At 49.7% G+C, this 71,623-nt stretch overlaps 1 protein-coding gene across 1 annotated transcript; it reads left to right on the top strand.

The window, feature by feature from the left end:
• Positions 1 to 13,428: 13,428 nt before the first annotated feature.
• Positions 13,429 to 67,314, top strand: UBE2QL1 (ubiquitin conjugating enzyme E2 QL1). The gene is made up of 2 exons (XM_068990788.1): positions 13,429 to 14,226; positions 67,183 to 67,314. Exons 1-2 carry the CDS (start codon positions 13,429 to 13,431, stop codon positions 67,312 to 67,314), a joined length of 930 nt encoding a protein of 309 aa, XP_068846889.1.
• Positions 67,315 to 71,623: the final 4,309 nt, after the last annotated feature.

Raw genomic sequence — 71,623 nt, 5'->3', positions numbered from 1 at the left:
GCAACCAATACTCAGCGCCACCAGAAAGAAACGAATAAAATGAAAGATAAATATCATTTGCTTCTGAGATAAACATTTGATGACTCAAACCACCAGCATCACCCCCTCAATATCTTGCTTTCATCGGGTTAAACAAACATTCTTGCACTTTGGGACACTCATAGCTTCTAAATCCATGACGAGACAGTCATAGCCACACATCTTAATTACGGCCTCTGTTTTCCATCAAAACCATGACCTTTGATGGTGGCTTTTCCCACCTTCTTTTCCCTAGTTCACGCTCGCTCTAAATTAAGCTAGTATGTAGTTTTTTTGGTTCTCTGTCCCCAGCCTTTTCTATGTGTTTGAAAGAGTTCTCTGCCAGGGCTTTCTCGTCATCTGATTTGTCTGTTGAAGGGGCTCTTGCCACCGACCTTACAATAAAACCTTCCCCTAAATCCTGTGCCAGGAATTCTGGGAAAACATCTGAGCTCAGAGACCCCGAGTCATTGCCATGGTCTCAGCTGCCAAGCAGCAGTCACGACCCACTCCAGCGCAGGGCAGTCAGTGCCTCCTTCCCACGTCACCTGGCTGTTCGTGTGGTCCCATCCCTCAAAGAAATATGGGAATTCCTCTGGGGCAGGCTGCCTGACCGGAGACACTATCCCCTGCTTCAAAAGCAGACGGAGACCGTATATCACTGGAACAACAAAACGACTCCTCCCACGAGACTGTCACCCCTCCCTGTCCTTGCTGCCTGAACACGGGGACCACTGCACAAACATCTCTGGGCAGGCAGCCTCACCAGTGGGGATGCCTTTGATGAAACCATGGGCTTTTCATATATCTGGAATCTAGAGAAATGGTACTGATGAACCTATCTGCAAGGCAGGAATAAAGGCGCATGTGTAGAGAGCGGACTTGTAGACACGTCGGGGGAAGGAGAAGGTGGGACAAACCGAAATAGTCTCACTGACGTACATGCTCTACCACGTGCAAGAGAGCTAGCTGGTGTGAACGTGCTGTCTAACACAGGAGCTCAGCCCAGGGCTCGGAGGCAACCTAGAGGGCGGGGGTGACGGGGGTGAGAGGCAGGGACGTGTGTACACACAGCTGATCCACGCTGCTGGACAGCAGAAACCGACGCAACATTGGAAAGCAATTATCATCCACTTAAAAATAACTTTTAAAAAATATAGGCTTTTCTATTTAAATATTCATTACTGGATTAATTCATTTAGGCGTGTATACAATTATTCAGTAAAAAACCATGTTCAGAAATGCCATCCCCTGAAAGACAGCAGGACAAATTTTATCTCATGCTGCTTTTGAAGATATCTGTTGTATATCTTTAAATTTCTTTTGCTGTTCTTTCAGCTTTGTTTCCTCAGACGGTGGTTCTCTGTTTGGGTGGTTTTTTCTCAAGCCTTTGGTGGCATTTCATTCTCTGCGTATGGGATTGCTCAGGACCCCCTGCTCATTCCCCGGGGAAGGCTGAGGCTGAATTTGCTGTCTTCCATGATTGCGGGTGAGGGACATGAACAGAGGATCAAATTGGCGCTGGTCATCCAGATAGTGTTACTCACTCATTCGGGTCCAGCTCTTTGCAACCCCATGGACTGTAGCCCACCAGGCTCTTCTGCTCATGGAACTCTCCGGGAAAGACAACTGGAGTGGGTAGCCATCTCCTCCTCCAGGGATCTTCCTGACCCAGGGATCGAACCCAAGTCTCCTGCATTGTAGGTTGATTCTCTACCGTCCGAGCCACAAGGGAAGCCCATTTGTCCAGATAAGCAGCTTCTAATTCACCCTAGGACCTCCAGTAACTCCCATGCTTTCTCCAAACTTTGGGTGCATCTTCCAACGCTGCCTGTGGTGGCCCAGCCAGGATCACCTTGGTGACTGTCCAGAGTCCCCATCCTATTCTTTATCTTCAGATCAGTTCAGTCACTCAGTCATGTCCAACTCTTTGTGACCCCATGGACTGTAGCACTCCAGGCCTCTCTGTCCATCACCATCTCCCAGAGTTCCCTCAAACTCATGTCCATTGAGTCGGTGATGCCATCCAACCATCTCATCCTCTGTCATCCCCTTCTCTTCCTGCCTTCAATCTTTCCCAGCATCAGGGTCTTTTCAAATGAGTCACCTCTTCACATCAGCTGGCCAAAGTATTGGGGTTTCAACTTCAACATCAGTCCTTCCAATGAACACCCAGGACTGATCTCCTTTAGGATGGACTGGTTGGATCTCCTTGCAGTCCAAGGGACTCTCAAGAGTCTTCTCCAACACCACAATTTAAAAGCATCAATTCTTCGGCATTCAGCTTTCTTTATAGTCCAACTCTCACATCCATACATGACTACAGGAAAAACCATAGCCTTGACTAGACGGACCTTTGTTGGCAAAGTAATGTCTCTGCTTTTGAATATGCTGTCTAGGTTGGTCATAACTTTCCTTCCAAGGAGTAAGTGTCTTTTAATTTCATGGTTGCAGTTAACCATCTGCAGTGATTTTGGAGCCAAAAAAATAAAGTCAGCCACTGTTTCCACTGTTTCCCCATCTATTTCCCATGAAGTGATGGGACCAGATGCCATGATCTTTGTTTTCTGAATGTTGAGCTTTAAGCCAACTTTTTCACTCTCCTCTTTCACTTTCATCAAGAGGCTCTTTAGTTCTTCTTCACTTTCTGCCATAAGGGTGGTGTCATCTTCATATCTGAGGTTATTGATATTTCTCCCAGCAATCTGGATTCCAGCTTGTGCTTCTTCCAGCCCAGTGTTTCTCATGATGTACTCTGCATAGAAGTTAAATAAGCAGGGTGACAATATACAGCCTTGACGTACTCCTTTTCCTATTTGGAACCAGTCTGTTGTTCGATGTCCAGTTCTAACTATTGCTTCCTGACCTGCATATAGGTTTCTCAAGAGGCAGGTCAGTTGGTCTGGTAGTCCCATTTCTTTCAGAATTTTCCAGTTTGTTGTGATTCACACAGTCAAATGCTTTGGCATAGTCAATAAAGCAGAAATAGATGTTTTTCTGGAACTCTCTTGCTTTTTCAATGATCCAACAGATGTTGGCAATTTGATCTCTGGTTCCTCTGCCTTTTCTAAAACCAGCTTGAACATCTGGAAGTTCACAGTTCATGTCCTGTTGAAGCCTGGCTTGGAGAATTTTGAGCATTACTTTACTAGCCTGTGAGATGAGTGCAGTTGTGCAGTAGTTTGAGCATTCTTTGGCATTCTTGATCTTCATTCAGTCTCAAATGGTCACAGCCTCTGTGGCAGAACGTTCATGTCATGGATTCACTGAACTGCTTTCCCTGACAACCTGCTTCAGTCTGCTCTTGTCTTTGAGGAATGCCTCTGCGTTTCAGGTCCACTGAGGATCCTCTTTCTTATTTTCTAGCAGTTATGCTGGTGGGAGTGGAACACAGTGCAACCCACTTGGAAAGGAGTTTAGTAGTTTCTTGCAGAATTAAACAAAGACATAGCCTTTGACGCACTTCTTGTCATAACCTGAAAGAAGTGAAAACATACGTTTAAAAAGACTTGCATCTCGGTGGGCACAGAAGCCATATACACAGTATCCCAGACTGGGACCAACCCCAAAGTCCTTTGATAGGAAAATAGATAAACATATCGTGGTATATTCATACGATGAATCAATGAGCAACTGTTATTCAGTTGCTCAGTTGTGTCCGACTCTGAGACCCCATGAACTGCAGCGTGCCAGGCACCTCCATCCTTCACTGTCTCTCAGAGTCTGCTCAAACTCATGTCCATTGAGTCAGTTCAATGAATACTACTGATCAATACAACAAAATGCCGATACATGCACGACATGCATGAATCTCACCTTGAGACCATATATTGATCATATATCGACTGACAGACGTCAGAGAGGACCTACTGTATAATTCCATTAATATAAAGTTCAAAAACAAGCAAAGCCACTTTATGGTAATAGATACCAGAATAAAGGGTGCTTTTGGTGGAGGCTTAGGGCAGGCTAGACACACCATGGAGGGATGGAAATAGTCCATCTCTTAACTGAAGTCTAAGCTACACAGAGGTCCGTCTAGGCAAAGCTATGGTTTTTCCAGTGGTCATGTATGGATGTGAGAGTTGGACTATAAAGAAAGCTGAGCACCGAAGAATTGATGCTTTTGAACTGTGCTGTTGGAGAAGACTCTTGAGAGCCCCTTGGACTGCAAGGAGATCCAACCAGTCCATCCTAAAGGAGATCAGTCCTGGGTGTTCGTTGGATGGACTGATGTTGAAGTTGAAACTCCAATACTTTGGCCAGCTGATGTGAAGAGCTGACTCACTTGAAAAGACCCTGATGCTAGGAAAGATTGAAGGCAGGAGGAGAAGGGGATGACAGAGGATGAGATGGTTGGATGGCATTACTGACTCGATAGACATGGGTTTGGGCGGACTCCAGGAGTTGGAGATGGACAGGGAGGCCTGGTGTGCTGTGGTTCATGGGGTCGCAAATACTCAGACACAACTGAGCAACTGAACTGAACTGAACTGAAGACACACAAGTGCATACATGCTTGAAAACCCACTCAGTCATGCAATAAAAATCTGTGCACTTCACTGGATGCAAATGAACCATCTACTTTTAAAAGTTTGAAAATAAGATACTATTTTTGAGTACCAAATTTGCAGAGTTTATTTTTAATTATTTTTTTCAAAGCTGACATGAGAGCACGAACACATTTATCGTCCTGCACTGCTGAGAAGCTGCTGCTGCTAAGTCACTTCAGTCGTGTCTGACTCTGTGCGACCCCATAGACGGAAGCCCACCAGGCTCCCCCGTCCCTGGGATTCTCCAGGCAAGAACACTGGAGTGGGTTGCCATTTCCTTCTCCACTGCTGGGAAGATAAACAGCAAAAAAGGTTCAGAAGATTCCTTTATATTCTAATGCTTTGAAAATGCATAAGATAAATATAATACATGCTCTCAGTTTCAGCTAATCACAATATTTCACTCACCACCCCTCAGCTGTGGCAGGAAGCAGGACTGACTTTCTCAGAATACCATATTTGGACCCATATTTAGACCTGATATTTAAGGTAACAGTGAATAGAGACACGCGCCACCTTGACACACAATATCAGCTGTCATTTTACACTTCCATACAATCAGAAAGTAACTGTCTTTGCCTCCAGCAAAGATAAAAAGGGCAGGAGGAATGAGATGATTATCTCTGGAAACCTCTCCAGGACCAAGCAGCTTCTTCTTCAGAAAAGAGTGCATGACTCATTTCATCAGTCAAGCATGCCTTCAACTGCCAAGAGAAAAATCTAAATTCCGTAATCACAAAAGCCATCTCAAACTCTTTCTTCTCTGCTCAGAAAGCTAAGTATAGCCCAAGAGGAAGCCTTCGGTGACGTCGTGGTAATGGTTCACGGGGTCTTCCAGGTGGTCCACACGCCGACCCCCTCTGGACTGGACCACCTGACCTTTGGAGGTCATGAAGGAACAGTGTGGGGATGTTCTGCCAACTCCTGAAAGACGCTGCAGTGAGGGAAGAGGGGAGGCAGCTGTGGGCAGCGACGGGGACCGCCCTCCGCAGCCATTCCAGCACTCATGCAACTCTGGGCGGGTGAGCAGCTAAAACCCAAGGGCAATTCCCCCTTTTTGGCCTCCTCAGCACCCCTGTTTCTCCTGTTGTTTCTCAACACAGCAGCTTTGTCATCAGTTTTCTAGATTAAATATCTCCTGTTGAAACACTTGGCTTATCTCTGTGTTGCTGATTTGTTGTTGTGATTCAGTAGCTAAGTCATGCCCAACTCTTTGAGACCCTGTAAAATGCCAGCCTTCTCTGCCCTTTACTATCTCCTGGAGTTTGCTCAAACTCATGTCCACTAAGCCAATGATGCCACCCAACCATCTCATGCTGTCGTCCCCTCTTCTCATCCTGACCTCAATCCTTCCCAGCATCGGGGTCTTTTCAAATGAGTCAGCTCATCAGGTGGCCAAAGTATTGGAGCTTCAGCATCAGTCCTTCCAATGAACATCCAGGACTGATCTCCTTTAGGATTGACTGATTTGATCTCCTTGCAGTCCAAGGGACTCTCAAGAGTCTTCTCCAGCACCACAGTTCAAAAGCATCCAATCTTTGGTGTTCAGTTCAGCCTTCTTTATGGTCCAACTCTCATATCCATACATGACTACTGGAAAAACCATAGCCTTGACTAGATGGACCCTTGTCAGCAAAGTGATATCTCTGCTTCTTAATATGTTGTCTAGGTTTGTCATTCTTTTCTTCCAAGGAGCAGGCATCTTTTAATTTTATGGCTGCAGTCACTGTCCACAGTGATTTTGGAGCCCAAGAAAATAAAGTCTATCACTGTTTCCACTTTCCCCTCTCCTATTTGCCACGAAGTCATGGGACTTAATGCCATAATCTTAGTTTTTTGAACGTTGAGTTTTAAGCCAGCTTTTTCACTTTCCTCTTTCACCTTCATCAAGAGCCTCTTCAGTCCCTCTCCACTTTCTGCCATTAGGGTGATGTCATCTGCATATCTGAGACTGGTGCTCTTGATTCCAGCTTGTGTTTCCTGACTGGACCTGGACTAATATGGGATTAGCACCAGGAGTGAGTCCAAAGACTGAGACGACCAGCTAACGGCTTAGACTTGAGCACAGAGATGGGATCGGTGCTGGTGGGAAATGGGAGCCTGGCAGTGAGCGGAAAGCAGCAGCAGCAGTCCTGCCGTGGCCAGCACCTGTGCTGCCTGAGCCGCGGGATGCACCTGAAAGGAAGGTTGGGGAGTGCACACAGCTGTTACACTTGACCCTGACGGTAGAGACACTGATGACAGTGGAAAGGCAGAAGATGGGGGGCTCTGCACAGTGGGGAGCGAGCTGGTGGAAGGAAAACAACAGGCTCAGAGATCAGAACGCTCAGCTCAAGAAGAGTCAGAGCTGGCGGGACCCTCCACCATGGCCCTAAAAGACCATCAGGACCCTCAGAGTTGCAGCACTGGAACAGCTGAAACCAGCCCCCAGGCTGTGTCCTGAGGCTGCGGAACTATAAAGGACATGGAATTCACCGCCTTGCCAGCACTCGGATGTGAGAGCCGGGTCACGGATCGGGAAAGAAACAGAACCCGGGTGACTGAGGCTGGGGGTGACTCCGGAAGCTTTGAGAACCTAAAACCCTAACTGCCCTTGCCTGCTGAGGGAGTTTCACCACACCTGAATAAGGATACTAGCTCCTACGCTTGGAAAATGTTAGTCACTCAGTCATGTTCAACTCTTTTCGACCCCGTGGACTGTAGCCCACCGGGCTCCTCTGTCCACGGGATTTTCCAGGCAAGAATACTGGAGTGGGTCGCCCTTCCCTTCTCCAGGGATCTTCCTGACCCAGACATCAAACCCAGGTCTCCTGCACTGGCAGGTAGATCCCCTACCATCTGAGCCACCAGGGAAGCCATTCTGTGCCTGGAGGCCCCATGCTAATCATACCCAAGGCAGTCCTCCCCGACACTCACCTACCATTCCTCCCTGCCCCCAAACCAGAGCCCAGCTCACCCCAAGGGAACACGTGTCAGGTCTGACCCAAGAGAAGAGAGCCTGTACTCTGGGAGAAAGCAGCAAAGCCCTGCCCTGTTTTGGCACAACGACAGCATGCGGATGAGGCATCTGGCTAAGGCACCAGGCCTGGGGTCCAGGCTCCCTCGCCACCACCTCCTGTGAGCCTGGCAAGAGGCTCACTGCTGTGACTTCAGAGTCTGTGCTGTAAAATGGAAAGCTGAGTTTTCAATTAAATGATAAATCCTTCATCATCCATCGTGGGTCTTGGGTAAGTGCAGAACACTGTCTGGAATATTCCTGGATGTCCTCAAGCTGTTTCCTTTAGAGCTTTCTAGAGCAACTTTCTAGGGAGCACTCAGAGGGCGATAAAGACGTCCTCCCTAGAACCCCGGCTCCAGGAGGGCCGGACTCACGCACTGTGGTCTCTGCAGTGACCGCATGCAGCGGGTGCTCACAGAGCGACGGTGCGGCACCATCTGTCCAGGTTTGAACCTTGGCTTCACTGACCATTCACTGCATCATTATGGACCAGGTACTTAATTTCTCTATAAAGTAAGGCTAAAAATGCTGCCTACTTAAGAGATGTTAGGTCCCATCACTTCATGGCAAATAGATGGGGAAACAATGGAAATAGTGAATGACTTTACTTTGTTGGGCTCCAAAATCACTGCAGATGGTGACTTCAGCCATGAAATTAAAAGATCCTTGCTCCTTGGAAGAAAAGTTATGACCAACCTAGATAGCATATTAAAAAAGCAGAGACATTACTTTGCCAACAAAGGTCCGTCTAGTCAAAGCTATGGTTTTTCCAATGGTCATGTATGGATATGAGAGTTGTACTATAAAGAAAGCTGAATGTTGAAAAATTGATGCCTTTGAACTGTGGTGTTGGAGAAGACTCTTGAGAGTGAGTCCCTTTGATGACAAGGAGATCCAACTAGTCCATTTTAAAGGGAATCAGTCTTGAATATTCATTGGAAGGACTGATGCTGAAGCTGAAACACAATACTTTGGCCACCTCATGTGAAGAACTGACTCACTGGATAAGACTCTAATGCTGAGAAAGATTGAAGGCATGAGGAGAAGGGGACAACAGAGGATAAGATGGTTGGATGGCATCATCAACTCATGGACATGAGTTTGAGTAAGCTCCAGGAGTTGGTGATGGACAGGGAGGCCTGGCGTGCTGCAGTCCATGTGGTCACAAACAGTCGGAAACGACTGATCAAACTGAACTGGACTGAAGATTAAGTGAATTAAGATTCAGATCACATAGTGCTTGGTATGACACAAGCTAAGAATTGCCATGGAAGTGTTGGCTTTGATGACTGGTGGAAAAACGAAGGTCATCATAGGTCATGTGCCCAGTGAAATCAATGATCAACACTATGCTGCCTTGCAGTGAATTGTTTTAGCAAAAAAATGTTTTTGAATTTTGGTCATGATCTCAACACCTCCGTTCAAGGGAATAAACGATGCCCATGACTCGGGTGCTGACATTTTGAGCTGTTCTGGTTGATGCCTTTTTGAGACTAGATTCCAAAAGAAATAGGACTAGCTGGAGGACCACTTTGAGACAAAAAAATAAATAAATGGTCAAACCCAGTTCTGCATCCTTTTATAAAAACCGCCACTGGAGAGAGCTGGCCCCGACATCACCAAATCGAAGGCTCATGGGCGGGTCGTTGGCAGTGCAATTCCCGGACGACCGATGACCACCGTGATAACCAGCTTCCCTTCCTCCCTCACTTTCTTCCCTTCAAGGCAGACTGGCCTCGGCTTTCTCTGTGGATATTCCCTACCCGTTCCCCTCCCCATCCCATCACTGCTTGTGGATGGAGAAGGAACTCCGGACCCACAGTTGTCCTTAGAGTTTATCTTCTTTTGCTAAATGCTCACAATTCATCTGTCCTAATGGTGTAAATTTAATCTCTGCTGCTGCTGCTGCTAAGTCGCTTCAGTTGTGTCTGACTCTGTGTGACCCCATAGCCCACCAGGCTCCCCCGTCCCTGGGATTCTCCAGGCAAGAACACTGGAGTGGGTTGCCGTTTCCTTCTCCAGTGCATGAAAGTGAAAAGTCAAAGTGAAGTTGTTCAGTCCTGTCCGACCCTCAGCGACCCCATGGACTGCAGCCTTCCAGGCTCCTCCATCCATGGGATTTTCCAGGCAAGAGTACTGGAGTGGGGTGCCATTGCCTTCTCCATAACTTAATCTCTAATAAGGTAATTTTTTAAAACTTAACTTTTTTTTTCATTGTAACTGCAACATATTCCTTTTCACAGTGTTGGAAAATCAAATAAACAGGAAGAAATTTAACAACAAAGTGTAACCTCTACACACTGTTAGGCTGGGTAGTTACCCAGTCATTCTTCTAACACAGAACCTTCTAGAATCTCCTGGGATAAGAAGGAAAGGGTCCTTCTTCCCATTGCTGCCTTTACCATGCAGTCACTGAATCAAGTCTCTGGGTCCGTTGACTGGAGGGTTGAGGGGAGAGTAAGTTGAGAATACCTACCTGTACTAATGTAATAATTGTTACCATTTCAATTTTCCCCCTTCAGTCTTTCTTCCTATACATAGCTTTATGTAGCTGTAACTATAGTGTGGATATAACTTTTCAGTGTGCTTTCTTACTTGAAATTATTATTAAGTTCATCATAAATATTTTCATTTTGCCATATAATCTCCACAGCTATAAGGTTATTGCTCCATACTATTCTCTCAAGTGGATTAGGTATAATAGGTAAGATGACCACAATCTCACCTGCCAGTCAGTCCTGCTTTGGCCTCTTGCTTCAGCATCAGTATTAAATGAGGTCCCAGGTGGCTCAGACGGTAAAGTGTCTGCCTACAATGTGGGAGACCCGGATTCAATCCCGGGGTCGGGAAGACCTCCTGGAGAAGGAAATGGCAACCCACTCTAGTCTTCTTGCCTGGGAAATCCCATGGATGGAGGAGCCTGGTGGGCTACAGTCCATGGGGTCACAAAGAGTCGGAGGACATGACTGAACGGCTTCACTTTTTTTCACTTTCACTTTTACTTTAAAAAAGAACAAAAAAAAGCTTCATTCAGAGAATAAATTATATGATCACTCTAATAATCTTCCCGACAGCTGCCTGGGATTTCAGTTAAACCATTCCCAAACCACACAGGATGACACCCCTGCTTCAGGTGAGGCCTCCCCCAAGGCCCGCTAGTCTGTGGGGGGGACAGTCACATCTACAGAGGTCTCACCTCCAGCTCCAGAACAGGACCGATACTCAACCCAAGCAAAAACCCTGTAGTGCAAGGTACTGTCTAGGGCAGCTGGTCAACCCCAGCACAGGACTCTGGGTCACAGGGTCGGGGTGTAAGGCCCAGCACAGGGCTGAGCTGGGCCAGCTGCTGAGCTTCTTTGAAACAGCTTATTCATCAATAAAATGGGTCAGATAAAACCTGAGATGGCGTCTCTGGCCATAAAATGATAAAACATGAGATGCTTGCCTGTCCCCACAAGCATCACCACCAGATCTTCTAACATTCCATCTTCCCACAGGTTAAATGAACTCAGCATATTTACAGACAGACCCTGTCATCTTCCTGCTCCACTTCTCTTTAAAAATCAGAGCTGGATAGAATGGGGGTCACAAAAATGTCCAGGAGACCTGGACAACTACATCGCAGTCAGTTACAGCAAGACTTGGTCGCCAGCCACTGGTCTCGCTTGGGCAGAAGCTCTTGCCCAGCCCCACCCACTGAAAACAGCCTCCACGGAGACGCACCTTTGTACCTCGTCCCTATCCAGGGACCATGTCCCAGGGGGCATGCACTTGCCCCAGGCCAGTGAGGACTGGCCAGCACCCTGCTCTGCTGGGAGACAACCCCAGAAAACCCAACCGCAGACCACCAGATCTGTACTTAGTTCCGGGGTGGTCTGAAAAGTTACTTTTCATAGTGAAAATTTTTAACAATTTGGAAAAAGTGAAAATGGTAGAGACACTTAGAAACAATCATCATGATGATATTAGAATGAACACGCTGGGCAGATGAATTTAGAGGGTCCTCGAGATAGATGAAAGCCAAACTAGAAACAGCGGCGAAGTCTGGAGTCAGCCCTGAGCCATCTGGGTTTTCGGGGGGGTTGGGGGAGATGGATTCCTTCTACTTTCAAAGCTCAGTCGGTAAAGAGACTGCCTGCAATGCAGGAGACCTGGGTTTGATTCCTGGGTCGGGAAGATCCCCTGGAGCAGGAAATGACAACCCACTCCAGTATCCTTGCCTGGAGAGTCCCATGGACAGAGGAGGCTGGCGGGCAAGAGTTGGGCACTACAGAGCGACTAGGCGCACACACACCTCCTGCACCGCGGGGCTCGTCACCGCCCCACTCGGTTCCCGATTGCGCAGCCGGGCCACGCACACCAGACCTGGCCAGCGCGGCGGCGCGATCGCTGCAAACATTGCCTCCAAGGCTTCTCTGGTTGGTCCAGCTTTGGGGGCTTCTTGCTTGAAATTTCACCAGATAAAAATACTTTTCAGTGGGTTCAAGGCAGAAAGAGAGGGGAGGGATGAAAGCAACCAAGTTGAGGGAGGCTTCCCACACTTTCCGCTGCCGGTCCCGAGGTCACCCGCGGGTACCGGAGTCCGGGGCCCGCCCCAGCACCGGAGGGCGCCAGCGTCGGACGCAAAAGCCAGTGATCAGAGGTCCCTTCCCTCCCCTTTCGGAACTCAGGACCCCTGTGGAGTGGAGGGGACGAGAGGAGCCGGGCAGGGACGCAGGAGTCAATTCATGAAACGGTCATCTTCTCAAGTCCTGACTCGAGGCGTGGTGGGGGCGGGGGGGCGGCCACTCTTTAGGGGCTGGAGGCGCCCACGCTCCCCGAGTCCCACTTCCCAGCCCCGATTCTTTGATCGGTCTTTGGGAAGCGCTGGTTCCGCAGACCCGGGTCCCAGATTGCCTTGTAGGACCCCAGGCTCCATCTGCGACGAGGGAATCAGTAAACAGGTTGCTTTCCATCCTTTCCCCGACGTCCTCTTCCCCTCGGGATTGTTCGAAGCAGGGGAAGCGAGGTCGGAGGTAGGTCCTCGGTCGGTGGCCGAGCCTGGATCCCGGGGAGGAAAAACTGGGGGCCTCCGAGACCCCGAGTGCGCGCCCACACACACCCCTTGTCTCCCTACTTCGCATCCTCGTTCCGGGTCTGCCGGGCTCCCGGTGCGGCCGGCGCGCGCCGTTGTCTCCCCCCAGCGGCCGTGCGCTTGTAGCCGCCGGAGCCGGGCGGGCGGCTGGGGGGAGCGGAGAGGCTCGGCGCAGGCAGGCCCACGGCCCCGCCCCGCGCCCCCCCCCCCCCGCCCGGGCCGGCAGGACCGCCCCCTCCGCGCCGCGCGCGGCTCAGACGGAGCAGCCGCCTCTGCAATGTCAGCAGCCGCAGCGGCAGCGGCGGCGGCGGCGGAGACGCGAGCGGCAGCGGCCGGGGCCCCGCGGTAGCGGCCCGCGCGGCACCGCACGGCCCGAGCCCGCGGCCCCTTTCGCTGCCTCCGAGGCGCGTAGGCCGGCTCTGCGCGCCCCGGCGCGGCGCTCGGACTCGAAGCCAGCCCCGGCTGCGGCCGCGCACAAAGGACCGCGGACGCCGGGCTCCGGGGACCGGCCGGGGGGGACGGACCACCGCGCCGCGCGCCCTCCACGCCTCCGCTTCCCCGGCGGCCGGAGCCCGAGCCCGAACCCAAGCCGGCCCCATCATATGACAGCGGCGACCCAGCGGCCGGCGAGAGCGCGTGCTGCCCGCTCGCCTGCGCCACGGCCGCCGGCGCCGGGGGTGGCCCGCGCCGCGCCCCGCTGAGTGGTCGCTGGTCGCCGCCCCGCGCGCCCCTCGGGCTCCGGGCGCAGGAGCCGAGGGGAGCCCCCCGCCCGCGCCGAGCCTAAGATGGCCACGCTGCTCCGCAAAATCGGGCTCATCCGCCTGCACAACCGGGACACCGAGGACCCCAAGCACCACCACAACCACCGCGCCGGCGGCGGCGGCGGCGGCCCGCAGAGCGCGGCGCTGCGCGGCAAGGGCGGCGCCAAGAGCGGCGGCCACAAGCCCCCGCAGCAGCCGCACCCGGCCGGGGGCGCGGGCGACGCCAGCCCCGGGCCCGGCAAGGGCAAAGGCAAGCGCGCGGTGGAGCTGGCCCCGCGCGACAAGGCGCCGCCGCCACCGGCGGGCGCGGCGGGGGCGCCGGGCGCCGGGGGCCCCCGGGAGCGGGCGCCGGGCGCCAGGGCGGGGCCGGGCCCGGCGGCGGCGGCGGCGGCGGCGGCGGCGGCGGGCGGCAGCCTGGTGCCCGCGGCGCGCCAGCAGCACTGCGCGCAGGTGCGCAGCCGGCGCCTCATGAAGGAGCTGCGGGACATCGCGCGCCTCAGCGACCGCTTCATCTCCGTGGAGCTGGTGGACGAGAGCCTGTTCGACTGGAACGTGAAGCTGCACCAGGTGGACAAGGACTCGGTGCTGTGGCAGGACATGAAGGAGACCAACACCGAGTTCATCCTGCTCAACCTCACCTTCCCCGACAACTTCCCCTTCTCCCCGCCCTTCATGCGGGTGCTCAGCCCGCGCCTGGAGAACGGCTACGTGCTGGACGGCGGCGCCATCTGCATGGAGCTGCTCACGCCGCGCGGCTGGTCCAGCGCCTACACGGTGGAGGCCGTCATGCGCCAGTTCGCCGCCAGCCTGGTCAAGGGCCAGGTAAGCGGGCGGGCGGGCGGCTCGGGGGGCGCGCGGGGCGCCCTCGAAACCTGCCTCCAACGGGGAGCCGTCCCCCGGGCGCCTCCGCTCGACTTGCCTGAGCGTTTTCTCCCTTGCCCGCTTTCCCACCCCGTCGCTCCGGGTCTCCGCCTCTCCAGAATTCGGGCTTCCCCTCCCGCACACCCTCCTGTCTCTCCTCCTCTGTCCTCGCCGATCGTCCCTCCGGCTCTGCCCGTGCACCTCCGGTCCTCGCCTCAAACCCGCTGCCTCCATCCGCCCCTGCCTCTTTCCCCCTTGCCCCTCCACCATCCCCGCCTCCTGCCTCCCTCTCTGCCCCCTGAGTCCCCCTCTCTCCTCCCCTCCCGGCCCAGCCCGCCCCCGCCCAGGCCTCCTTCTCCGTGGCCTGCCCATCTCCTGTAGCCGTAATCTCCCCCGAAGGAGAAACTTTATACGGTCTCAGCATCTAAACGTCCAGCCCGCTTCATCGCCCCCTTGCCCGCCACACGCACAGAGGTTTTCCGCACCCCCCAATAGCTCAGGGATGCCTTGCGAGTTCGGGCGGGGCGGGGGGTCGTCTCTGCAGAGGGCCAGCTGCCTGCCACCGAATCTGCTCGCTGGCCCTGCTTCGTCCTGACCGGCATCTAGTGCAAGGTGAAAATTCTGCTCTTGACAAATTTCACTGGAGAGGCGGAGGTGTGGTGTGAGTCGTTCTGTAAGTGACAAGGCCAGACTCCCCCAGGAAACGCCTGGGACCTGCCTCTCACCAGGACCATTGGCTCCTGGGAGATCTAGCGCGCTCTCTCTCTCTCAGACCCGTGAACTTCCTTCAGTTTCCTCATGCCCCCAGGGCTTAAATCCATCATCAGGGTTAAAGATTTTTGACTACTGAAATCAGGGGCAAGCTTGATGTCTGAGTCTTCTCTCCTACTGCCCCAGATGACAGCTTTACTGCAAAGAACCCCCAGAGAACCTGAGAGCGGAGAATGAATGAACCTTCTGAAATCCCTTCCCCTAATCCCAGGGACGGGGGAGCCTGGATGGTGGGCTGCCGTTTACGGGGTCGCACAGAGTCGGACATGACTGAAGCGACTTAGAAGCAGCAGCAGCAGCAGCAGCAGCTGCAGGCAGAGGTGTGATGGTTTTTCTCTTCCCAAGCTATATGCTCTTGATCATGTTCAGGTTGGTTGATGTTTTCCTAAATCTCTATTGAGCGTTACTTAAAAAAAAAAAAAAAAAAAAAAAAAGCATAGTTTTATGTGGGTGTGTTTCAGGTTTATGGAGAATCACTGTTCTGTTTGCTAAGTTGCTTCAGTCGTGTCCGGCTCTATGTGACCCCATAGACGGCAGCCCACCAGGCTCCCCCGTCCCTGGGATTCTCCAGGCAAGAACACTGGAGTGGGTTGCCGTTTCCTTCTCCAATGCATGAAAGTGAAAAGTGAAAGTGAAGTCGCTCAGTCGTGTCTGACTCCTAGCGACCCCGTGGACTGCAGCCCACAAGGCCCCTCCGTCCATGGGGTTTTCCAGGCAAGAGTACTGGAGTGGGGTGCCATTGCCTTCTCTGACTGTTCTGTTTAGGAGACCCCGAATGACCTTGATGTGATCATTCTACAGCCAGCATCTTAGAAGCCAGCAGTCCCCTGTCACCTGCCTCTTCAGGATCTCACACTAATCAGATAATGCTTGTTCTGCCCATTTCACCAGAGGCGGAGCCCCTGGGATTCCACGCCAATCGCCTTGGCACTTAATTCTTGACGAAGGTCTGTTTTCACCAAGTAACTATGCTGCTAGTCCAGCTTTCCTGGGGTTTAGCTTCCGCTTGTTTCTCCAGTTCGAAACAGCATGAATGTGGCAGCTTTAGAAAGGCGAGGTTTAATGCTTTAACATCAGAAATTCACCCTGAAGCTTGCGGTTTAGTGCTGGCTCTGATGTGATGGGAGCCTGCGACGAAATACAAGCCACGGGGGTCAGAGGGGGTCCCGTTTATATTATCAGGATTCGTACAAATGATGGGGAAGACTTTTTCACAGAAATGCATCTGTTGTTGGTATCAGAAAGCTCTGCTAATCAGAACTCCCTAGAACACTCTCTTACCATCTTTTATCCTTCACGGTGATGATTTTGGGGACATGGGGTGGAGGAACATCATTCTGCCTTATAATCATAGAATCATAGCATTTAGGTTTGGAAGCGACCCCAGAGGTCACGTGGACCTCAGCCTGCATTTTGAAAGATGCAGGAAAATAAAGATTTCAAATGACAAGTAAGGGCTTTTTTCCCTAAGAAGAGATCTGTCTTAGGAAGTTGTTAATAAAGATCTGCCGCGTTCACATCAGTGCTGTGAGTGATCGTTCTGTTGGTGCCTGGGCACTTCTGTTAAATTGGGCAAGTCCTTGGGTATATATTTCTTTCCTCTGTAGTCCAAATTGAGAATCTTCATACAGTCGGCAAGCTAGAGACCTCACTGTGGCAAGTAATTATCAACATTTTTATTTATTAGTTTCAAAATCTTACTTGAACTCAGCACCTCCCCCACCTAGCATATTATGTTATACTTAACCTGTTCTAAAGTCTAGTGTGTGAAATATCTGAAAGGAAGAGGAGGACTCTCTCCTCTTTCTAAAATACCAATACCAATTTCTAAAAATACCAATTCAGTTCCTTTGCACTTTTCCTGCTGACTTCAGCATCCAAAAGAGTCGTGTAGGATACACACAAACCACTCGAAATGCAGTGTAAGGACCGGAGGAATGGTCGCTCAGCAGTGCCTCAGGCTTCTGTGCGGGGCAGGGTCCCGGTAGTGTTTGGGGGCTCTGTGTGTTAGGCGCCTTTTCTGTTTTTGTGAATTTCCTACCTACAGGTTGTTCATCGCACGTACCTTGGTTACCAAATTATTTCCATAGTTAAAGGTAATAGGCTTTGGGAAAGCAGTTAAAATACCTGATGAGGCTTTCAAAGACAATCAAGAATGCTACCAAACCAATAATTACTTTAAAAGGCAGAACAGCTCCATGCCACTTACCTTCTCCTCTCTGTTGGCACTTTCTTTTTTAGGATTCATTTTTCTTACTCAACAAAGTTAGAAAAGGCTCTGTTTCCTCTTTCGCAACTACTAAGCTTAAATTTCTGAATTGGGGATACCCTAAAGTCGATTTTGTTTCTCTGCCTTTAGACACATCATAAAATTCTTTTAGCATAGCATAGTGAAGTTGCTCAGTCGTGTCCAACTCTTGGCGGCTCCATGGACTGTAGCCTACCAGGCTCCTCTGTCCATGGGATTTTCCAAACAAGAATTCTGGAGTGGGTTTCCATTTCCTTCTCCAGGGGATCTTCCTGACCCAGGGATCGAACCTGGGTCTCCTGCATTGTAGGCAGACGCTTTACTGTCTGAGCCACCAAGGAAGACAAAATACTTTTAAGGGTCATATTGAGAAGAGATTGGTCTTCTTAATCAATGGGTCATATAAAGAAGAGATCTGCTTCATCATTTTGTGTCGAGCATTAAATGTTTGGGTTTATCACAAGATGTGACAGGTCAGTCATTTCATGAGTCATTTCACGTTACCTGACTATTGGGGGCCCCATGCTATCAGCATCTCTGGTGTGCTGCTTTAGGAATTTTGTCTGTTTTAAATTAACTTACCAAATATTTCTTCTGCATATATTCTGTGTAGAGATGGTGACATACATACCTTGCCTGTTTATTACCAAATCCTCTTTTGACTACAAAGAGACATTTTAGCTAACTCGTTTGTGAAATTAAGAGAAATCTCCATGCCTCGGAGGGTCCTGCGTAGGCCATGCCCTGTGTGTACCAGGTCTCACTCCCGGAATAACTGATGATCCTACAGATGCCCTCTATTTGCACTTGTCTGAGCAGAAGCTCCCCAAAGTGACTTCTTGTTGTTGTTCAGTTGCTCAGTTGTGTCCGACTCTTTGTGACCCCATGGAATGCAGCACACCAGACTTCCCTGTCCTTCACCATCTCCCAGAGCTTACTAAAACTCATGTCCTCTGAGTCAGTGATGCCATCCAGCCGTCTCATCCTCTGTCACCCCTTTCTCCTCCTGCCCTGAATCTTTCCCAGCATCAGGGTCTTTTCAAGCGAGTTGGCTCTTCACATCAAGTGGCCAAAGGATTGGAGCCTCAGCTTCAGCGGTATTAGAGTCATAGTGGCTTGAGGGTGCATTAAGTCGGGTTCTATTTCCACATCAGTGTGCCTCCTGAGTGTCTCCTTTTAAATTAGTGAGACGTCACCCTGGGCAGGGGAACCAGATGGTGCTTGAAAGAGAGTTTCTTACTCCTCCTCTGCCCCCTTGGTGCCAACCACAGGACTCAACCCAGCAGGAGGTTGACGCATTAACAGCAGTGGCCGCTAGCATGTACTGTTTGCTCTGTGCCAAGCTCTGGGCAGCTGAGCATTAGGGCAATCAGCTTACCTGGTTCTGCTGTTCCAGCGGTCGCTGTACAGGTGAGGGAACCTCAGCCCCACGTGGTCAGGGGAAGTAAATGCGGCCCTGTGTACTAATACCAGCAATGACTGTAAGGCTCTGAGCACCAGCCCATGTTGGTGATGGTTGTCCGTGATGGCAGAGTCACACCCAGGCTAGCTAGGACCCTGATTATCTCCAGCTGGTGGTTGGAGGTGACCTATGTGGTCATCATTTGTGTCCACAGAGGACAGGGACACAGTCAGCCATCAGCAGAAGAATGAGAACAGTCAGACTGAAACACCTTCAGTTCTCAGTGTTTGAACTAGAAATAGGTAAGCGATTCTGGGGCAGTTGAGTTTCCTGACAGCAATCGTTTCTGGAATTTTGGAACGCAGCAAAGTGGCAGGTGTCCAAGCTTGTGAATATATGATGAAGAAGGAGCAGGCCCTGCTGATCAGCTTTGTTTGGTGATAAAGTGCATCTCGGAGGTCAGCTTTAGCGCTTCAAGGGTTCTGCATCCTGGGTGTTGCTGAGTCTGGCGACACACACACACAGCCCATCTTCAGGATTTCTTCCAAAGTGCTAGGCCTGGAAGTAGCTTTTTACCTGTTACTGCACAGTCTCCATGTCTCCCCAGGTGGCTCAGTGGGAAAGAGCCCGTCTGCCAGTGCAGGAGTCTCGGGTTTAGTCTCTGGGTGGGAGAGATCCCCTGGAGGAGGGCATGGCAGCCCACTCCAGTATTCTTGCCTGGGAAATCCTATGGACAGAGGAGCCTGGCGGGCCACAGTCCAGGGGGTCACAGATGAGTCAAACACAACTCGGCAACTAGAAGCAAGCAAACACAATCTCAAAAAGCAGCGAAGAACAGCCCTGTGGGTTCCTAAAGTGTACTGGCGTCTGAGCTATTGTAGTTCACACAACATTCTGAAAGCGCTGTGTGGGTTTGCTAAGGCTCTGACCCAAAGTACCGCATTCTGGGGCGCTCAAACAACAGGCATTTACTTCTCGCCTTCTGGAGGCCAGAAGTCTGAGACCAAGGTGGCAGCAGGCTTGGCTTCTTCTGAGCGGAGGAGGATGTTCTCAGGCCTCCTGCCCAGCTCATAGACGGCCGTCTGCTCCGTGTCCCCACGTGGCCTTCCTTCTGGCTCTGTGTCCTCACCTCCCCTTCTTGTAAGGACACTGCTCTTACTGGGTCAGTGAAAGTCGCCCAGTCGCATCCAACTCTTTGCCCCGTGGACTATACAGCCCATGGAATTCTCCAGGCCAGAATATTGCAGTGAGTAGCCTTTCCCTTCTCCAGGGGATCTTCCCAACCCAGGGATCAAACCCAAGTCTCCCGCATTGCGGGTGGATTCTTTAGCAGCTGAGCCATAAGGGAAGTCCAAGAATACTGGAGTGGGTAGCCTATCCCTTCTTCAGGGGATCTTCCTGACCCAGGAATTGAACTGGGGTCTCCTACATTGCAGGCAGATTCTTTACCAACTGAGCTATGAGGGAAGCCTATGTGTTACCGGATCAGGGCCCACCCTAATGACCTCAGTGTGACATGATCACCTCTGCAGAGACCCTCCACACACCGTTAGTTACCTTCTGAGGTGCTTGAGGGTAGGACTCCATCCTATGAGTTTCAGTGGGATCACTGCACAGCCCCATGACAAGCCCAAACAGGAATTTCTTAACCAGTTCAGGCTCTTTTCTCTCGAGGCTGTTGCTGGTTTCCAGAGTAACATAAATGACGCCCACCTGTGTGTACACAGGACCGCACTCAGCGGGGTCAGCTTGGAACAGAGACCGTGGCCCCTTTAAAGGGAAGCTAGGAGAAGCGGGCGTGTAAACAGTGACAGCCGGGGCATGGGTCATGCCACGTGACTCACCCAGGAGAGCAGATTCGAGTGTTTCGGGTCTTATGAGTCACTGTGTCACTGTGCCCTGTGCCCACGTGTAGGTGGCAGAGGTCATCCCCCATGCCGGATGACTCTGCGGCTTGAGGTCTCCGTGTGCTCGATGGTTCAGAGGAAAAAATAGCTTGTTCCGCTATCAAGTAGGGCGGGCTGGAGGACACGGACAGGCCTCTGCATCCTAAAATAGTCCCACGCCAACTTGGCGAGCTCCCACACGCCGGCTCCGCAGCGAGGCTGCTCAGCCCGGGGCTGACGGTGCAGTTCATAGCAGAAGTGACTCACTTTACCCTGAGTTGTTGCCTTTTCAGGATCAGCACATATAGAAAGAGGGGGTAAACGCCTTTCTGTTTACTTGTCTGATTTTTAGGAAACGGTGTAAAAGGTTTGCTTTCCTTTCTCAGGGTCAAGAGAGTTTAGGGGCTTTTCTTTGCTTTTCAGTGGGACATGCCAACACAACTAAGAAGCTGAAGTTTGTTTTAACCCAGAGTCCTGCCCTTTCTCATCCCCACGAACAGGCATGTGTGAGTGCAGGTTTAGAAGGAAAGCAGCCTCAGTGGTACCACTCAAGGGGCAGTAAAGGGACCAGACAAATGACTTTCATGTCCATTTAAAAGATAAAATTAAAAAAAAAACAACAGCCACTAACAGTGGGTTCTCTGAGCCACATTTCAAATCCCTTGAGTCCTAGATTCTTACTGGGTTGATAAGGTGGTGGGAAGGGCTTCACTAGTGGTTCAGTGGTCAAGAATCTGCCTGCCAATGCAGGAGCTGAAGGAGACACAGGTTCGATCCCTGGGTGGGGAAGATCCCCTGGAGGACGGCATGGCAACCCACTCCAGTGCTCTTGCCTGGAGAATCCCATGGACGGAGGAGCCTGGCAGGCTACAGTCTATGGAGTTGCAAAGAGTCGAATGCAACTGAAGTGACTTTGCACACCCACGCATGCAAGGGAGTGGGGAGATGGGATGGGATGGGGAGGGTGACTCCTGTCCTCTCTGCTGGAGGTGGTCGGCCCCGGGTTCATGAGATGCTCTGGGAAGCCTTTAGATTATTCCAATGCCCACGTGTGTGCTCAGTTGCTGAGTAGTGTCCGACTCCTTGAGACCCCATGGAATGTAGCCCACCAGGCTCCTCCGTCCATGGGATTCTCCAGGCAAGAATATTGGAGTGGGCTTCCATTTGCTCCTCCAGGGCATCTTCCCAACCCAGGGATCAAACCCGTACCTCCTGCAGTGGCAGGCAGATTCTTTACCACTGTGCCACCTGGGAAGCCCACATTATTCCAATGCCAGGCCCCCATCATCGAAGATTCAGATTTCTCGTGGATAATATCAGGCCCTAGTAGAGTCCTGCTGGAAAATCTCCTACTTGATTGTAATGGACGACCAGGGCTGGACCAGAACTGCTCATTTATTCCACATCCACCATCTGTGGTCCCTCCTCCCACCAGCAGCCAGAGCTTCAGGCGGTGGTGGGTGTAATGAACTCTTACCTGCCCCCCCCCACCTTGTTTGAACTCACTGTCCTGTGTCCACCCTGACCAGCCCTCTGGAAGCCCTGCTTGTGTAGAGGAGACCATCAGACAACCCAGGCCTGCTTCCCTGGACTAAGGAGTGGAAACCCTGCAAAAAGGGAGCGTGAGTGTCAGAAACGTCCTCACCTCGGATCAGACACAGCTCCTAGGGCTCAGGTGCAGGACCACCCAGAACTGTGGGTAACTAGCTGGTTCATGCACTGTAGGCATTGAGTGCCCGCTCTGTGCCAGGCACACACTGGGCACACAGTGAATAAAACTTGTGGAAAGTGCCGGTCACCAAGAACTATCCAGTGATTGCTATTCAGTTGCTCTATCATGTCCGACTCTTTGCAACCGTGTGGACTGCAGCATGCCAGGCTTCCCTGTCCTTTACGATCTCCCAGAGTTTGCTCAAACTCATGTCCATTGAGAAAGAGGTGCTATCCAACCATCTCATCCTCTGCCACCCTCTTCTTCAGCTGCCCTCAATCTTTCCCAGCATCAGGGTCTTTTCCAGTGTGTCGGCTCATTACATCAGGTGGCCAAAGTATTGGAGTTTCAGCTTCAGCATCAGTCCTTCCAATCAATATTCAGGGTCGATTTCCTTTAGGATTGACTGGTTTGATCTCTTTGCTGTCCAAGGGACTCTCAAGAGTCTTCTCCAGCACCACAGTTTAAAAGCGTCACTTCTTCATTGCTGAGCCTTTTGTAAGGTCCTACTCTTATGTCTGTGCATGACTACTGGAGAAACTGTAGCTTTGACTACATGGGCCTTTGTCAGCAAAGAGATGATTATCTAGTAGGGATGATGCTCACGTGTCTGTGATACGCCCAGCAGCCCTGCAGTACTGCTTGCTTAGTATTTAGAAGAGGCCCTTTCACTGGTGTGTGCAGACTGGACCCCTGGCCATGGCCTGCGTGTGCACTGGGGACTTACGAGAGGCAGGGTTCAGGGGTCAGCAGGGTTCTCCAAGCTCCTGCGTGACTATCCCAGCAGGAATGCTCATTGCAGGTACCTGATTGTAACACTGAGGGTTAGCCCGCTTTTCTAAGTATTGTTTCACTGCTCAGTTCGGTTCAGTTGCTCAGTTGTGTCTGACTCTTTGTGACCCCATGGACTGCAGCACGCCAGGCTTCCCTGTCCATCACCAACTCGCAGAACTTGTTCAAACTCATGTCCATCAGGTCCGTGATGCCATCCAACCATCTCATCCTCCTCTGTTGCCCCCTTCTCCTCCTGCCCTCCATCTTTCTCAATCAGGGTCTTTTCCAGTGAGTCAGTTGTTTGCATCAGGTGGCCAAAGTACTGGAGTTTCAGCTTCAGCATCAGTCCTTCCAGTGAATATTGAGGACTGATTTCCTTTAGGATGGACTGGACAACGGACCCCAGATAGAGAGCATCAGGGGAAGAAAGAGAATTGGGACCAACCAGGTGGCGTTGGTTAGGAGAGGAGGGCCGGCTGGGATCTGGGAGCCAGGGGAAGTGGCCAGAAGGTGCCGCTCCCTTCCTGGCGGGTCTGGGGGTGGTCTAGCTCCTCCTTCCTGGCTCCCAGCCTGGCTTCTCCCCGCCCTGCCCCGCTGTCTCCCTACAGGCATGCCATCCCCCACTTGGCCTCCTGTGGTGCCCGTCCAGCTGCTCCATCCCCTTCCATCCTCCCTGCGGGCCTTGCTCTGGTTCCTCTAAACCCTCACCTGGCGTTCTCACGCCCCTGGTCATGACCATTATAGAATACATCCAAATCCCCAATCAGCGCCCACCCGGGGTGTGGCTCTTCCCACCAGGGCCCCCGGGAGGTCCCTCTCCCACCAGCCCCACCCTCCCAGGGCACGCCGGTAGGTCTCCCCTTTTGCTGAGCTCACAGACCCACCCCGATCTGGAAAGCTCCCCCATTCATCACTTGAGCCCCTTCCATCCCCCAAAACCCTGCCAAGATGCCTTAGCTCCCGCAGAAGGCTCCTCCATGACCCCTCCAATAACGCGAGGGCCCTGTTCTCTAATACCTCTGCATGGTCTGGAAAATGTTGATTTCTACGCTGATCCTGCTAGACTGCATTACCTATCTGCAGCTCTGTTTCACGTTCCCCTCACCCAACACCCAGCATATCATATGTGCCAAACAAATGTGTCCATTACCAATTTGCTCAACTGAGCACACACCCCATCCCTTCCGCTCATAGCTATTTGAAATACAGCAAGACTGTGAATTTGCCAGGTGCTTCCTGTGGGCCGGCTGCTGTGCAAATGCTTTTAGCGGGGCATCTGATTAAATCTTTGCAACAGCCCATGGGGTAGATGCTGTTGATAGTCCCATCTTACGGAAGAGGAAGCTGAGGCTCGCTGAGGTTGAACCTGTGCCTGAGGCAGACGGCTAGTAAAAGGGCAGAGCTGAGAGGTCACCAGGCAGTCTGCCAGAGCCACCTGGTTCCCGTGGGCTGTCCCATTAATAGGTGGAGCCCCCCCAACCCGACCAGGTAGCACGTGCAGCTTGGTTTTTCCTCATGGGTCCCCATGCTCCTCAGGGCGAGCTTTGTAAGGATAACATGCTTGGTTTTGCTGCAACTCAGAATCAATACACAAGAGGTGGGACTTGATGTGGCCATCAAATCTAATCTAAAATTCCGTAGTTTGTGGTACAGAATTATCCACAAACTTGAACAACTGTATTGGCCCAAATTCAACCATCAGGAGCTTGTATCTATTATGTTAAATGGAAGAATGTTTTAATTCTTTCAGACTATAGGAGGAAGAGAATTATTGCTGCTTTATTTCTTCTATACACAAAAAGGAAAGACATTTTAAAGATTCTGAAGATAACTGGAGAAAGAAATGCTTTCTGAAGGTAATGGTTACATTGGTGAAGCCACACAGGTTGAAGAAATTACTACTTTAAAAATAGTTTCTGTAAAATAATAATTCTCCATCACAATATTTAGCAAATATCCCCAAGATTTTTTTTTTATTATTAAGAGTTCTTGATGAGAGAAGGAAATCCTGTCTTTTAGTGGATCAGATTACATTTTAAAAGTGAATTCAGCTCACTTGGGAATTGGAGGAGAAATTTCCCAGAAAAATATTAAGGGGGTACTTGCCATTTTTTGATGGTACAAATCAGACATTTCCAAACATCAGAATATGAAATTACAAAATGTTATTATATGGTGATTATGATAAAAAGCAGCTATTCTTGTTTTGCAAATTTGGTCATTTTGTGCACACACACATGCGCGCACACACACACACAATTGCTTTTGCCTTACCAAAACATATGAATGAGAGTGATTTTGACTATCAGGCTGGGAGCCGGTTTTTCTTCCCAAGAGACACCAGCTAGGAATTGCATGTAACTGTACAAAGTAAGCTTTCATTGCAGTGAGGATTAACCTATGTCGGTCTTCCACAATTAGAGGCATACCCTACCCTACTCTGCTCCCCTGCCAGTGGAAATAACATGAAGGAAACTTGAAACTGAATTTGTTACAAGCTTAAATTAATTGTAACAAGATGACATGCGCTTTTACAATGTAACTTTTAAAAGTCATCCCAATACTAAATGAATCATCTCTTTAATCTCAGTTTGTACAAGAGGACTATGTCTCAGGGAAGCTTCCTCTGTAGATCACGTGTGAGGGGACACACTCCCCTGAGGTTGGAGCCCCTCCAGCTTGGCCTGGGGAAGGCAGAGCCCCGCAAATATGCGGGTTAGGGTCCTCAGGAACCCCTTCATCCAGTGAACGCCTGAAACTAACACAGATGAGCTGCCCATAGTGGCCCCTGTAGTCCCTCCCTTCACAGAACTGCTTGTTTTTCCTTTGATCACTTTTATAATGCATATTAGGAAATATTGTAATCATAGCCCATAAAAGACAAAGTTTCTCTATAAGGATCAACTGGTAAAATTACATAAAGCATAAAGTAAATTATTTTAATTCATAACTAAAACTAATCTAATAAAAAGTGACTTTGAACCCTACTGGATTGAATTACAGTGATTTTTGTTTCGGTAATTCTATTTAAAAGATCCTGGCGTCCGCCTTTTCATAGCCAAGAGAGATGGATGCCTTTTGGTTATTCTTGCAGATCAGAGAAGGAACCAGAGGCCCTAGGAGCCCCTTCCTACAACCTCAGGTCCCACAAGGCCACCCTTAGCATCTGTGGACATCTGGAGACCCCTCCTTAGAACAATGCATCAAATGCACAAAATAAAATTCACAGGAAAACAGTCAGACTTAGAAATATAGCTATTACCTTTTTAAAATGATGACCTAAAATATGAAGTTAAAAAGCATGACTTTATTGACACATTTAGTATCACAACCTAGTTAGTGGGGTCCAGTGGCTGAGACTCCACGCTCTCAGTGCAGGGGCCCAAGTTCCATCCCTGGTCAGGGAACTAGATTCCACAGCCAAATAAATAAATAAAAATAAATATTAAAAAGAAATCTATTTACTGTCCTAACTGGACATAGAAACTGATGACATTTCAAGCTATCGACAACTGCTGCATGAGTTTTAAATGTCTGGGATTTCTCTTGGTAACAGAATGAGAGCAATGCTAAGTCTGCGCTGCTTTGTTACTTCCAAGCACAGCTAAATGAAGTGCTGAGCGTCAGTTAGGAGTTAATGGAAATAAAGACAGCATTTGCGTCTAAGTTCATGTTCCTTTGAGGATTCATGGCCCCTGGAGCCCATGGCTCTAGGTGTTGACAGCTGTCTTGGGAAATAACTTAAATCTTACCACGCAGCTCATGGCCAGAACCTCTGGGGATGAGGTTCAGGACCCCAGCATGTAGCTCAGTCATGGTCTTGTTGGGTGGACTTGGGATAAAGCCATGGGCCTCAAGCAGGAGCTGGCTGCACCCCAACCCCTCCTCCCAAGCCTGCTTCTCACCTGAGCCTCAGTTGCCTCACCTGAAAATAACCCCACATCACAGGTGTATTATGATGCTCAAAGGAAATGATGGCCACAGGTGCCTTGCATACAGGAGGTGATCAATAGATGCTCCTTCTTATAAAAGTAGAATTTTATTGAAATAAATACATAAGCAAAGTACAGTCAAAGATCCAGAATTGGTTTTCCACTCAATATCCATCATAGGAAGCAATCTCCTTTCATAAGTATTAGTATTTCAGAGTGATATTGACATTCAGTTGGTTCAATTTTTTTTTATATTTGACCATAATTTTCTAATATTCACAAAAACCACATTGCAGCCCCCTCTTTGCTCTCTCGGAACTGTCACCTACCCTTGTGGACTCTTGTCATCACCTGTTGACCCTCCATCATCAAGTCATTTCATTTTGTTAATTTCTGATAAGAGTTGATTTCTGATTTAAAAAAACCATGATTGTGTTATCCAAGCACAGATTTGAGAGCTGCTTTTTCAGCTTTACAACCTTGCTCTCCAAGAACTCTGTTTGTTAGGAGTATCTTTAAATTACCTTAATTTCTGCTGCTGCTAAGTTAGAAAATCACATTGAAGAATATAATCATTTCACACATTTATCTTCTCTCAATCACATCTTGGTTGAGATGCTTTCTTTATTACAGAATATGAAGTCCCCTTGAAAACTTTTGGACTTCCATTTTGTTTCAAGATGAAAAGCTGAGTCAGAAATCAAATTTTAAATCTTTTCAAGTGCTGTGGTTTCCAGCAGTTATCACAGGTCACACAGAATGAACACAGATTGCCTCAGTACAACTGAAAGAGAGTTTCACTTAGTGGTTCTTTGCCTGACTGATAACCTTTAGGGAAAGTCTTTTCTTTTTTCTTTTTTAGAGTGTATATACATGTATATTTGTATATATGTATTTATTTGTATATATAAGAATAAATATACATATGTACTTATATATATACAGACACATATGTATATACATTCTTGTCCCTCATTGGCTATTATAAGATACTGATCGTAGTTCCCTGTGCTATACGTTAGATGCTTGTTTTTATCTGTTTTATATGTAGTAGCGGTGTGTATGCTAATCCCAAACTCAAGGAAAAGTCTTTCTTTAATGAAATTCATGAGAAGTGTAGTTGAAATGTTCAACCTACCTTTGTATACAATATATTACAATAATTGGAAGATAATCAACAGCAAACACCCATCTTCTCTTATTGCTTACTCAGCTAAGGTTCTGAGCATTGGCCTGGAAACTGGGGTAAGGCATCCTGCATTTGACAAAAGAGTGACTAGATGGCTTTGGGGTTTCTTCCAGCTCTTAAGACTCCGATGAATGGAGCCAGCATTCTCACAAGGAGAGGGGATAGTCTATGGTTCATTGGTCCTCCAGGATGTGTATGTTGTTTCTGTTGTACTCCCACTGATTTCCCACAAGGTTAGCAATACTGAAATCTGAAATTCAACCTCTGAAATCACCAGAGACCTGAAGCCCCCTCCCATCCCCAGGGGCTCTCAGCTTTTAGGGTGCATCAGTCTAAGAAGGAGTGTGAGCTGCTTTGTGGAAGTAGAGTCTGTAACAACATCTAAATCAATGTGTGGGCCTGGGTGGTGTTGCCATAACTACCTCTGCAGGTTGGTAATGTTTTCAGCACTGTAGTCAGCAAATAGAAACGGTTCTACCCAGAACCAAACGGTTCTGCTCAGATTGTTTATTTCACGGGCATTTATGTCTCTTTTCCCCTCCTGTAAACTCATTATTTGGTTGTCATTGAACCTTCTGGTTGAGATCATTTCAGTTGCCCTACCCTAAGAAAGGCTTTGCAAATGGCATTAGTGGTAAAGAACCTGCCTGCCAATGCAGGGGACGTAAGAGATGAGGGTTCAGTCCCTGGGTTGGGGAGATCCCCTGGAGGAGGAAATAGAAACCCACTCCAGGATTCTTTCCTGGAGAATCCCATGGATAGAGGAGCCTGGTGGTCTACAGTCCATAGAGTCGCAAGGAGTTGGACACGACTAAAGCGATTTAGCATGCACCCCAAGAAAAAATATCAATAGCCCTCAATCTGCAGCTTGGCCCCAACCAGGTACCACTTAGAAGTCTCAGAGGACAGCTGCTCACCCCATTCGGATGAGGAGACGCCTAGCAGCTGTTGGTCAAGCCCTGACTTGATTGCCTTTGGGGCTAGGATGACGGCCATTGTCTAACCTTTTCAGGGTGTTTGAAGAAGGGAAAGATAGATGGTCTCATACCATCTCTGTGGCCAAGAGAAACCCGGGGTCTTCAGAGCTGGGTCTTGATCAGCACCCAACCCAGAACGACACCCACAGCCCAGAACTCTAAGCTCAATTCTGGGAGGAAGTGTAGGTAGAATGCAGCCAGCGGGTGGAGGTGAGAGCCACAGGCCTGCATGGAGGAAGGAGTGAGCATGCTGGCCAGCAGGGGTCTCTGATAGAAGTGGACGAGCCAGACCCCCCTCTCAGAGCAGCGCTTGCATTCTGCATTGCTGCCGACGGAGCGCTTCTACTTGTGTGGCTCCCTGGGGATCCAGGATCAGAGGAAGGCCAGCCTGAGGAGCAGGGCAGACTAGCAGACCCAAGGGTACAGTAAGTGCCTGTTTTATTGGGCTCCCAAGGGCAATGTGATCGAACCAGACCATTCCTCCTCAAGTGGGGACTAGGGGCTTTGTGATAATTTCCAAGAGGGGTCTTCTCTCCCTTTTGTCTCATTGTGCAGCATCATTAAGCAGGCATTGTCAAATATTCAAGTTTGAGGGCTACTAATTAGAAAGATCTCTTCTTAACAAATAGGTGGGTGAAAAGTGGAAACAGTGACAGATTTCATTTTCTTGGGCTCCAAAATCATTATAGGCTGTGACTGCAGCCATGAATTTAAAACACGCTTGCTTCTCGGCCAAAAAGCTATGACAAACCTAAACAGCGTATTAAAAAGCAGAGACATCATTTTCCCTACAAAGGTCCGTGTGCTCAAGGCTACGGGTTTTCCAGTAGTCATATCCAGATATGAGAGTTGGACCATAAAGAAAGCTTGAGCGGCAAAGAATTGATACTTTTGAACTGTGGTGCTGGAGAAGACTCTTGAGAGTCCCTTGGACTGCAAGGAGATCAAACCAGTCAATCCTAAGGGAAATCAACCCCGAATATTCACTGGAAGGACTGATGCTGAAGCTGAAGCTCCAATCCTTTGGCCACCTGATGCAAAGAGCTGACTCATTAGAAGAGACCCTGATGCTGGGAAAGATTGAGGGCAGGAGGAGAAGTGGACAACAGAGGATGAGATGGTTGGATGGCATCGCCAACTCAATGAACATGAGATTGAGAAAATTCTGGGAGACAGTGGAGGACAGGGAAGCCTGGTGTGCTGCAGTCCACGGGGTGGCAAAGAATCACACACAACTTAGTGACTGAACAAAAAACAATAACAATTAGGAAGAAGACAGTCTGCCAGGAAGGGCTGGACAGAATGAACTCGTTCCAGGACTCCTCGAGGTAAAAGACCACCCTACTAGTGTGCATTCAGGACATAAAGAGCCTTGTCCAGAATTCCTGTGGAGCAATCCCCGGAGTCAATGGAAACTTTCTTTCTGTGCCATTGAATTAAGTCGACCCAAAAAGTAAAAGGAAAACTTGAGATTTTTGCCACAAGGAAACACTTCTGACATGTCAGCTTTCTAAATCTATGGTGAATTTCATAATTTGTTTGGTCTTCAGAAGAACAATGCAGTGTTATTAACTAGTCTTATAAGTCAAGCATAGTTTGAGTGATAGAATTTTTCATAAGTCATCTTTCAGAAGTGTGAAATGCCTAAATCACCCATTATTTGCTCCTTAGTATTTCCCTTTCTTTTTCATGTTATTTTCTCTACATAATTACAGTGAATATTGGTGTATTGTACTCAATCTTCATTTTCCCCACTTCCTGCTAGTCTCATTTATCCCAGTGCTTTCTGCGAGGCTTTTAAGTCAGTTCAGTTCAGTTCAGTCGCTCAGTCGTGTCTGACTCTTTGCGAACCTATGAATCGCAGCACACCAGGCCTCCCTGTCCATCACCAACTCCCAGAGTTTACCCAAACTCCTGTGCATCAAGTCGGTGATGCCATCCAGCCATCTCATATTCTGTCGTCCCCTTCTCCTCCTGCCCCCAATCCCTCCCAGCATCAGGGTCTTTTCCAATGAGTCAACTCTTCGCATGAGGTGGCCAAAGTATTGGAGTTTCAGCTTTAGCATTAGTCCTTCCAATGAACACCCAGGACTGGTCTCCTTTAGGATGGACTGGTTGGATTGCCTTGCAGTCCAAGGAACTCGCAAGAATCTTCTCCAGCACCACAGTTCAAAAGCATCAATTCTTTGGTGCTCAGCTTTCTTCACAGTCCAACTCTCACATCCATACAAGACCACTGGAAAAACCATAGCCTTGACTAGACGGACCTTTGTTGGCAAAATAATATCTCTGCTTTTTAAAATGCTGTCTAGGTTGGTCATTTCCTTCCAAGGAGTAAGCATCTTTTAATTTCATGGCTGCAGTCACCATCTGCAGTGATTTTGGAGCCCAAAAAAATAAAGTCTGACACTGTTTCCACTGTTTCCCCATCTATTTCCCATGAAGTGATGGGACCAGATGCCATGATCTTCATTTTCTGAATGTTGAGCTTTAAGCCAACTTTTTCACTCTCCTCTTTCACTTTCATCAAGAGGCTTTTTAGTTCCTCTTCACTTTCTGCCATAAGGGTGGTGTCATCTGCATATCTGAGGTTATTGATATTTCTCCCAGCAATCTGGATTCCAGCTTGTGCTTCTTCTAGCCCAGCGTTTCTCATGATGTACTCTGCATAAAAGTTAAATAAGCAGGGTGACAATATACAGCCTTGACGTACTCCTTGTCCTATTTGGAACCAGTTTGTTGTTCCATGTCCAGTTCTAACTGTTGCTTCCTGACCTGCATACAGATTTCTCAAGAGGCAGGTTAGGTGGTCTGGTATTCCCATCTTTCTCAGAATTTTCCACAGTTTATTGTGATCCACACAGTCAAAGGCTTTGGCATAGTCAGTAAAGCAGAAATAGATGTTTTTCTGGAACTCTCTTGCTTTTTCGATGATCCAGCGGATGTTGGCAATTTGATCTCTGGTTCCTCTGCCTTTTCTAAAACCAGCGTGAACATCTGGAAGTTCACAGTTCACATATTGCTAAAGCCTGGCTTGGAGAATTTTGAGCATTACTTTACTAGCATGTGAGATGAGTGCAATTGTGTGGTAGTTTGAGCATTCTTTGGCATTGCCTTTCTTTGGGATTGGAATGAAAACTGACCTTTTCCAGTCCTGTGGCCACTGCTGAGTTTTCCAAATTAGCTGGCATATTGAGTGCAGCACTTTCACAGCATCATCTTTCAGGATTTCAAATAGTTCAACTGGAATTCCATCACCTCCACTAGCTTTGTTCGTAGTGATGCTTTTAAGTCAGTAAGTCACAATATTTACAGAGGTAGCGTATTAGAAAATATTTCAGAATGCTCTAGAAGGTTTCACTCTGAGGTTGGCTGAGTGAACCCTTTGAAACCTTTAAAACGTATTCCTTGCAAACCTTAAGCAGGTACCATGTGTTAAGTTTAACATACAGTGATTCCAGTATTATTTTGACTTAATAAAACTTTTACTGTTGTACAAACCAGAAGAATGTGCAGCAGACAGTCCGGGGAAAGGGTTTGGTAGCAACTGAAAGAGGAGAGAAGGCCACAAGTGAAGAAGAGGGTAGAGTTTCCTCAGTGCTGGGCCTTGGGTGGGGCACCCCTCCAGTTCTTTATGCTGTCTGTTGCTGCTAAATTGCCTCAGTCCTGTCTGACTCTTTTCAGCCCTATGAACTGTAGCCCACCAGACTCCTCTGTCAGTGGGATTCTCCAGGCAAGAATACCGGAATGGGTTGCCATTTCCTCCTCCAGGGGATCTTCCCGACCCAGGTATGGAACCTGTGTCTGTTACCTGTCCTGCATTGGCAGGTGGGTTTTTTGCCATAGCGCCACCTGGAAAACCCTCTTTACGCTGGTATAGACTGCAAGGTTACCCGTTCTGACACTGTACTGGCATCAAGCCATGCTCCGGCCAGGGGAACCAGGTGCCAGGCCTTGATCCAAAGATCTCCTCAAATCCAGTTAGGCTTACTTAGGATTGTATTATGATTTTATACTGGAATTTTGTTCCAGAAGATTCTAAATTTTCTGTGGACTCTCGGGATTAAGCGGAGTTGGGGAAACACATTCACCTGTAGACCCAGATTTCAGTGATGCTCACTGAGCTGTGATGACATTTGGTATTTCCTTGGCATGCAACCAGATTCTCTCCCCAATGTAGCATGGTTTAAAATCCTGTGCTGGGAACACTGAAGGGCTTCCCTGGTGGCTCAGATGGTAAAGAATTCAACTGCCATGCAGGAGATCTAGCTTCAGTCCCTGGTTTGGGGAGATCCCATGGAGCAGGGAATGGCTACCCACTCCGGTATTCTTGCCTGGAGAATCCCATGGACAGAGGAGCCTGGCGGGCTACAGTCCACAGCGTCGAAAAGAGTCAGACGTGACCAAGCACAAGGCACAAGCGTAGGAGCTAAAGCTACGAGAGACTCGAAATCCTGCATCTCACGGAATTCCAGAGTCAAGGTGGTGAGCCATCTCATCAACGGGAAAGTGCCCCAGTCATGTCCTGTAGGACTGCTCAGCGTGCAGAACGTTCGTGTGTCTGTAGGGTTCCGAAGGCCTTTATCAGAAGTGGCTGATTTCACTGTCCCCTCTGTGAGGGTTCTTGTCCAGTTCTGGGTGCCTTTCCCAGTCAGAGCTGAAGAGGATTCATCATGTGGAAGTCAGGACAAACTCCTACCAGCCCTCCCCGGGGGCTTGGAGGCTCTGGGGTCTGTGAAGGCGGCCTTTGCAGGCCTTCCCCCTGGGCTGCGCAACCCCACCCCAAGTGCACGCGCGAGCCTCAGGCCACCCTGAGCCAGACTAGGGCCCCCACAGTGGGAGCATCTCCCTAGAGGAGGAGTACCTTCCCCCGGGGGGAACACTTTGGTGCAGCTCCCAGGGGGCTTGTGGGGCCATGAGGACTAGCCCAGCCCTTTCGCCTAGTAGACACCCCACAGCTATTATAGAATGAAGTTGAGTTGGTGACCTTCCAGTACCCAAGACCATGAATCATCAAAGAAAGATTAAAGGTGTTGAGTGCACTGTAATTACAGTCTCAGTAAAGTGGACATTTTTGGCAACAGACACTCCATCAAGATGGTGTTTCCGGTTGACACTGAGTATTGAAATAATTTCACCCCCTGCAATGTGAGCATCTCAGGTAATATGAATGTTTTATTTCCCCTCTAAACACCAAATGTACTGATCCTGGTGTCTTAGTAAATGAGAAATCCTCTTATGAACTTTTTAATCACATGCCCTTGAAGTGTCCTCATTCGATTTGCCAGAAAACACACCAGGGGGACACTCATGCGGGCTGGCATTTAGAGTCTAGGAAAGAGTGAGAGAGGGTCCTGCCCGCTGTCCTCAGATGATCAGTCCACACCGAGGGCTGGCTGTTTATTTTGTCAAGTAAGTTTAATGTGAAAGAGCTTCCCTGTAAACGTCTATCTCTCTGTGGTCTTAGCCTGATTGGGGTTTCAATGAGGCCAGATCAGTTCATTCTCTCCTCTCCCCCTCCTTCCTCGCAGCAGTGACTTTCCTTACTCAAGCCTGCCCTGGGCTGTGTTATTATGGGAAGGCTGCTGCAGCCAGCAAGCGCCACAGTCTGGGCGGCTACGCGGCAGACGTTTATTTGTCACAGTCCTGGAGGCTGGGAGTCAGATCACGGTGTCCGCAGGGCTGGTCTCCTTGGAGGCTTCTCATCTTGGTGTGTAGACGGCCGTCTCCTCGGTGTCCTCACGTGCCCGTCCCTGTGTGTGTGTCTGTCCTGATCGCCTCCTCTTCGTGATACAGCATGTGAAGTGAGAGTCGCTCAGTCCCATCCCACTCTTTGTGACCCCATGGACTATACAGTCCTTGGAATTCTCTAGGCCAGAATCCTGGAGTGGGTAGCCATTCCCTTTTCCAGTGGAATCTTCCCAACCCAGGGATATGAACCCAGGTCTCCCGCATTCCAGGCAGATTCTTTACCAGCTGAGCCACAAGGGAAGCCCAAGAACACTGGAGTGGCATCAGTTCAGTTCAGTTCAGTCAGTCACTCAGTCACGTCCAACTCTTTGCCACCCCTTGGACTGCAGCACGCCAGGCCTCCCTGCCCATCACCAACTCCTGGAGTCTACCCAAACTCATGTCCATTGAGTCAGTGATGCCATCTAGCCATCTCATCCTCTGTGGCATAACCCTGATTATTTAAGAATGTATTCCCATTTCAAATGGCACCGTTCAGCAATGTAAAGCCACAATTACGTTTGCACCCACCTAATACAAGGACACTGGTCAAGTGGGATCAGGGCCCTTCCAATGACCTCCCTTCACCTTACTGACCTCTGTACAGACCTTGTCTGCAGTCACGTTCTGAGGTGCTGGGGGTGCGGGCTTCCACATAGAAATGGGGGACACGGCTGAGCCCGTAGCAGAGTCTTTCACACCGTATTGGTGTTGGCCGCTTGTTCTCCTCCCGTGACCTGGATTTCCGGTTTCCCATCTTCCTGTCGTCATCTGGAGGCCCCAGCACCTCCTCCGTGGCTGCCTCCGGAGCGAGTGTCTGGATGCTTCTCACCTCACACCCGCTCCTCCCGCAGCGCCCCATGCACACGCCCCTCCTCATAGGTAGGTCCCTGTTTTCTTCGCTTGCTCAGAATGCCTTGGTTTTTTCCTTTCCCTAAAGATCGTAATTGGCTTGATTTTTTTCATGCTTTTCTTCTCTTCCTGAAAGAGTCTTCCTGGCCCTGTGGGCTGCGGCCTTCTCCCCCTGCTTTTATCAAACCGGGGACTGAGGGCCCGCCATCTCCCTGCTGCTCAGCCCAGCCCCCTGTTTTTCTCCTGCACCTTGTGACTTTTGCCCCCCTTTTCTTTTCACGATGTTTAAACATCTCCCCACCCCTGCTCCCACATGGGTCCCACTGCTCCGCTTGGTCCCTGCTTGGCTGTCCAGCCATCACTGCCTCCCATGTCCCCATCCACCCTGGACCAGCCACCCACCCTGCTGTTTCTCTCTGGGTCGGTGTTTCCTCTCGTCCACTTTGCCCAGGTGCTGTGCCCCCTTCTCCTTCTGAGCATCTCCGTCAGCCCTGCGAGCAGGTGTCCCAGAAAAGGGGTGCTGTGCCCTGTCATCTGTTGGGGGGTCTGCAGAGGCAGAGGACCATGGGCAAAGCCAGGGTGCAGAGGGTTTGCTGTCGGGAAGGCAGTGTGGACATGCTGGGTGGACTGAAAGGGAGAGATGCTGATGGGCTGATGATTTATTTGAAACCACAGCTTGAGATTCAGCCATCCTGGAAGGCCACATTAATGGACCAGTTGAGGTCAAAAGTAGAGTGAGTATGCTTTAATCAAATTGATTTTTATGTTGATACACCCAAATTGTTGCATTTTTTAAAAATCAAAAGTGATATTTATTGTTCTAGATGTCTTTACCAAACTTAGATGTAGGATGCTTTCTGAAAACCCTCATTTCCATTTTTATGGTAATTCTATTCACTCAGTCTATGAGAAGACAATTCTTCATTGGTAAATGTATTGATCGTGTCTGAAACAAGCCCCTAAGAGTTTAGGGGGATACATCAGATGCAAGGTTTATCAGGGAGAACTGTTTACTCAACCATTTGCACTGTGCCTGCATTCTTGCTTTATTCAAAAGTAGAGGAATTCATTAAAATATCCCCAAGCATCTCTACCAGCCCGAGGACAGGCCAGGACAGCCCTTCTTGGTGACAACTCCTGGCAGAAGTGAATATAATTTATACACAGAACCACACTTCTCCTTGCAGTGTCTTGAATGCCTTGTTCAGCTCCAGGCCGACTAAACAAGCCCTCCCACCTCTGGTTCCGTTGGAACATGGAACTCTGCAGGGCAAGGCAGGCTTGGTTTCATCACCAACATTGACAGAGGTCAGGAACACTGTAAAGACTCTTCCTGAATGAATTTCTTCAATCACAATTATGTTCGTCTGCGTGTCCAGATGAAACGCTTTGCAGATGACGGACACTCCGCATCTTTTCCACGACTGATTGCCAAGACCAACTGATCCCAGAGATGTTACACAAGCAGAGGGATTTTTCCATAAACTTCACAAATATCAGAGTCTAACAAAGTGTCATAAGACTGAAGCCTTAATACATGTAAGCCAAGGCATCTTATAAAATAAAAATTCATGTTGAAAGTGTTATGGTAATTTTCTTACTCAAACAGCATACACTTAGATATTTACATTTTAATTTAGGAGGATATTGCTGACTTTCACAGGATCATAGTTAAAATCATCTGTAGGCTTTTTTCCCTTCCACTTAATGCAGTTAACCACAAAAAGCCAATTAAACGAAAAACAACAAATGGGTGTTCTCTGTGGCAGCCGGCTTTGATCTTCCCCCATGATATCATGATTTATTAGAGAAGTAGGTGGCTCTAATTCAGTTCAATTTAACAACAGTTGTTGAGTTGGAGTCAAATGCCCTTATGAGATTAAAGTAGGACCAGGAAATGTTTTATTTTTTTAATTTTTTTAAAATTTATTATAGTGAAATATAATTGATTTACGATGTGCTAGTTTCTGCTGTACAGCAAAGTGATTCACATATATATGTACGTATATTCTGCTTGTATATTCTTTTTCGTATTCTTTCCACTATGGTTTATCAGAGGATGTTGAATATAGTTCCCTGTGCAATACCCTAGGACCTTGCTCTTTATCCGCCCTGTACGTACTAGCTTGAATTGCTAATCCCGATCCCCCAACCCATCCCTCCCTCACCCCTCCGCCCCTTTCGCAGCCACATGTCTGTTCTCTCTGTCTGTGAGTCTGCTTCTGGTTCACACATAAGTTCATTCGTGTTGTGTTTATCCCACAGGGCTTCCCTGATAGCTCAGTTAGTGAAGAACCCGCCTGCAATGCAGGAGACCCCAGTTCGGTTCCTGGGTCGGGAATATCTGCTGGAGAAGGGATAGGCTACCCACTCCAGAGTTCTTGGGCTTCCCTTGTGACTCAGCTGGTAAAGAATATGCCCGTAATGCAGGAGTCCTGGGTTTGATCCTTGCATTGGGAAGATCCCCTGGAAAAAGGAAATGCTACCCACTCCAGTATTCTGGCCTGAAGAATTCCATGCACTATACAGACCGTGGTGTCACAAAGAGTCAGACACGACTGAGTGACTTTGGCTTCAGACCCCACATACAAGTGATATCCTAGTATTTGTCATTCTCTGTCTGAATTACTTCGTTTAGTATGACCATCTCTAGATACATCCTTGTTACTCTAAATGGTGTTGTTTTTATGGCTGAGGATTATTCTGTTGTATATACGCACCACATTTTCTTTATGCATTCACCTGTGGATGAATGGGCTTCCCAAGTGGGGCTAGTGATAAAGAATCCACCTGCCAGTGGAGGAGACGTAAGAGTTGTGGGTTCAATCCCTGGGTTGGGAAGGTCCTTCAGAGGAGGGCATGGCAACCCACTCCATGGAGAATGGGAGTGTTCTTGCCCGGAGAATCCCACGGACAAGGAGCCTGGCGGGCTACAGTCCATATGGTCACAGAGAGTCGGACATGCCAGAAGCGACTTGCACAGCACAGCCTCTTCTTTATCCACTCATCTGCCGATGGGCACTTAGGTGGCTTCTGTGTCTTGGGTGTGATAAACTGCTTCTGTGAGCATAGGGCCGCTTGCATCTTTTCACATTAGAGTTTGCACCTTTTCCGGGTGTGTGCCAGGAGCAGGATCGCTGGATCATATGGCAGCTCTATTTTTAGTTTTTAAGGAGCCCCCAGACTGCTCTCCAGAGTGGCTGCACTAGTTTGCACTCCCACCAACAGTGTAGGTGTGTTCCTTCTTCCAGGAGACATTTCATGATACTCAGGCAAGAGCCCGCATCAGTCCACGACAATCAGAGGCCAACAATGAGCGAGCTGCCGAGGGGAGCCAAGATTCAGGCGTGCTTCTGTGCCCGGCGCTGAGTCCAGAGGCTCGAAGGTCCTTACAAGATAGCACACAGCCTGATGCCCCCTACCTGAAAGACGGCCTCTCAGAAGACTGCCCTTCCCAGAGGGCAGCCAGCTATGGCTTTTGTCCACTCAAGGCAAGACTTTGATGACACACTTATATGATGCTATTGCAGTTTTTATCATCATCATCTTTTTTTTTCTTATTCTTACCATGACTATCAAGGACTCAGTGTTTCCTGAAGGGGCCAGGAAAAGCATAGCTTTTGTGATAATGTGCAAAATTTTTAATGTTATACATTGTTTCATCTAACATGTAAAATTCTGAGCTTTTTTTCTGATTATAGAAAGTATTACATACTTATTGTACAAAATCCATCCAATAGAAAGTACAAAATAGGGAATGAACAGATCCGGAATTCTACCTGCCAGAAATAATGATTTTTTTGCACACACACACACCACACATACACACGTGAGCTCACACACACACCACACACACATGCACACACACCACACACATACACATGCACACACACACGCACACAGTTGCACCAGGGTAACAGCTTCACAGTAATGGCATCGTGCTGTGTGTGTGATGGTCTGAAGTCTGCACGTCTTTTCTCACCAGTGCACCATGCACGTCTAAACAGTAGGTTGCAGAGCCCAATCAGGTCGCTCTGCAAGGCTGCCAAGCGCCCCAGGTGTGGAGTCGTGGGCTCCGGAGCTGTCCACAGAGCAGCCTTCTCTCTTACCGTTCTTGTGCATCACACTCACTCACCTGCGCTTGTGTTACCGTGGAAGACCCTCCCAGAAGCAGGTCACTGGATCCGAGGGGGTGGGCACACATATTGATGGGACAGTGCTGTCAAATTGCCTGCCATCAAGGTCGCTCTAGGTTGCATCCCACCAACAGCGTGAGCTTGACGTCTCTCCACTCCCCTCTGCTTGTTATTCCAATGCGTACTTCCTGGCCTCATTGACAAAACAGGTCTGGTTCCTTCTTAAACCCTACACTGAACTGCCTCCCTATTTATTGACTTATTTGCCTCTGTATTTGTCTTTTTTAATCGAGGTCTAGCGTATTTTCAATGCCGTGTTAGTTTCTGGTTATAGCGCAGTGACGCAGCTCTGCGTATATGTGTATACGCACATTCTTTTTCAGGTTCTTTTTCCTCATAGGCTATCACAAAATATTGACTATAGCCCCCCCGTGCTGTAAAGTAGGTCCCGGTTGTTTATTTTATATATTGTTGTTCAGTTGCTCAGCTGTGTCCAACTCTTTTCGACCCAGTGGACTGCAGTGCGCCAGACTTTCCTATCCTTCACTATCTCCCACAGCTTGCTCAAACTCATATCCATTGAGTCGGTGATGCCAGCCAACCATCTCATCCTCTGTTGTCCCCTTCTCCTCCTGCCCTCTATCTTCCCAGCATCAGGGTCCTTTCCAATGAGTCGGCTCTTCCCATCGTGTGATCAAAGTGTTGGAGCTTCAGCATCAAGTGTGTATTTGTTCATCTCAAGCTCCTAATTTATCTGCCCTCCCTTTTCCCCTTTTCTAACCATAATTTTTTTTTCTATATCTGTGGGTCTATTTCTGTTTTGTAAATACGTTCATTTGTATCTGGTTTTTTTTTTTTTTTCTCACATCTAACGGATATTATATGATATTTGTCTTTCTTTGTCTGACTTCATTAAGTATGAAAATATCTAGGTCCTGCAAAAACATTTCTTTTTTTAAACTGAGGTATACCATCTGTATTCGTTTGCTAGGGCTGCCATAACAACATACCACAGACTGGGCAGCATTTATTTTGCTGGCAGCATCATTCTGGAGGCTGCAAGTTCAATATCAAGGTGTGGGCAGGGTCAGTTTCTGCTGAGGCATCTCTCCCTGTAGGTGGGCATCCCTCTGTGCCTATCTGCACCCTAATGTCCTCTACCCATAAGGACCCCAGACCTATAGGACTAGGGCTTGCTCCGGACTTCCCAGTTCTTCCCAGGTGGCGCTAGTGGTAAAGAACCCGCCGCCGATTCAGGTAGATGTAAGAGACGCAGGTTCAACCCCTGGGTCAGGAAGATCCCCTGGAGAAGGAAATGGCAACCCACTCCAGTATTCTTGCCTGGAGAATCCCATGGACAGAGGAGCCTGGCGGGCTACAGCCCTTGGGGTCTCAGTGAGTTGGACACAACTGAGCAACTAACACTTAACACCTCACTAGTGACCTCATTAACCTTGTGCATCTGTGTGCTTAGTCGCTCAGGCATGTCCAACTCTTGCGACCCTGTAGACCGTAGCCCACCAGGCTCCTCTGTCTGTGGGATTCTCCAGGCAAGAATACTGGGGTGGGTTGCCATTTCCTTCTCCAGGGGATCTTCCCCACTCAGGAATTGAACCCGGGTCTCTTGCGTTGCAGACAGACTCTTTACCGACTGAGCTATGAGGGAAGCCCTGATTAACCTTAATTACCACTGTAAAGGCCAAATTTCTAAGTAGAAATAAGGGCCTAGATCAGCTGAGGAGCTGAAGACCTGACGGGGTGAGGACCTGCTTCCTGGATCGCTTACATTCTGGCCCCTGGCGGCTGCTGGCTGGGCCACCCCTGTCCCCCGGGCTCTCTGGGGAGCATCTGGCCTCCCTCGGAGGGAGCTGGAGAGAGAGCAAGAGAGTGTGCCCACAGCAGAGGCCCCATCCCAGAAGGGACATCCCATCAGTTCTGCCGTGATCTGTTCCTGTAACAAGTGACAGATCCTGGCCATACTCACGTCACAGGTCACCAGGGGCAGGAACCCCAGGAACGGGGATTTGGGGCCACCTTAGAGGCTGCCCATCACAGGATGGGCCATGTTTGCTAATCTGGTCAGTAAGGCTTTGTTTTCATTACATTTTCTAAACAGTTGTTATTGACATATGGGAAAACTATCAAGTTTTCGCATATCCATAATGTATTCATATAGATGTACGTCTGTTTCCATCTCATTTTTACTGTGACTTCTTTCTTTTGGCCTCACGTGCAGAGAGAATTGGGTTAATCATGGCCCACCCGTCCTCTCTCTCTCTCATCTTTTATTGAGGAAAAGATGGCTAATTTTGCAGCATGGCTAATTTTGCAGCAGTTCGGTTCATTCGTCTTTTCACAGCAAGAACTGTGTGTGAAGACCCGTCTCCTCACACTTACATCACAAGATACACCCCTGTATGTTCTTGCAGCAGCTTTATAAGTCTGTCTTTTGCATTTTGAGTGTGGTCCATTTGCTTTGTGGGCGATGAGAAACCCAGCTTCTCCATGAACTGCAGGGGCCTGGCCGTCTTCCACTGTCCTTTACTTTTTGCCTTCATCATCGTGTACAGTCCCCACACACATGGAGTCCTCGTGGGCTCAGCTCACCCATCTCCCAGCTCTGCACGAACATTGTTGTCCTAGGAACACAGCCTCCTAGCTTGCTACTCTGTGCAGCGTCAGGTAAGGACAGGACCCCCTCTTTGCTCTTCTCAGCCCTTTGTGGATCATTCATGTAAACTGTTTTCAACTGTTTGTCAAGGATTTTATCACAGTAGGGAGCTCTCGTTGCTGCAACAGAGCACACCCGGAAATCTCAGGGTCCACGATGAGTACCTGTTTCCTACACAAGGTCTGATGGGGGCTGGCACCACTTCCCACTGTGTGCCTTCTCCATCGAGAGCACGTGAAGCACGTTGTCAGATTCCTAGCCACGGAAGACGAAGATGGCTGAGCGCAGCAGCTCCTACTAGCCTGCCCACAACGGATGTGCCAACCTGTCACTGTCCACTGGCCAGAGGTAGCCACACGGCCACCATTCAATGTGCAGGAGGTGGGAACACAGGGCAGGAATGCCCCCTACCCCATCAAGTTCCTCAAAAACAGCCACGTGTCAGGCTTAGCAAGTTGTACACGTTAAATACAAACAGCATTGGCCTGTCAATCATGCCTCACAGGGGTTGAAAAAAATTGCTAAGCCTTTAGGATTTTCTGCGTAGGCAATTCTATCATCTGGAAATAACGAGGTCAACAGGCAATTGCATCCCGGTGGCATGAAAAAACTCTTAATACCATGAGAGGCAGGCCAACAAAGCTGGAGCCAAACGATCATTTTTCGCCACTTCAAATATCAAGATCGAACAAGCTTGATTTTTGTATTTTTGTATCACAACACAAGCCAACATGAATACCACATGACAAAGCCAGGAAATTGTGAAAAATCGCCCTGTAACATTTAAAATATCACTGCAAAACATACCTGGGATTACCTTTCCCACTCCCAGGAAAAGGGCAGTTTTGATCATTTAATTCTTTCACTCCCTTTGATATCTAATTAGCACCTCCGAAATAAACCCTATCCCAAATTGTCGATTGTACACGTAACCACTGCGTGAACTGTTTTCGGCCAAAGTGGAAGAGGAAATTTATCTTCTGTAAGCGCTGACTTTGTTAAAGATGCTTATTGGAAACCTCTGATCAGAACTGGTATGCTGGCTAGTTTTAAGTCTTCAGGGACTTCCCTGGTGGCTCAGATAATAATGAATCTTCCTGCAATAAGGGAGACCTGGGTTCGATCCCTGGGTTGGGAAGATCCCCTGGAGGAGGAAATGCCAACCCACTCCAGTATTCTTGTCTGGAGAAACCCATGGACAGAGGAGCCTGGTGGGCTAAAGTCCGTGGGGTCGCAAAGCGTCAGACACGACTGAGCGACCAGCACTTCACTGCACGGCTAAGAGGATGTTGGTCTGTGCTCACGGTATCTGGGTGGGACCGTCCACCACTGCCATCTGTGCACCATGGAGATGACCCCTCCATCAGGAGCGCTAGTCCTTAGGCTGTTGCTTAGGACGAGAGCAGGCAGGGGCGGCATGGTGAGAATAAGGTTTTCTGTCATCAGATAAGCTTGGTATATCCTGGCTTACTCAGAGCCATTACATTTCTTATGCTGATGATACGGTGATATTTCTTGTGAAAGCTGAGACGCACATCGGTCCTACAATGCCAAGTTTGGTGCAGTGAGCTCCAAGTCTAATTCCAGCAGCTGGCTTGGGTCGCTGTGGGTGCATGCTCAGTTGCTCAGTTGGTCCACCCCTTTTCGACCCCGTGGACTGTAGCCTTTGGGTCGCTGACCAACTCCTGTCTACCTCTGCTGACACAGAGAAGCGATTCACCCCTTCATTCTCCACGGGATCATTTGCAAAATTACGACCGTGCCCACCTCCCAGGGGAGGATTAGATGAGCTAATGTGTGAAATGCCATGTGGGGCACCCATGTCCCACTTCCCCCTGGCGTTCCGGCCGGGACGCAAGGGAGCCTTTACCACATCAGTGCTCATGACTCTCCCGGATCCCTGCTTCCCCCTCGGGGAGCAGCTGGACCACGTGCGGGGTGCAGGGTGAGTGGTCCTGTGATGCCTCCATGGAGGCCTTGGGTACCCAAGACCATGAGCTGGGATGCCTCAGCCTCACGTGTCCCTTCCAACACACAGTTGAGAAGGGGTTTGTTCCCCTCCAGTCTGTGCTGTGTGTTCACAGGTATATGAAAATGTATCTGTGGGTGTAAAATACATAATCACAGCTGACCTGAGCTTGCCATGCAGACTAACTCCATACATTATATCCATGGTTAAAGTTAGGTATCCAAGGGACTTTCCTGGTGGTCCAGTGGTTAAGGCTCTGCACTTCCACTACAGGGGGCCTGGGTTCAATCCCTGATCAGGGAACTAAGATCCCACATGCTGGGAGGTGTGGCCAAAACATAAACAAACAGGCTCCTCTGTCCATGGAATTCTCCAGGCAAGGATACTGGAGTGGGTTGCCATTCCCTTTGCCGGGGGATCTTCCCAACCTGGGCATTGAAGCAGGGGTCTCCCACATCGCAGGAAGATTCTTTGTGGTCCCAGCCACCAGAGAAGCCCATTAGAAACTTCAGTTTCCAAAATGGAAAAATAGTTCTCTTAAGTTACTGTAGACTAGCAACCGACAGCCAACGTGGCTTTCTCACGCGTCCCACCAAATATTTCAAAGCAGAGTAAAGCCAGTCTACTGACCCCAGGTTGTGGTGAAGGACAGCACGGTGCTTTTTGCGAGGCATCCACCATGGGGCAAGGAGAATGGGAAGCCTGCAGTCAAAAGTCCCAGAGTCCCCAGTGGCATTTGGGGAAGGGTTTTGAAGACAGTGTTTAGGGTGAGGGTCAGAGGTGCCTGATCAGCTCAGGGACATGTTTTTTGACTGGTTGGTGGTGAGGTGGTTGTTGTTGTTCAGTTGCTAAGTTGTGTCCCGCTCTTTGTGACCCCATGGACTGCAGCACGCCAGGCCTCCTTGTCTTTCACCATCTCCCACCGACTCATGTCCATTGAGTCGGTGATACCATCCAACCCTCTCATCCTCTATCGTCCCCTTCTTCTCCTACCCTCAGTCTTGCCCAGCATCAGAGTCTTTTCTAATGAGTCAGCTTTGGCATCAGGTGGCCAAAGGATTGGAGCTTCAGCTTCAGCATCAGTCCTTCCAGTGAATATTCAGGACTGATTCCCTTCAGGATTGACTGGTTTGATCTCCTTGCTGTCCAAGGGACTCTTGGTGGTGAGATAACCAAATACTGGGAGTCAACCTCATCAGCCTTCTGGCTCCAGCGGGTCTGGGATTCCCATGCTTGTGGGGAGCCTACAGTTAGCTTCTTCCACCTGGTAGGGGTTTTAGTATCTGAAAAACAGCTCAAGGGTACACCTCGGAATATTATCTACAGCCCTCAGGGAGGAACTAAAGATCCTTGGCTTTGTTTTATGGCTGAACTGTTATTGTTTTGTCTTACTTGACTGTTTTCCTTTGTGTCCTCATTGTTTGACTTCTCTGATTAAATTTCTTCTTTGGAACTCCGAGAAGGCCAAGAAGGCTAACGTTTTTCTACAGACAGGAGGCGGGGGACACAGAGAGGGGTGGGGGCAGCCTGTCCCTGGGAGGGGCCACGCTGTCCTTGTTCTGTTCAGTCGCTCAGTCGTGTCCGACTCTTGGCGGGTCCTGCTTGGTTTCAAAAACTTAAATGATGGTTCTTCAGAACATTTGATTATACTGTTGTTTACTCAGAAATCTTATCTATAAGAATTACCTTATTTAATTTGTGTTACAGTTTAGATGTCTTGAGAATATATTTGTATAGTTTTTATTAGGCTTAATAGCAAGTCTGTCAAGTAAAAATTTCACGTATCTGCAAAACGCAGTTTGCATTGGGTGTGCAAACATTATCTGTCGGATTTGTTTTTCCTCAAACGCTTTGTCCTTATGAAAAGTATTAAAGTGTTAGTGGCTCAGTCGTGTCCAGTTCTTTACCACCCCGTGGACTGTATCCCGCCAGTCTCCTCTGTCCATGGAATTCTCCAGACAAGAATACTGGAGTGGGTAGCCATTCCCTTCTCCAGGGGATCCTCCCAACCCAGGGATAGATCCTGGGTCTCCTGCATTGCAGGCAGATTCTTTACTGAGAATCTGATTCTTCTCTGAGAATTATCTTAGAACTATCTGATTCTTACCTGAGATTCTTGTCTGAGAATTCTCTCTGAGCCACCCGGGAAGCCCACTGTGCTTGTATAGAGGCATGGTTCTGCCCTCTGGGGCTCCCTCTGTTTTTTTTTTTGGCTATACCAATTGTTATTGTGTACAATTATATTGACCAAATAGTTACCCAACTTGATCTTTATATAAAGAAAACAAAATTAATTGGACTTGCCATGGTGTAGTCTTTACAGTGAGGTTATGTAACAGTGTGTAAATCAGAGACTCCTTTTGGTCCCACTGTGGGGTTGGGTAGATCTAGGAAGCTGCTGCTTACTTACATAATGCGGGAGGGAGGTTTACAAATCAGTGGGGTCCCAGCTCTAGCCTTGACTCCGCATTTCTTTCGGGGTGAACCCTGCTCCCCACCTACCAGCATCCCTTTCCACCTTTTGCTGTAGAAGGTGATAGTTGCTGTCTCTGCCACGCCAAGAAGCAAGACATAAATGAGAAAGGTCGGTTGAAAATGATGTAGAAACCATAGCAGGCTTTGCAGGGATCGCTGTCAACTTGTAGAACAGGTTTCGTTTACACAACATTATAAAGCAGAAAGTACCCACAGGTCAGGCATCAGTCAACCTAGCACCTCTATCTCCATCATGATGCCCGCGCTTCGGCATGGTCTGGCAGCCGGCTTGTGACACACCCGTGTCCCCAGAGGGGAGGGGAGGGGAGGGGAGGTTCCGTGTCTGCCGTTTTCAGCACGCACACAGGTTTTGAGAAAAGAGAAGCCCCCTACCCACTATGTGTAACAACAGACCCGTATCCTCCCGGGAGGGATTGGAGGGAGGAATACGCTCCTTCCGTTGGCCCCAAAGTTCAGTCCCTTTGTACAAAAGAGGAAAATTAATTTGGGCAGACAATGAAAGGGAACAAGTATAACCCTGATTACCGTGAGAGGAGAGGGTGAGGCTAGGAGAGGATCCAACAGTCTGATATAAGAAATAAAGCGATCCTTTCTGTAAAAGGGACTGGCACAATGGGGTTTATTGCCTTTAGAAATCTATTTAACATTTAAATACAATTGTGAACTGCTCAATTAAAGATTGGACCGATATTGTGCAAACCTGCTGATACCCTAGGCATGTGTGGGTGGGAGCCACTCAGTCTTCATGTTTGCATCAGTGAGGATTGCTTTACCTGGTACAGCAGATCCGTGGTGGGCAGGGAAAGTGAAAATGTTAGCCAGTCAGTCATGTCCGACTCTGCAACCCCAAGGACCGTAGCCCACCAGGCTCCTCTGTCCATGGGATTCTCCAGGCAGGAATACTGGAGTGGGTTGCCATTTACTCCTCCAGGGGATCTTCCCAACCCAGGTCTCCCGCATTGCAGGCAGATTTGTTACCACTGAGCATTCACATTCCAGCTCCACCTGCAGTGTGACCACAGGCTGTTTAACCCTGAGCCTGTTTCCTCCTCATGAGGGTGGGTATCGAGATCTCTCTATGGTGTGGATTAAGCGAGCTGATACATGTCACTCTGTCAGAACTGGGACCAGCCCAAGCTTTATGTTGTTGTACGTTGTTCAGTCACTAAGTCATGCCCAACTCTTTGCGACCCGTGAACTGCAGCACACCAGACTTCCCTGTCCTCCACCGTCTCCCGGAGCTTGCTCAAACTCGTATCCATCGAGCCGGTGATGCCATTCAACCATCTCGTCCTCTGCCACCCCCTTCTCCTCCCACCTTCAATCTTTCCCAGCATCAGAGTGTTTTCCAATGAGTCAGCTTTTCACATCAGGTGTCCAAAGTATTGAAGCTTCAGCTTCAGCATCAGTCCTTCCAAGGAATATTCAGGGTTGATTTCCTTTAGAATGGACTGGTTGGATCTCCTTGCAGTCCAAGGAACTCTCAAGAGTCTTCTCCAACACCACAGTTTGAAAGTATCAGTTCTTCAGTGCTCAGCCTTCTTTATGGTCCAACTCCCCATACATGACTGTTGGAAACACCATAGCTTTGACTATATGGACCTTTGTGAGCAAAGTGATGTCTCTGCTTTTTAATACACTGTCTAGGTTTGTCATAGCTATCCTTCCAAGGAGCAAATGTGTTTTATATTTGTGGCTGCAGTCACCATCCTTATTGATTTTGGAGCCCAAGAAAACAAAATCTGACACTATTTCCACTTTTCTCCGTCTATTTGCCATGTAGTGATAGGACTGGATGCCATGATCTTCGTTTTCTGAATGTTGAGTTTTAAGCCAACTTTTTCACTCTCCTCTTTCACTTTCATCAAGAGGCTCTTTAGCTCCTCTTCACTTTCTGCCGTGAGGGTGGTGCCATCTGCATATCTGAGGTTATTGATGTTTCTCCCAGCAATCTTGAATCCAGTTTGTGAGTCATCTAGCCCGGCATTTCACACGATATTCTCTACATAGATGTTAAACAAGCAGGGTGACAGTACACGCCTTTAGGTACTCCCTTTCCAATTTTGAACCAGTCTGTTGTTCCATGTCCAGTTCTAACTGTTGCTTCTTGTCCTGCACACAGGTTTCTCAGGAGCCAGGTAAGGTGGTCTGGTATGCCCATCTGTATGTTTATTATATTACAAAGCATGTGTTGGTTGAAGATTCCCAGCGAAGTTTATAAAAATCACTGATTGAATTCATTTCTCTACTTGCTATAGTTCTGACTTAATCAAAAAGAAAAGATTCTGTAGCACCACCCCTATACAAATAAAGAGCTGGAATCAGAACATCCCTAAAGCAATGGCCTGAAAGCAGTAATAGCCATCCCAGGTGCTTATGGAAAATCACTTTCTAAATGTTTATTAGGTCAGCCAGAATCAGCCCGTCCGTTTCCTAAGCTTTTCAGGCAGAGACTAGAAATTTGAGTTTAGAAACGACTTCCTTTCTTGATTGCAATCTTGAGACAGTTTCCTGGTGACAGAACATGGTGTTTTCTAGAAAGATGCCCACCCCTTCCTTCTCAGCACAGAGTAAGCTATTTCATCTGTTATCTTTGCCCTGCATTTTCTTGCAAACAGAAAAAGCAGGTGCTGGGCTTCACTTGCACTGGGCCCAGCACCTGTGTGACATCCTGCCTGTGGCTGGATGGCAGTCTGCAGCCCTGATGGTTTGCAAGCCTTGCCTTTATCCAGGTGTTCATAGCACGCGGCCACAATACTGAGTGCTGGGCGGTAGGGCTCTTCACACTCCTAGTGCTTTCTTCATTTAACGATAAAATAGCATAAGGAAGGCAGGGTAGGGAGCTGGGGAGCAGGCTGGGCGGCGGGGGGGAGGCAGGGGACATAATGCAGGGGCAGAGGCCCCAGCGGCGGAAGTGAGACGCTGGCGTGCGATGGGTGCTCACGGGGCAGAAGCGCACAGGCTTGAGCACCTGCCCTGGTTATGGGTGCTGCCTCTGAGTTACGGGTGCTGGGTTTCACCCCAAGACCCTCCAAAAAGCGCACCTGATGAAACACTCTTAGTTTTTAAGGTCAGGTGCACTAGGATTCCTGTGTTAGGATGTCTTTGCACCATTGACCTGGCTCAGAACAGTCCGGGGTCCTCGGAAGTCAGGGTGGGGAAATGCCTGCCCCGGTAGGGTACTGGGGGGGTGTCTGCAGTCTGGGTGGGGAGGGAAGGCAGGGGGCTGGTCCCACTCTCACCTCCCTTCCTCCCAGCCTCCCTTCCTCTGCCTCTGCCCCAGCACTGCACCTCATTAGCACCTCATTATCAGCCAGCACACAAAACTGTCAGAGTCAAGTTCTCTGGGAAGATGCACCAGGCGTGATTCAAGTTTACTACAAGCTGCTTGCTTATTCAAGGTTTTTCACACATAGATGGCCACTTTCCCCAGGAAAGAAAGTTCCGCGTTTTTTTAAATTGAAGTGTAGTTGATTCACAATGTCATGTTAGATTTTGGTGTACGCACAGTGAGTCAGTGTATGTTTCATATATATATGTAAATTATATATATATTCTTTTTCAGATTCTTCCCCTTATAGGTTATTACAAAATACTGAGTGCTACCCAATAGGCTCTTGTTAGTTATCTGTTTTATATACAGTTGCATGTATCTGTTAGTCCCATCCTCCTTGGTAAACATAGATTGGTTTTCCTTTACGTTTTTATTGTAGAATAGGTGATTCACAATGTTGTGTTAGCAAAGTGAATCAGTTATACGTATACCTGCATCCACTCTTCTTTAGATTCTTTTCCCATATAGGTCATTACGGAGAATTGAGTAGAGTTCCCTGCGCTTTACAGCAGGCCTTTATTAGCTGTATATTTTATGTATAGTAGGGTGCATATGTCAGCCCCAGTCTCCCAGTTTACCCCTCCCTCCTGCCCCCCAGTAACCATAAGTTTATTTTCTACATCTGTAACTCTATTTTGTAGATAAGTCCATTTCTGAGGGAGGTAAGTCAGACAGAAAAAGACAGATACCAAGTGATAGCGCTTATATGTGGAATCTGAACTATGGCTACATAAGTTTGTTTTCTGTCTGTGGGTCTATTTTCAAAACACCCCATTTTAAGGCCATGGAGGTGGGACAGGGCTGTTTGGCCAGGACCCCCATGTTGACTCATTGTGGGATGGATCGGAAACCTGGGACCCCCCAAAAAAAGACACAGGTGCATCCTGAAAGCGTGCAAAACCCACCCCAGACCTCGGCCAGTGCATGCAGAGGTGCCGCGCGCGTGATGCGTTCCTGGTGGTGCTTGTCTGGCTCTTCCCATTACCTGCAGCAGTGTTTCAAGGCTCATCCTGTTAGCGATGCCCACCCGCCCGCGAGTCTCCTTATTTTCCATTTTTACAACCAAAGCACCATTGTCTTCACTGGACTTAGGTGCCTCCATGACGGCTGCCGCTCCTGGGGCAGGAGCGCCCCACCCTCCTCGGCATAGGGAGAGGTGAGGGGTCAGAAATCGCTCCATGCCCATCCTCAGGGGTGGCCTCACCTGTGGGCCTGGGGACCACCGGCTCACATCAGTGCTGGAGCGCCGTGGTGGCGTGAGGGGGCAGGGCCAGCAGGACAGACCCTCCCACATGGCCCCCGACCCCGGTCAGCCCCCACAGCCTTCTGCCTCAGACTGAGTCTCCTTCCGCCACCCTCTGCACTTCCCCCCAGCCACCCCGCCTCTGAGCACCCTCCAGGAGAAGGCAGCCTCACAGACAGCCCGGCTCAGGCCACGACCCCCACCCCAAGCCAAAGCGATGTCGCGGGAGCCAGCATCCCAGGCCAAGTTCAGGGGCTCCTGGTTTCAGCCCCGTTAGGGATTCTTGGTCACTGCCCCGGCTCCCAGCCCTCACTGGGCTTCTCTGGTGGTTCAGATGGTAAAGCATCTGCCTGCAATGCAGGAGACCCACGCAGTTCCATCCCTGGGTCAGGAAGATCCCCTGGAGAAGGGAATGGCAGCCCACTCCAGTATTCTTACCTGGGTAATCCCATGGACGGAGGAGCCTGGTGGGCTACAGTCCATAGGGTCACAGAGACGGACAGGACTGAGTGACTCCACTTTCACTTTCTCCCAGCCCTCACTCGGGGTGACCTGCAGGTGTGCTGGGCTGAGGGGGGAGCAGAGCTTGCAAGGAGTCCCCCACTTTCTCCCCCCAGGACAGGAGGACCCCAGCCCCCACTCACCTCCCCCCTCACCTTCAAAACCGGAAGGGCTGGCCCAGCAGGCCTCCTAGGCTGAGCGAGGGACTCTTGCGGGTGCTCCAGACTGAGAAACAGCTTCCCAGAAAGCTGGTAGTTTAGTCCTGCAGTCGTGCCCAACACTTGTGACCCCGTAGACCGTGGCCCTGCAGGCTCCTCTGTCCATGGTACTTCCCAGGCAAGAACACTGGAGTGGGTTGTCATTCCCTTCTCCAGGGTAGCTGCCCAACCCTTCTCCAGGGATCAAAGTCAGGCCCCCTCACTGCTGGCAGGTTCTTTACTGAGCCACCAGAGAAGCACCAGAAAGTTGGCGGGGTTTGTGCAACATAGGAGGGAGGGAGGCACACACTACTGGGTGAAAGATAAGCTCAGGAATGTAATATGCAAGGAATACAGCCAATGTTTCATAATGACTGTCAATGGAAAGTAACCTTTAAAATGGTATGAACAATAAAAAATTCTTTTAAACTTAGGTAGAAATACAAAGTAAAGAGAAAATGGGGAAGTTAGAGAAAAACGGATCAGAAGCTTGATAAGTTGGATGCCCGAGGTGTCCACGCAGAGGCTACAGTGGTTGCCCTGGTGACCGTGTCCAGCAGGAAGTGACCGGCACCTGGGAGGCGGGGGGAGGCTGAGCTGCGGACTCCAGGGTTCCCACCCAGGGCATGATGTGTGAACCAGGACGTGTGCACCGGAGACCCAGTCTGCGTGGCTCTTCAGAGACAAACCGTGTTCTGGGCTGCTGTCCGAGGCTTCATCATGTCCCCATCTCAACGACTTCCTCCTCACCCAGCACATTGAGAAAGAGAACCTAGCTGACCACAGACCCTGCCTTCTCAGACCCATCCCGCTGGAAGCAGGTGGAAGGCAGGCGTGGGATCTCTCCAGTGAGCAGAATTGAAATTTCACGTCATTAGGAACACCACGGGTTTCCTGAAATTCAGTGAAGTAGTGAAGATCAGGTCTTCCTGAGTAGCTCACATGGTAGAGAATCTGCCTGCCATGCAGGAGACCCCAGTTCGATTCCTGGGTCGGGAAGATCCCTGGGAGAAGGGATAGGCCACCCACTGCAGTATTCTTGGGCTTCCCTGGTGGCTCAGATGGTAAAGAATCCATCCGCCTGCCATGTGGGAGACCTGGGTTTGATCCCTGGGTGGGTAAGATCCCCTGGAGGAGGAAATAGCAACCCACTCCCGTATTCTTGCCTGGAGAATCCCATGGACAGAGGAGCCTGGCAGGCTGGAGTCCCTGGGGTAGCAAAGAGTCAGACATAACTAAGTGACTAAGCACGGACACACACACAGAGTAAAGATTAAAGTAATCCACAGTCTTCATCTGTGTCACGTGTCGGGTGTGGGGGCAGAGGGTTGGCCTGATCCTGACCCAAGAGGTCCGGTGGGTAGGAAAACACTCCCGAGCCCTATTCACTCACCAGGATGCCGAGCTGCCCCTGTGAGAAGGCTGATGATTGTGATGGAGCCAAGTCAGGGGAGCGTGACCGAGCTGATGAAGATTCCCCACAGGGGTCTCCCAGCAGGGCAGAGGGTCTGCTCTCCGGCTTCTCCAGGCGCCAGGATCCGCTCAGAAGCAGCAGACCCAGAAGCAGCAGCTGTGCTGTGTTAAACGGGCCCTCCAGCTTGGAGACGGGAACACGCCGTCCTCGACTGGCCTGTGGCCAGCAGCTCCTCCCGCGCCGTGTGTAGCAGACGGAGACCACGGATGCCGGCGTCCCGGGGAACAAAGCCCCTGGGGGGTGAAGGCGCCTGGCTGACCGAGGTCCCCAGAGTCGGGCAGGAGCCGAGGTCCCCACGACGGTGGCCGGAGGGCCAGACGCTTGGTGCTGAAGGCAGATTGGGTGCCCTGATCAGCTCAGAGCGTGCACGTGGGGTGAGCTCCAGGAAGAAGGGTGCAGAGGGGCGGGGACGGAGGAGCTCAGGGAGCCTGGCGCCCTGCACCCAGCAAGAGCAGCCAGGCTCGAGCGTCCTGTGCAGCGAAGGGTCGGTACCTGGTTCCCTCGCCAACTCCCAGGAGCTGCTGTGTGTTCTGAGAGCCGGCCTGGCCTGGGATTCAGCTGGGGGATCCGGTGTGACTTTGAGCACGTGGTTGGCGTCTCTGTGTCTGTTTCCTCACCTGTGAATCAGGGTTGATGGGCTGACGATAGCAGAGCCCACCTGGTGGGGGTCCGGGGACCACCCCACACCCCACGTAAGGAGTCTATGCAAGCCGGGTCCTGAGGACAGTGCCCAGCACAGCGAGGACGAGCTGCCGCCACCACCACGACTGCCTTTAAAGAGTGAAGTCCAGCTGCCTCTGCCTGTGTCTCACACAGCTGGTGAAACCCACCGGGACCCAGTTGCTGAAGCAGAACTATTGGCAGAGCCTCCAGAAAAAAATAATTCTGAAGCAATTATCTTACATAATTGAAAGTCTGATCATCACGTTCCTTTTTCCCTGTTTGCTTCTCCTAAGAAAATGCAGTCTGTCTTAAAACAGATCCCATAATTGCTAGAACTTTATTTAAAATGTAGAAGAAAGAGATGCTTATGTTTTGCAAGAATCAAAAATATCCACGAACTGCGCCTTTGGTGCTGCCAGTGGCCTGCGGATGGTTTAACGGCTATCAAGTCGTCGCTTCTTATCTGCGAGGGACACACTCAGCCCCCCAGCAGACGCGGGAAACCACGGATCGTACAGAACACTACACTGTGTCTTTTTCTCTGTGTGGACATGCTGGACAGGGAGGCTTCACGTCCCGGGTGGGACTGCGGGCGACGGTCAGGCACACCTCGTTTCACTGTACATCGCAGATGATGTGGCTTTTTTTTCTTTTTTAACGAATTCAGGGCTGCGGCAACCCTTCATCAAGCAGGCCTATCAGTGCCAGTTTTCCAACAGCATTATTTTATACGTGGGCTCCCCAGGTGGCTTGGACAGTAAAGAATCTGCCTGCAGTGCAGAAGACCCGGGTTCAACCCCTGGGTGGGGAAGATCCCCTGGAGAAGGAAATGGGCACCCGCTCCAGTGTTCTTGCCTGGAGAGTCCCGTGGACAGAGGAGCCTGGGGGGCTATAGTCCATGGGGTCACAAAAAGTCAGATGCGACTGAGTGACTAACATTTTGCACTTAATGCTGATTTTTTAATGTTTCTATTGTTTTTTTACACACAATGCAATTGTGCACTTAATTTACTAGCGTGGTGTGTAAGCACAGCCTTTATATGCACTGGGAAACCAGAATATTCGTGTGACTCACTTTAAGATACTCGCTTTATTTCAATGGCCTAGAGCCAAACCTGCAGTGTATCCAAGATCTGCCCGGGCATGAGATTTCGTCTCGCTGTTCAGAACAGTCTGCGATTTAAAACTTGTGAATTTTTATTTCTGGAATTTTCCATTTAGTATTTTTGGACCATAGTTGACAAGGGTAACTGAAATCACAGAAAAAGGAACAGTAGCTAAGGGGCGCCATGGGGTTAAATAACGTCGTGGCTTCACTTTAATTTCTATTAAATATTATCCAGGTCTATATAAAAGTGATGCTGACTTTGTCATCCTGAGAGCTTCACAAAAATCAAGAGAGACTGTCTGAAGACATTGGTCATTTAATAATTTGGAAACCACTTTAGAGACTGTGGTGGAGACTCTGCCCGCCCAGAAAACCTTCCTTCCTGACGGCAGTGGCCGCACGTCCTTGGCCCTGAGGAGGGTCAGTGCTGTGGAAAGCTGGCCTGTGGTCCTGCCGGGGAGGGGATGCGAGTCTGGCCAATTGCATACACGCATCCACCCCTCCAGGGCTTCCCTGGTGGCTCAGACGGTAAAGAATCCGCCTGCAGTGTGGGAGACCTGGGTTCGATCCCTGGGTGGGGAAGATCCCCTGGAGGAGGGCATGGCAACCCACTCCAGTATTGTTGCCTGGAGAATCCCATGGACAGAGGAGCCTGGCGGGCTACAGTCCATAGAGTTGCAAAGAGTTGGACACAACTGAGTGACTAAGCACAGCACAGAGCATTCTCTCGTCCAGACATTCCCAGTGTCCCACCCACCAGGCCCGTGCCAAGCCCTGGCCGTCTCCCTCCCCTGGTGTCTCCAGCAACCCGCACAAGCTCTGCTCCATTTATCTATGGGAAATACAGTTTACCTATGGGAAATACACTCCTTTGCACGTCAGCAACTTTGATGGACCCGGTGTGTCTTTGAGCAGGGATTCTCAACATCCGGCATCTAATGCCTGATGATCTGAGGCAGCACTGATGTCATAATAACAGAAAGAAAGGGCACAATAAATGGAATGCACTTGAAGCATCCTGAAACCGTACCCCACCCCAGTCCGTGGGAAAATCGTCTTCCACGAAACTGGCCCCTGGTGCCAGAACGGTGGGGGACTGCTGTCTTTCAGGGTGGGTCGACCACAGGAGCAGTGCTCCTGGTGTGTGCGGCGAAAGGCTGTGTGCTGATGGGGAGAGAGTCCCGGCTCCCCCAAGGTGTGCCCGGGTTCGCCCAGTTATCTTTCCTAGGCACAGCATCACCTGCTGGCGCTCTGCCTGCCTCGGGTGGACACATGCAGCCTCGCGATGCTCTGTGAGGACGTTTCCAGGAGAGGGACCACAACGCCTTTCTGCAGAGGACATGTAGCCACGAGTGCACACACACAAAGCTTCATGCTGCTCCCTGAGTGGGCTTGCCCCCTGCAGCCACCGAGGGCGTGTCCATTCCGTCCAGCGCCACAAGCGCACTGCCCCCAGTGTGCTCTGTTCCAGTGGGATGTTCTCGCGACCTGCCGTGAAAGGCACTTTTCTAACAGGCTCTGTGTGTCTTAACGATGAATTAGTAGCCAGTGTCAGAATTAGAGGACAGACCTTGTGTCCTCAAGGTGTAACTTCCAGAAAGATAGACAGCTTTTTTGTTTCTGAGATGAAAGTTTTGAGTTGATCATTTCTAGAGTCTGCCTCACAGTCTTTTTTTTTTTTTTTTTTGGTGGTTTGTATTATAAAAATAAGACCTTTAATATATCGTAGAATCTTTATGGGCTTCCCAGGTGGCACTAGTGGTGAAGAACCTGCCTGCTAATGCGAGAGACCTAAGAGATGCGGGTTTGATCCCTCGGTCGGGAAGATCCCCTGGAGGAGGGCATGGCAACCCATTCCAGTAAACTTGCCTGGAGAATCCCATGGACCGAGGAGCCTGGTGGGCTACAGTCCATGGGGTCGCAAAGAGTCAGACATGCCCAAAGTAACTTAGCAGCAGCAGAATCTTTATAGTATTTTGCAATGAAGATATAGAGGCTTTTTTTTTAATTGAAGTATGCTTGATATAAAATATTATTTAAGTTATAGGCATACAATATAGTGATTTTCAAATTTTAGAAGTTATAGTTCATTTATAGTTATTATGAAGTATTGGCTGTATTCCCTGTGATGTACAGTATGTGCTTGTAGCTTATTTTATACCTAGGAGTTTATATCTCTTACTCCCCCGCCCCTAGACTGCCCCCGCTCCCCTCTTCCCACTGGTAATCACTAGTTTGTTCTCTTATATCTGTGAGTCTGTTTTTTTTTTAATATACCAGTTTGTTTTGCTTTTTAGATTCCACACGTAAGTGATACCACACGGTATCTGTCTTTCTCTGTCTGACTTACTTTACTTAGCACAGTGTTTTCCAGCTCCATCCATGTTACTGCAAATGGCAAAATTTCGTTCCTTTTTATGCTAAAGACCCTGACGCTGGGAAAGGGCGAAGGCGGGAGGAGAAGGGGATGACAGAGGATGAGATGGTTGGATGGCATCACCGACTCAATGGACGTGAGTTTGAGTAAACTCTGGGAGTTGATGATGGACAGGGAGGCCTGACGTGCTGCAGTCCATGGGGTCGCAAAGAGCAGGACACGACTGAGCGACTGAAGTGACTGACTGACTGAATATTCCATTGTTTATGTACACCACATCTTTATCCATTCAGCTGTTGATGGAAACTTAGATTGTTTCCATGTCTTGGCAATTGTAAGGAATGCTGCTATGAACTTGGGGTGCGTGTATCTTTTTGAATTAGTGGTTTGCAGCTTTTTTCTTTTTTTGATCTATGCCCAGGAGTGTGTTTGTATGGTGTCCTATTTTTAGTTTTTTGTGTCTCACCAGAGATGTTCCCAATAAGATCTGAGAGTAAATTACAAATAGCTGGGGCGGGGTGCGAGGATGGTGTGACAGGAGACACGCTGGGCACGGATTCTGCTTAAAACCCAGAAGGAGGGCACAGGGACCTGAATGCCCAGCACCGGGGCAGGCCGCGGCGGGCGCTGAGCCTCTGTGCCCTCAGACACGCTGGCTGCCGGGAGAGAGCCCCCCAGGTCCGGCAAAGCCGTGTCCCGCAGGCCCAGCCACGGGGCCGCCTCTCTTGGCCCCGTGCCTCCCAGGCCCGCTGGTCCTCGCCTGGTGGACTGCGGGAAGCCGCTGTGCCTTGTGGAGCCCGCTGAGCAGCCCTGACCACCACGCTGAAGTGGAGGGTTGTCTGTGGAGGGTTAGTGAGAGGCAGTGTGTGAAAGCGGCCCCAGCACTGGGCACAGGAACTGACGTGAGCCGGACACGGAGTGGCTGCCCCTGCACTCGTGGACAGCGGCCACACGGGCGAGCAGGGGCTTTCGTGGCTGCCAAAACGCAACACCTTGGCAGTCCAGTGGTTAGGACTCGGTGCTCTCTTTGCCACGGGCTCAGGTTCAATTCCTGGTCTGGGAGCTAAGATCCTACAAGCTATGTAGTCCAACCAAAGGAAAAAAAAAAAAGAACCATTTCCAGCACCAGCTCGTTACCTGCTCAGGTGGCCGCACGGCACGTGCCCACAGCATCATTCTGCCCCCTCACTGCCTGCCCTTCCGAGCCCCTCTGCCCCACTTCCCTGCCATGGCTGGTGCTGGGTGGGGTCCCTGACGGGCAGCGGGCTCCCCCGTAAACTGACCATCCTCCAAGTCCAGGTATGATGCCTGAGGCTTCCCTCCAGGCGACTCCTGGATTCCAGTCAGCTCAGGGACCCTCACATTTCTCTCCCTGCAGTTTTAACAACATCACTGTAGCCACACACATACATGCATGCACATGCAAGCCCGCATGTGAGCATTCGTGTACATACACGCACATGTATATACGTGTACACGTGCATACACACACACACACACGTTCTCAGACCCATGGCCAAGGTGGAATCAACTCGGCCCATTTCCAGCCCACGTCAGCCTCTCCCTGATGCCTCACTGGACCACATCCAGCGGGAGTGCCTTCCCCGCTGGCCAGCGGTTTCAGAGCCGCCCTTTGATTTGGGAAAGCATTTCTCTGAAGTGGTCTCGTTCACTGCAGAGTCTCATCTGCCCTTTAGAACCTGTAAGCTGACCTGCTTTGAATGGCAGAGCTTCAGAGAGAGGTGAGATCACTGCTGTCTTTCCAGGCGGACCTCCTTCCAAATCCACGTGTTCCTGCGTTTCCCTCAAGCCGAGCGCAGGTCCGGTCTGAGCGTCTCCTCCATGTGCAGCGTCCTCGAAGGGGTCTACACTGAGCACAATACACGCTTGGAACCCACATCGGGGAGGTGGTGCGCACAAGTGCTTTTAGACTAACAGTCACACGTTCTAAGACTTTAAAAACAAATTACAGCCGCTCTGTGATTCAACACAGGAAACGAGTGAAGGAGCCTCCACACTTTGCGTGAAGAGTCTGTAAGTCCCTCCTAGTTTTAAAGGAGCAAAGCTTGTAATTCATGGGCAAGTGAACCACGAAAATGTCGTGAAAGTATGTTGGCAAAGAAGAAAAATAGAAGAAAATCTAACCAAGTGAGAAATGTCAAATGAATATGTTTATGTCAACCAGTTAAAATGATGTTACTGAAAGGGCTAGGAAAGCAGCCCTACAAATACAGAATACTGGGCTTGCCTGAAGATGTTTTTGTGACCGGATAAGCCATCATAATATCCACACATTTTTTTTCCAGGAGGGCAGAACGGAGCTAACTTTGCCAAAGAATAGGGATAAGATCGTCTGTGATGATTTCAAAGATGAAAATCTGTATTTATTGTGTTCATCCTGTGCCTGACACTGAGCTGAGCATCCTACATCTGTTAACACATTAAGTCCCTATAAAACCTCAACGTCACATAGCACTGTTATTATGCTTATTTTCCAGGTGAGGAAGTTGCAATTCAGAGAGGTTAATTAACACATCCAAGGTCACACAGCCAGGAGGTATTGGAGCAGGGCTTTGAGGCCAGGCGTATTGAATTCTTCACCCCCGCCCGTGGCGCGCGCACCCACACACACACACCCCCACACACCCTAGCTTCACCAAGTGTCTTCCCACCCTTTTCTGAATACAGCCGTGTCTTTCAGCCTCCACTTTGGGGTCCCTTGTCCTCACCCACCGTGGCCTGGCAAACACTTTCCACCCGTATTTCAAGGCTCAGTTCAAGTGTCTTCAGACGTGGAAATCTCTCTGAACCCACAGACAACGAACCCTACCTCTTCTCCTTCCCTCTCCCCAAGGTAGACCCCACCCTCCCTGCTGAGCTATAAGTTCCATGAGGATCAGAATCGTTTCCAGTTTAGAAAACCCTGCAGTCCCAGTCAAAGGAGGAAATGGCAACCCACTCCCGTATTCTTGCCTGGAGAATGCAGGGACAGAGGAGCCTGGCGGGTTACATTACACAGGGTCACAAAGAGTCAGACACGACTGAAGTGACTCGGCACGCAAGCATGCAGTCCCAGTAACCAGCCCAGTTCGTAACTCCGGGAGGACTTGGGCGACTGTTTGCTGAATGAATGGAGATGGACCGTCCCCGCCTTGCTCAGGGCCATCTTTATTCCATACACCAGTGGCTTGCGTTCGGGGCTGATTTTGTCTCTCAGGGGACATCTGGCGATATCTGGACCCCCTTGCTCGGGCCATCTTTATTCCATACACCAATGGCTCGCGTTCGGGGCTGATTTTGTCTCTCAGGGGACATCTGGCGATATCTGGACCCCCTTCCTCGGGCCATCTTTATTCCATACACCAATGGCTCGCGTTTGGGGCTGATTTTGTCTCTCAGGGGACATCTGGCGATATCTGGAGATGCTTTGGATGTCATGGCTCATGTAGTGCCACTAGCGTCTCCATGGACGCTGCTGAACATCCTCCTGTGCACAGGACACCCCCCAGCAAAGAATCAGCCAGCCCGTGTTGCTGGTAGCACTGGGGCTGAGAAACCCTGACGTACCCACTCCTGTCTCAGCACCGACAACACACTTCAGCTCTCTCCCCGCGATGAATCTAAGGCCCTGCTGCAGGGGCCGCAGTCCCTGTCTTTCTACGCCCAGGATCCAGCATACTGAGTGAGTGAATGAATGAACGAGAGGTGAGCAGGAGACAGAGACAGGCAATTCAGCGCACACACTGGGGTGACAGCAGCCGCAGCAAGACCCCGCGGCTGGTGCGAGGACCTGAGTCTGGGGTCACCCGTTAGCTCCGTGGAAATGTTCTCATGTTGTTCACTGTGATTGACACACTCCCCCAAAACAAAAAAAGCCGTGAGCAAAATAGAGAGTTCAAACCAAGCACACCGAATGGCTGTGCTTGGCAGATGTAGCCCCAGGGAGCTGGGTGCTTGTGAGCACTGCTCGGTGTCAATATTACAGTGAGATTTTGAGCTTTTTAAGGTGATTGGGGCAGAACCCTATGGTTATGTATAACTGTACATTTACAATCGGGAGCAAGGCTGACGGTCATCAGGAGAGAGAGGATACTTTTCTGAGCTCTTAGTGAGAGCACAGAGCTATCATGTAGGCTGAGTAAACTCTCAGATCAGGCCCTTTAGCATTAAAGTGGAGGTGTTTTAGGGAAAAACAAGAGTTATTGGAAGGGAAATCTCCAGGAAAGACTGTCTGAGTATTAGTTACATGGAAACGGATAAGAGAAACCATCAGGTTAGGAAAATAAGAAAACCTGTTCTTAATTCGTTGTATACACCTTAAAGCTCTCACCATGTTTTGAAATTCAGTAGCTTACCTGGCGTTCCTAGTGCTGCTGTGAAGTGGGTTTTGGCCCTGATCTACAGAGGGACACACAGAGGGTCGGGGAGCAGGAAACGGCAGCCCACTCCAATCTTCTTGCCTGGTGAGTCCCGGGGACGGGAGCCTGATGGGCCACCGGCCATGGGGTCACACAGAGTCAGACATGACTGAAGCGACGTAGCACGCACACACAGAGGGTTAGAGAAGTCAGGCTGCAGTTTTCCCCAGAGTCCAGACTCCAGGAGACTGCTCCCTGGAAGGAAGAATGGGAGACGCAGCATCACCAGGTATCAGAGAAACACAAGCAAAACCACAGTGAGGGCTCACCTCACACTGGTCACAGCAGCCACCATGAAAACGTCTACAAACGCTGGAGAGGGTGTGGAGAAAAGGGAGCCCTCAGACATTGCTGGTGGGCATGCAAACCGGTGCAGCCGCTATGGAGCAGTGTGAGTGAGTGAGTGAAGGTCAGTCGTGTCCGACTCTTTCCGACCCTGTGGACTATATATACAGTCCATGGAATTCTCCAGGCCAGAGTACTGGAGTGGGTAGCCCCTTCTCCAGGGCATCTTCCCGAACTAAGGATCAAGCCCAGGCCTTCCACATTGCAGGTGGATTCTTTACTGTCTGAGCCACCAGGGAGCAGTAAGGAGGTTCCTTGAAAACTGAAGCTAAAGCTAGCGTATGATCTAGCGAGTTCATTCCTGGGCATATATCTGGAGCAAACTCTAATTCAAAAGCTCTTTAATTCATGCACCCCCACGTTCATAGCAGCGCTGCTCACAATAGCCCAGACATGGGAACAACCTAAGTCTCCATGCACAGGTGAATGAATAAAGATTGTATATATTAATATATGTACATGCATGCGTGCTAAGGCCCTTCACTCGTGTCCAACTCTTTGCAACCCCATGGACTGTAGCCCACAAGGCTCCTCCATCCATGGAATTTTCCAGGCAAGAATACTGGAGTGGGGTCCATTCCCTCTTCCAGGGGTTCTTCCCAACCCAGGGATTGGACCCATGTCTCTTGCATCTCCTGCTTTAGCAGGTGGGTTCTTTACCACTAGCACCCCCTGGGAAGCCCAATGCATGCACATATATTTCTATATACATATAGTAGTATATATATACAGTGGAATATTACTCGACCATAAAGATGAATGAAATATTGCCATTTGTAACAACATAGATGGACCCAGAGATTGCCATTCTAAATGAAGTCAGAAAGAGAAAGATATTAACACCATATAATATCATTCATATGTGGAATCTGAAAAAGGTGATACAAATGAGCTTATTTCCAAAACAGAAACTCACAGATACAGGAAACAAACTTGTGGTTACCAAAGCAGAGGAGGGATAAAATTAAGAATATGGGATTTACATACACACACTACTGTATATAAAATCCATAATAAACAAGAACCTACTGTATAGCACAGGGCACTGTACTCAATATCTTGTAATAACATAAAATGGAAAAAATATATGTCCATAATGCATGTATTCAGAGAATTAATATGTGTGTGCACATATATATGTATATATGCATATATAACTGAGTCACTTTGCCATACACCTGAAACTAATACAACATTGTTAATCAGCTACACTTCAATTAAAAAACTGAAGAAGTTCCCTGGCAGTCTAGGGATTAGGATTAGGTTAGGATTCATTGCTCTCACTGCCTTGGCCTGGGTTCAATCCCTCGTTGGAAAACTAAGGTCCCACAAGCCACATGGCACCGTCAAAACAATTAAAAAAAAAAAAAAAAAAAGAATGGGAGTTGGTTCAATGTCAGAGTGGCCTGGACCATCAAGGGGCCCGGGGTGGACAGAGTGCCCCTGACCTTCCCGGTGCACTGGGCTCCTCATGGGCATTTCAGCAAGCGTAGCTCAGCCGCCCTGGTTTTCAAGCCCAGTGTGTTACTGGGCGATGCTTAAATAGCCAATCAGAGGAGGACAGGCGGTCTGTGCAGGGGTATCTGTTAGCTGCAAACTCGGCCATAAGACGCGAGGTGAGAGGGAGGTACTGGAGGCCAGCTGAGCGCAGGGGAGATGCCGAGACCCCGGCTGCCACACACGCACTCTGTCTCCCACAGGCTCTGTCTCCCAGCTGCTGAATTGACTGGGTGCTGGTGTTTTATGTTCATAATTCTTCTTGGGGAGAAGAGGTTACAAAGACTGGTCTGTTCATTTGGAGTTTTGTCTGTTGTTTTCTGTAACAATTGGGACTTTCACAAAGAATGAGCCAAGTATATGTTCATGCCAAGAGCACAGGAATATTCCAAGATTATTGTGAGCTGGTATTTGTCTGGCTGCCGTTAGTTCAGAATTCTCTAGTCATACCATAAATTTTCAGTATCATAGAAAAGAATGATAGACATGGTTAGAACTGGCGTTTTATGGGAAAGAAATTAGCTCTTGGTACTTGTTCCCACTTCTGTGGAAATTGATACTGACATCCCTGCAGAGATACAGTTGCCTGCGTTTAATGAAACGACGCTGGACTTTGATCTTGGCTCACACAGTGACGATTACAAATGTCTTAGCTTCTCGTGGTTCCTTTGTATCGTATAACTACCTCCCATAAGCAAAGCAAGAGAGGCACGGGGACGTTTCTAGCAGTCAGAAAACGGTGGTTTCCTGCCTTCTTGTCCCGTTTTCCTTCGCCGTTTAGCAGCTCATGTGACATGGCTGTTTCCGTTCAATCACCCAGTCGTGTCTGACTCTTCTCGACTCCATGGACTGCAGCACGCCAGGCTTCCCTGTCTTTCAGCATCTCCTGGAGTTTGCTCAGACTCATGTCTATTTAGTCAGTGATGCCATCCAACCATCTCGTCCTCTTGTGCCCCTTTCTCCTCTTGCCTTCAGTCTTTCCCAGAATCAGGGTCTTTTCCATTGAGTCAGCATCAGGTGGCCAAGGTATTGGAGCTTCACTATCAGCCTTCCGATGAATAGTCAGGGTTGATTTCCTTTAGCAGGAGATCAACTGCTTTGATCTCCTATTTGATGTGGACCAAGCAGCTAATTGGAGAAGGAAATGGCAACCCACTTTAGGACTCTTGCCTGGAAAATCCCGTGGACGGAGGAGCCTGTTAGGCTACAGTCCACAGGGTCGCAAAGAGTCGGACACAACTGAGTGACTTCACTTCGTTTACTTCTTACTGTATCACTGGAGAAGGAAATGGCCACCCACTCCAGTATTCTTGCCTGGAGAATCCCATGGACAGAGGAGCCTGGCAGGCTGTGGTCCATGGGGTCGCAGAGAGTTGGACATGACTGAAGTGACTGGGCATGCACGGAGCAACTAATTAGAAGAGGTGGTCTCGCCCTTGACAGGCAGCTGAAAAAGTTCAGCCAGAGACATGGCCAGAGGGACAGAGCAACACAGGGGCTCCGGAGGCTGACTCCTCGGCTGGGCGTGGCTGAGTCTCCCCTGCTGGAAAAACAGCAAGTGTTGGAAAGGAACGAGAAGCCCTGAATTTAGATGTGTGACACAGCCTCCCATTCTCAGGTCGCAGGGGTCAGTGCCATTTCCCCCGTGATTTCAGATCTCTTCCCAGGGGCTTGTCAGTGGGTTATCAGAGCTCGGATAGGGGATCTCACGCACCCAGCCACACAGACGTGGGGGGTCTACCTTTGCGGGGGGGACAGGTATGCGGTGAGGCCCTAGGCATGAGTCTGGTTCCTGTCCGGGTCCCCTTACACAGGTGGTGCTTGGGCATCATATGTCAGGAATGCAGAGAGACTGCCCAGAGCTCATCATTAGTGAACATTCACCTGTTGAGAACAGCGTGCATGTCTTCACTAGTGGGTGAAACTGGGGGTGTTTCCCACTGACAAAACGTGTGTATGAGGTGCTCAGGATGAGAAGCGGATCTGCCAGGACAGGCGAGTGAAGGGAGGTTGGGTGCAAGGACGTGTGCCTGAGAGGCTCAGACAGCGTTCCCACTGACGGGCTGTCATGTGGGGACTGGCCGAGCCCGGGGCAGTGAGAACAGCAACAGCTCATCTGACGGGGAGTCCGGCCCCGCCCCACTCCTGTGGTCCTTCGTCCACCCATCCCCACCACCACCAAGGTAAACCTCCCTCCCCAGGGCTCCCCGAGGCGGGGAATGGCCTGAGCCCCGGCCACTCAGTGGGGTCCCCTGGTTCCTTCTCATGGTCTGGAGCCTGTGGCCGTGCCAAGATGAACCAGACCCTCTGTTCACTGCAGCCCCACGTGCTCCGTCCTTCAGACCATGGCCTGCCCGGGCACTGAGAACTGGGCAAACCTCTCCCCTCGCCCCCCACCACCAGGGACTGTGTAGGGGAAGCGCTGGCCTCACCTGAACCCCTCCCTGGGAACCCTCAGGGCCAGGCTTCTGCCTTCGTGTCAATGGCCCTTCTGGCTTCTCAGGAGCTTGTTCCCTCGCAGCATGAAATACAAGAAAGTCGCTTATTGCTCCTGAGCTTGAATGTGAAAAGTCAGAGTTTTCAAGTGTGCGTGTGTGTGTGAATGTATAAATACACACATTATACATAAACGCATTATCACTAAGTTGTAATTAAAGGCACCCTGAGGCGGGAGGGAAGAGAAGTTAGAATAGCGTTTTTGCCTCCAGCGTGACGCGCTGCATTCTGCTTGGATGCTCTTTTGATAACGCTGGTCCTCCCAGAGACCACCTGCCAGCATCCAGGGATGAGCGCCTTCCAAGGACCCCAGCAGCCCCTGTGTCTCTCCCTCCCCTAAAAGCTTGCCTGCCACTGGACTCCTGCATCTGTTTGGTACCAAAGCCGTGATGTTCCCTATCTCTCCTTTCATCGCGGACTTCAGAAGTCCCCGCCTCTGTGAGTGTTCTTCACAAAGAGGGCAGTAATCGGGATCACTGCTGGGCTCTAACCTGCTTTTTATCTTTTCCCTCTCACCCAGGGGCGGATCTGTAGAAAAGCTGGCAAGTCGAAAAAGTCCTTCAGTCGCAAGGAAGCCGAAGCCACCTTTAAGAGTTTGGTGAAGACTCATGAAAAGTACGGCTGGGTCACCCCGCCCGTCTCTGACGGCTGATGTCCGCGATGTGCACTAGACGCTTAAGCTGCCTCTCCACACACACACACACACACACACACACACACCTGACATCTCCTCTCCACGCTGAGCACCCTTCTTCCTTTTCATAACTCCAGCCTTCGGAACGGAATCCTGAATGCCAAGGAGACGCCTAAGTTATTTATGATCAGATGTGTTTACAGAGAGAAGAAGGGGGAGCCAACGCTGTTTGGGATTAGGTTTCGATGATAAATGAACGATCATCTCTAGGTCACTTTAGAACACACGTCAAGATGGTGACGTTCCCTCACCCGCCTGCCCTCCCCGCCCCGCCCGCACCCCATCATTGGGCCTCTAGCTTCTTCTCCTGACAGCAGCTCCAAAGAGCAGGCAGGAAACTCAGCTCCCCTCGCTCGACCCGTTGACACGCCCCTAGGAACGCCGTGCCCCGTCCCGTCCCCATTTGCTGTGCCCCGTGTCTCTTTCTCTCCCCAGCAGGTCAACATCGTAACTTGAAGACGCGTCTTTCTGTGGCCCTGGGTCATGACATGTAGACCTCATTTGTGCTCTATGACCACTGGTTCATGAGAACAAAAAAATTTAATATGGCCAGGTTCTTGGGATGGAAAACAGCAACCGCCCTCTTGGCCAGACCGTGATCCCAAGGCCGACGCCGAAGCATGTGCGGTCCGCAGCTCAGCCCACGCCCGTGGGTGAAGGCGGGGTGCTGTGGCCGCAACGGGGCACACAGGTGCAGACGCCGGGATGGGGGGCGCTCAGAGAAACGGTGTTGGGTTGCGGACGGGGTCTCTTCCGACATCCTCAGACGCTCCTACGACGTTCGTGTTCCTGTCTCCTCTCTGCTGGTGGACCCACCACCGAAAACAGAACACAGTGCCCCATTCGCTGAAGTCGCCTGACCCATGTCCTTCCGTGTGCTCGTGACAGGGAATGCCAGAACTGCCTTCGGAGACCCGGTGACGGTAGGACGATTTGCATGGCCCAGTAGTCACTTGTGTGCCCCCGAGGCCACGACGCGTGAGCACCCTCGCTAGGATATAAACTTCTGTTATTTAATCTCCCCACAATTTCAGTTTTCTCTTCTGTTAAGTTACTTAGACCTTTCCAAGAAGTTCCATGAAATGAGGAAACCACGGTTTCTTATAATAGGCGGAAAGAAGTAAAATGTTCATTCCAAGTGGAAAAATCTTATTGGACACATTTTAATAAAATCACGCATACCTGAATCCGGTCATTGTGGGCTCTCCTTCCACTGAAAGTATTTAATCTATTTTCCGGCTTTCCAGGTGGCGCTAGTGATAAGGAATCCACCTGCCAATGCAGGAGATGCCAGAGACACAGGTTCGATTCCTGGGTTCATAGTACAGATGCTACACATGCCAGGAAGGCATTCTGCCACAAGTTGCAGGAAAGGAGTCTCAGGAACCCATGGTCTTTTAAAAAATCCAGTGGATTGGAATGGTCCCCAGAAGCAGCCCGAAAGACAATCGGAAACTAACTGGAAGGACTGATGGGTTATTTGGCCAAACCCGGATGTTGCCAGTCATAGTTTAGCACCATGAAGGAAGAGGAAACGTCTTTGCTCAGTCTATTAAATCCTTCAGGCAGTTTCGGGTGCTTGGTGCCCCACGCACCTGCCCCACATGGCCAGAGACCTGACACCAAACCTTAAAGCCAAGGGCAGCGCCTCCCAGTAGGGTTTGTCCTTACCCAAATCTACTCTTTATTGCTACTTTAATTATTTCAACCATGTTCTTACGGCCCCAGATACATAACACAGTTCTGTGCAGCTAAGATGCTTGACCTCTTCAAGTTCCCTCTGAGTAAGAGTAGTCATGAAATTCGATGACAGTGAACTTAAAGCATCCGTTCACCTGATCCTCCACAGCAGAATTCTCCATCCTGGAAACGTGACATCCAGCCGACGGTCCCTGGGCCCCTGGGCTCCAGTCTGTAATGGAATCACATGTGGGAGAGTGAGGGCCTAGGGCAGAAGCGCTGGTCAGGGAGAGCACCTCGGTTTCTTTCTTTCCAGAAGTCCCTGCTTCCAATTGTAATATAAAAGTAACTTTCTGCTAGGAACGTAGGTACATATTTGACCCAAAGCTGGGTCACTTGAGTGCTGCTCGCTAGCTGATCGAACAGCTTGGCCATGGCTGGTTCAGGTGCGGCCAGGTGGTGGGCAAGGTGACGGCCAACAGCAACGGGGAGGGAGACCGTTGGCTTGTCTGCATTCCAACCTGTACAACCTAGACTTCCTGTGCGTGGCGTTTCTATTAGGTTTGTTAGAAACCAGAAGTTATAGAAGAAATACCTCTTTGTTAAAAATTAAAAAAGCTAGTCTTCACTTAAATTGGGAAGACTTTTTTATTTTAAAAAGCAGCAGGGAATAATTTAAAACTCAACTATTGTTTTGACTCTTAGAAGCAAGAATTCCCTTTTCTGGGGGCTGGAGACAAACATGGCAGGGTTGGCCAAACAGCAGAAGCTGGAGGGGATGTTCTGTGATGACCCTGCGTGTGGGTCCTGCCTGCCCTCTGGGTTGGGCTGGCTGGGTTCATGTTCCCATGCGGGCCAAGAAGCCCATCCCTCTGCAGGCAGACAGCAGGGAGGAATTGGACGGGCCAGCACATGTCCAAGGCCTACCATCTCCACACCCCTGCTCACAGACAGGAACTTGAATCCAGCCGGTGCCCACAGAACCGAGGGAGGAAAAATGCAAACCCCCACATGCCTCCTTTCCAGCCAGCGCTTTTCTTGGACTGACTGCCTGAGCCCCTGGGTGTCCCCTCCACAGCAGGCCGGGGGCTGTGCGTGGGACCTGGGTGTAGCTTATGGTCTTTCTGAAGATCAGAAACGACTGCTGCTTAGGAAATTCTTTGGCTTCTCTGGTGTCTCAGATGGTAAAGAATCTGCCTGCCTCGCAGGAGACCCAGATTCAATTCCCGGATCAGGAAGAACCCCCTGAAGAATGGGGTATTCCACTCCAGTATTCCTGCCTTGAGAATCCCATGGACAGAGGAGCTTGCTGGGTTACAGTCCATGGGGTCACAAAGAGTCAGACATGACTGAGTGACTAACACTTTCAGTAAGTTCTCTGTGATCAGTAAGGTTCCACACACTCACACAGAGTCTCTGGAAGACAAACAATTTCTAAAAGTCATTACTCAGGAAAAAAACAGGGTTTAGACCTCAATTTTTTGAGCCCCCAACTTCATTCCATTTATCGCAATTCAACTTATTTCATGAGCAGAAACTTGGGCCCCATGAAAAAAGACCCGGTAGAGAAAGACAAACGCCCGCAGTGTCTGTGTGACTGGTGAGTCGCGTCATCTGCTTGAGCCTCAGTTCCTTAATCTGTCGCTTCCCTCATAGCCCCGTCATAGGGTTGGGAAGATCCTCTGGAGAAGGGGTAGGCTACCCACTCCAATATTCTTGGGCTTCCCTGGTGCCTCAGATGGTAAAGAACCCGCCTGCAGTGCGGGAGACCTGGGTTTGATCCCTGGGTTGGGAAGATCCTGTGGAGAAGGGAAAGGCTACCCACTCCAGTATTCTGGCCTGGAGAATTCCATGGACAGAGGCGCCTGGTGGGCTACAGTCCATGGGGTCTCAAAGAGTCAGACAGGACTGAGTGACTTAACACAACCTTATTCCATGAGAGGGAACTTTGGCCTCATGAAAAAGACTCGATACATAAAGACAAACGCCCGCAGTGTCTGTGTGACTGGCGAGTCACACCACCTGTTTGAGCCTGTTTTCTGGGCTGTAGCCTCCTACCAGGCTGGCATGAGAATGGACTTGAACAATGAGGGGAAATGCTTGGGAAGCAAAAAACTGTCATGTGAACTGGAAGTGTCATGTTTAGAGTACGAGGAAATGTATATTTCAACGCACTTGGATGAAGGCTCAGATTGAGCAGTTACAATGGCTCAAACACAATCAGCTTGAAATCCTACGCTGGCTTTCTGTCCTCAGCCCCCTCCTTTAAGTCAGTCAGGCACATTCAGTGAGCATCTTTCCAGCCACTCAGACACAGGCGATGTAGAAGTTAAAGACGCGGCTCCTTCCTGGAGGACTTCAGCAGACAAGAATAGCACACAGACAGCTAAATGCTAAATTGCATTGCAGCAGTTGTGGCTCAGAGGGTTCCTGGCCGATCACCAGGGAAGATTTCGGAGTGAGTCAGCTTTGAGCTATGGCTGGGCAAGAGGAAGGCCGGGGTGGGGCAGGGTCTCCATCCACACTGGCCCAGGAGGGGGCACTTGTCCCTTTTCCCTGAAGGGACCCTGTCTGCAGATCTGATTTC

The sequence above is a fragment of the Capricornis sumatraensis genome, chromosome 18, assembly GCF_032405125.1.
Source record: "Capricornis sumatraensis isolate serow.1 chromosome 18, serow.2, whole genome shotgun sequence".
Lineage (NCBI taxonomy): Eukaryota > Metazoa > Chordata > Mammalia > Artiodactyla > Bovidae > Capricornis > Capricornis sumatraensis.
Note: the sequence above shows the minus strand (reverse complement) of the source record. Positions and strands in the feature narration are given on the sequence as shown.

Coding starts and splice junctions, on each gene's coding strand:
- UBE2QL1 (XM_068990788.1), top strand. CDS start 13,429: ATGGCCACGCTGCTCCGCAAAATCGGGCTCATCCGCCTGCACAACCGG. Junction 14,227..67,182: donor CCAGCCTGGTCAAGGGCCAG/GTAAGCGGGCGG, acceptor CCTCTCACCCAG/GGGCGGATCTGTAGAAAAGC.